The sequence below is a fragment of the Gallinula chloropus genome (assembly GCF_964237585.1).
Source record: "Gallinula chloropus genome assembly, chromosome: 3".
In the NCBI taxonomy this organism is placed as follows: domain Eukaryota; kingdom Metazoa; phylum Chordata; class Aves; order Gruiformes; family Rallidae; genus Gallinula; species Gallinula chloropus.
In genome coordinates, this window is record NC_140087.1 from 76,968,963 (window position 1) to 77,041,051 (window position 72,089).

At 43.2% G+C, this 72,089-nt stretch overlaps 2 protein-coding genes and 1 long non-coding RNA gene across 5 annotated transcripts in view; all 3 read right to left on the reverse strand.

Annotated features, from left to right (window-relative positions):
• Window positions 1-13,684: 13,684 nt before the first annotated feature.
• PPP1R21 (protein phosphatase 1 regulatory subunit 21) lies at window positions 13,685-46,385 on the reverse strand (the record flags this gene model as incomplete). 3 transcript variants are annotated; one of them, XM_084261254.1, is made up of 21 exons in its annotated part: window positions 13,685-13,846; window positions 15,630-15,758; window positions 17,719-17,817; window positions 18,492-18,608; window positions 21,564-21,797; window positions 22,694-22,786; window positions 23,551-23,703; window positions 24,112-24,239; window positions 26,729-26,821; window positions 27,861-27,997; window positions 28,881-28,969; window positions 29,050-29,151; window positions 32,203-32,352; window positions 35,125-35,177; window positions 37,402-37,496; window positions 39,576-39,634; window positions 39,735-39,899; window positions 40,549-40,650; window positions 42,651-42,797; window positions 43,127-43,195; window positions 46,326-46,385. In XM_084261254.1, the coding sequence occupies 21 exons, from the start codon at window positions 46,383-46,385 to the stop codon at window positions 13,817-13,819; spliced, it is 2,304 nt and encodes a 767-aa protein (XP_084117380.1). In that variant the 3' UTR covers window positions 13,685-13,816. The 3 variants fall into 3 exon arrangements, with proteins under 3 accessions (XP_084117380.1, XP_084117379.1, XP_084117381.1); XM_084261253.1 differs by having other exon boundaries at window positions 21,531-21,797; XM_084261255.1 differs by lacking the exon at window positions 22,694-22,786.
• Window positions 46,386-49,186: 2,801 nt separating this feature from the next.
• Window positions 49,187-55,234, reverse strand: LOC311189900. Its single transcript, XR_014617179.1, has 4 exons — window positions 55,172-55,234; window positions 54,914-54,990; window positions 50,608-50,849; window positions 49,187-49,680 (listed from the first exon to the last, which is right to left on the reverse strand). It is a non-coding gene; the product is annotated as an uncharacterized lncRNA (long non-coding RNA).
• A 6,946-nt stretch (window positions 55,235-62,180) lies between these two features.
• The window catches only part of FOXN2 (forkhead box N2), a gene marked incomplete at both ends in the record, with an annotated part of 19,089 nt that continues 9,180 nt past the window's right edge, over window positions 62,181-72,089 (reverse strand). The window contains 3 exons of the mRNA XM_084261854.1: window positions 62,181-62,698; window positions 63,199-63,267; window positions 68,328-68,389. Of these exons, the coding sequence (XP_084117980.1) occupies window positions 62,181-62,698; window positions 63,199-63,267; window positions 68,328-68,389 (649 nt within the window). The remainder of the gene's footprint in view (window positions 62,699-63,198; window positions 63,268-68,327; window positions 68,390-72,089) is intronic.

A 72,089-nucleotide genomic window follows, 5' to 3' on the forward strand; every position in this document is an offset into this window, starting at 1 on the left:
GGAGACTAATGCCTGACACAAGATCCACAGAGCTCCTCTAAACAGGAAAAGTGCTGCCTTACCATTATCAGCAACATTTTCCAACAGACCAACTCTCCTCAAGCACAGGATGCTCCCCTTCTCTCTGCCTTGACGCCTGTTAAGGATACCGACTCTAACAAGTAGGATGGTCCCAACGGAATCCTTCTTTGTTTATTTGCATCGAGGTGTTTACAGTAGCAACCGGTGACAGTCACATCAGGAAGCAGCATTCAGAACGCAGTAACTGAAGCAAAAAAAAAAGCTTCATTTGGGTTCCTCTCCAAAAGCTTTCTAAGATAGACGTGTGGGCAGCCCGGCTTTCTGAAGCAAGTGACCTCAGCTCATATTTATACCAATCAAAAGCACAAGAAAAGGAGCAGCGAACTAGAGGAATCTTTGTTTACCAACACACAGAGTAAAACACTGGCCTCTGTTCAGGCAATTGGGTGCTTCTTTTCGTGTTGGAGTCAACATTCACACACATGAAAAAAGTTCATGTTCCTTTGCTATTTACTGATTTGAGCAGCAACATCAAAAACCTGGGCCATTAAGCTTACAGACCCCAATCATTTTGAAAGACATAGAAAATAACCTATTATCTCTGCCGAAGAAGAACCATCAAATCTGAGCAGATCCAAGCAGGAGACAAGGACCTGTGGCTGCTTTGGGCAGAATTTCCCAGTAGAGTGATGTACAACACCATCAGCTGAGTATAACCTCCAGACACATTCTCTGTTGTACAAACTACTCCAGTGCCCAACTACAACAAGTTACGGAGCGCAGTGCCAAGTTCTCCTCTGCTCATACGTACAGTGGAGAAAGCAGAGAGTCTTTTCTCCTAACACTTTCTCTGGCTGGAGGTGTGTTTTCCCTGCACTAAACCAGACAATGCAATGTTTTGTCCACAGCTTCGGTTTTTTTCCCTTCTTCTCTTTTACAGAAGTGGCAGAGCCTCCAGACCGGGAAATGCAAGTTAATTGAAAAGTGAATAGTTCACATTTAAAAGCCTCAGGTTCCAAAACTTGTTCCCTCCTCCTCAGAGCAGTCATTACCACTTCCTCTTCCCCTCCCAAAAAAAAAAAAAGAGAAATCATCCTGTTTGTGGAGAAATCAATGAGTGTTTCTAGGGTGTTCCACCTGGGAGAGAAAATATCACCATGGGGAAGGTAGCCCTAGGCTTTTGTAACTTTCACTGGGGTCTCATAAAACACCATAGTCAGCATTTTCCATAAGACATTGCAGAAGTACCTCTCAATATATATTTGCTCCCCTTTCCCGCTGAGAAGGGGAGTGACAGAGCGGCTTCGGTGGGCGTCTGGCCTCCAGCCAGGGTCAAACCACCACAAATGCTACAACACCTCTATCCTTAAAAAGAAACCTTACTGAAAAGCCACCTTTCAGTGAGCCCGCATTTAAAGCCAGAAAGTGAAAGTTTTCTATATCCTTTCTCCCTTACAGGATGCTTAAAATACCATGTCTAGAGTTTGCACCAAGGGCTTATGCATGAAGTAAAGCGCAGTCCAATCATCTCAGCCCAGAGCTGCACATCCTTCTGCATCCGCTCCGGTTGTTTGCCCAAATCCCTGGGCCCCGCTGTGCAAGTGGGGACAGATTTCTGCAGCAACCGTCACAAACACCACCCAGCCTACGGGCACCGTTTAACATCACCAGCTGAACCGCAGGGAAGGTAGGAGAAAGGCTCTAGGAATTTACTTCAGTGTGAGTATTAAATGAGAAAAAAAAAAAAAAAACCAAACCCTACAAACCAAAGAACAAGCCAAAAAAATCAAACCAACTTTTTGCTCCCCCCAGTCTGCTCCCAAACAAGACAAAAAAAGTCATGGGAACTTAATCCTGTGGGATGCCCGTCACCCAAACCCCACTGATTTCCACATCAGTTTCCAGGCTCCGAGTGACCCATGCAGGGCCATCTCCTTTTCACTGCTCCTACTTTGGAGAAAATAAATTAAAAAGTAAAAAAGAAAAAATAGGAAAAGAAAAAAGATCGAAAAAGAAAGGGAAAAAAAAAAAGGGAGAAGGGGGAGAGCAGGGGGAGAAAAAGAAAAAGGAAGGGGGTAGAAAAAAGACCCGAACAGATGTCTGTATTTTTAAAGCCCGTTCTTAAACCGAAACAAAGCAGCCCCATCCACCGTCCCGGTCCCAGCCCGCACTTCTGCCTCCAGCTACTGGGAAAACGCCGCTTTCGAGGAGCCCCCCTCCCTCTGCGCCCCCATCCCCCGCTCCGATCCCCGGGAACCAACTTCCCCGGGGCCAAAACCACCCGACCTCCTTCCTCCCCATTCCAGAAGCTCCGGGCCCTCTTTCTTACCCGTAAGTCACCGTCTCGGCGCCGCCATGGGGGACCGCCCGCCGCCGGGAGAGGCGGCAACAGGCACCGGCCGGGAGCGGGGGGAGCGGCGGCGGGGCGGGGCGGGCGGCCGGTGCCCGGGGTCGGCCTGTCCCTCCCCGTTCAGAGACTCTATTCTACTGACGGCGTCTCGTTTAAACGGGAAAACAGCTTTCAGCAGGGCAGCATCCCCCGTCCCGTCTCTCGTAGTTGTTATAACGGGACAGAACGCCCTGTGGGACACAGGGGGAAATGGCCAGCCCCTTCTCAGTGGTCTGTGGGCACAGGACAAGGGGCAATGGCTGGAAGTTGGAGCACAGGAAGTTCAGCACCAACATGTGGAAGAACTTTTTCCCAGTGAGGGTGACAGAGCCCTGGCACAGGCTGCCCAGGGGGGTGTGGAGTCTCCTTCTCTGGAGATATTCAAGACCCATCTGGATGCCTCCATGTGCGACTTATCCTAGGGAACCTGCTTTGGCAGGGGGGTTGGACCTGATGATCTCTGGAGGTCCCTTCCAACTCCTGTGATTCTGTGATTCTTTCACTGACCAGCAACACGTCGTTGGGGTAAATACCCCCCCAGCTCTTCCCAACCATGCCCCAGTCTTATTTGAAACAGTGCTGAAGAGTGTTCCAAGCACATTAATTGGGTTTGCACGCAAATGAGAAGCAAGGAAGTTACCCCAGGCACCACAAAATGCTGAAGGGAGGGATGGGGGTGTGGGGAAGCCTGATGAAAATGAGATTTCATTTTAGTGAGATATGGCACCAAAGTTTCTGAACTGCAATTATTAGTAAGGCAACATTGTGCATGCATTTGGTCACAATTGTGTCCACACAGTATACAGAGGCAGGTAGTGCCTTTCCTGAGGTTAGGAAATGGCAGAGCTCATCCCTCCACCTACTGAAAAGTGAGGGAATGAACAGAGTGGGAATAGACAACATCTTTGACAGCGTAAAGAACCGAGCTCAAAGGACAACGCTTCATGGGAAGAGCTTTAATCTGATCCTTCCTAAGCTGATTTACCCTCCAAAAGAGTTTCCTCTCGAGGAGCCTCACACCTCTGTAGACTACGAGGACTCCAAGATCACCTTCAGGTCTGCACCCTTCCTAGATGTCTCTCTGCTAGCACTGTGCTGGCTGGAGAGCCTGGGTGGAACTCCACAGCCGTTTAGCCTATAGCAGATACATGAACCTGCTGGTTTCTTAGATCTTTAGCCGAGGTGATTTCCTAAGTTAAGTCAGAAGAGCCATTTCCTTTTCTGCAGTGTCAACCTTCCTCTCCCCAAAAGGGCAAACATTGTCAAACAAAAGGACAAAGGACTTCTTGGTGTCCCAAGAAAGGGACACATAAAGGAACATTTAAAAAGTGCTTGTGTTTTAAGGAAGATGAGACTGAACCCTTCAGGAAGAACTTCACATGTGGACTACCAAGCAGAAAAAAACCATGAGTTTCCATCAGAGCTGGGTGAGGAAGGACAAGCTACTGAAAGACCTGGAGATTCCAAATCAAACTACTGCTATTTTATGGCAATGAGGACCTTTTGGGGAACAGGATTGGAGAAAGCAGGTTGGAAGCCTCTGGCAAGGATACAAGACTGCCATGTGACTGAGCCAAGGCTGATTTTCCATGGGTTGAGAAGCTGGTGAGATTCTTAAGACAAGTTCTTACATCATCAGAAAGTCATGATAAAGCAGACTGGAAGCAGACAGATAAAGCATTCTCTGAAGTTAAGTTAAATGGTGTGAGGTGGGATAGCCAGTGGTTCTGTAAAGCATAAAACTGCAAAGATTTCTGTCCATGCTGAAGGACAGCACTTACAACACCCTCTCCATGGATCTTTGTAAAGCATCACTTTTTTTTTTTTTTTCAAGATAGGCCATCAAAACTGCCAAGCCTTCCTGAAAACAGCAAAGATACAGGAAGACCAAACTGCAGTGTGGGGAGTCCAAGTCCAGGACAAGTATTGCCCTCTGTTCACCCTCTGCAGAGCCCTCTCAGAGCAAACACCTCCCAGCTCCAATACAGGGCAGGTTACCTCAGTGGAGGGTGTCCCCGCCCATGACAGGGGGGTTGGGACTAGATGATCTTTGAGGTCCCTTCCAGCTCAAAGGATTCTACGATTCAATGTTTCAAAGTTCCTCTGGACAGAGGAGTTCTCCAAAGATGTATAGCACAAGGCTTGGAAAATAGCTTAATTACCAACAGGATAATACAGTCATATTATCTTAAGTAATAGAAATTCCTTATCTGTTACGTCTCTGGAGTGTAGATACCAGAGGTGGAAAACCCTCTAGGACGTGCCCAGAGCCATGGAGCAGAGCTACCAAGGACTGCAGATATTCAAACGACCCATACAAAAAAGCTATCAGCCGTAACAACAGCTCACTCAGAGCTGTGAGCTCCAGTTCCTTGTCTAATGCATCCAGAATTCTTTGCAAAGCATCATCCATCCATTTTAGCTCCACTGCTTTTCAGCATTGTTGATCTTTCCCTCATCTTCTAAAGACAATAAAGAAGGATGTGCTTTTGTAAACTACTTTCATTTCTCCTATTTATCTTCTCTGGAAAGTTTTCTTATGTTTTCCCTGAAAATTAACCAATCCTACTTCTTTGTTTTCCCAGAAATAAATTCCTCTGCAAGCATAATGCTGTAACAAGAATTACACTAGGAAAACACAAAGTTGGCTGTTCTTAGTTTAAAATTTATCATCTTAATTTAAAAAAAAAGTAGTCCAGTAGCCTATATAGCTCACTGGGTCTTTGTTCACGAGCATTTATCAGTTCAAACCAGGTAAGATACAGGTTGTTAAAATTATGCTTCCAATTAATTTTACATTGATAACACATCATTTCACCTGAGGGCTTGCTACCTACCAGCTTCTGACCGAATTTTGCTGCCATTCCTATTTCTATCTCAGTATCGCCTCAGGGATAGCAATGCTTCACAGAGGAGGGAATTTAGGCTCTTCCACATAGACAGGAGAGGGGAAAGAAAGGGTAGTGGTAGTCTTCTGATGGTCCAGAATTTTTCCACCATCATTTAACCTGTAATTTTCAAGCTAGTGAATTGTTACATTTCCATTTTTCTCTCTTTAGATCCGTTTCTTCTTCAGCACTGCCCAGCCGAGGCCTCCAGCACTGCCAAGCCAAGGCCTCCAGCACTGCCAAGCCAAGGCCTACAGCACTGCCAAGCCGAGGCCCCCAGGCTCAGGCCACAAAGCAGCGAGCTGGGATTAGGTAGCTCCACACACCACCCTCATCTCAGAATGTAGCACTTGAAGCGCCAATACCTGATCTCAACCTCTTCCCTCTGCAATCCATCCCAGTGACTCTTCTGTCTTCTCCCAGGGCACACCCAACCTCTTGGCAGAGAGGGCGGGAAGATCAACACCTCCTGCTTTACCAAAGAGACGGGAAATAAAAGTATTTTCTCATTTCTACATGCTCCAAAATGAGTCCTTCAGGTACTCATGCACAACACTCAACAGATCTCCTTGCCTCTTACCTTCCACATTAGCCCTTTCTAATGGTTTCCAAGTGGGAAGGGTATTCATTTCTCCTATCCTATCTCCTTATCGAGGTCTAAAACTAGATTAGATTTTTCCCTTACCAAGACAACTGTGTACAATTTCAAGACAAGACTGTTCTTCTCCAGTAAATTCTGCTGTCATTGTCCCTTCCTCCAAAATAGTCTAGTGCAATATAAACCCAAGAAACAGAGGAAGGAGAAAAAAAAATGATACTGAGCTTTAAAAGTCCTTACTATAATTTGACCTTAATAAATGGCATATACAGAACAAATCAGAACTATTAAAATTATGTCTACTGCAAACTCACTTTGAAGAGCAATTCACATAAGGATACAGCATTATATCTTGCTACAGGCGGTTATTAAACTCATACAACATCTTACAACACCACCAAAGACAGTTTACGTTGCTGTTAACATGATTTGCAGTATATTAAACTTTTTAGATTTACTGTCCATGAGTATTTTGGCAAAAGTGAAACCCGCCAGTTCGTATCATGCTGGATCCTAATATTCTTGAGATGGGAGGACTTGTTTCTGGACTTATTTTAAAACTTTTCTCTGCTGCTTTGCCTTTTATTTTAGCAAGAATTCCTGCAAAAGTCCATCTTAACTGAGAATTCAAAACAAAATGCAAAATTAAGAGTCAAATTCTGCTCTCCTGATCATTCAAGGAATTAATTTTTCGCTTAGTACTACTGCTATTCACTATTTGCAAATATAGTTAATATGTTTGCTAAAGCAAAAGTTGAGTTTATATACTACTTAGAAATTGGTTAGAGATTTAGCATACTCACTGTCTTCCTTTTCATAAAATTACAGAATGATCTGGGTTGGGAATTTATTTAGAGAATGTATAGCTTAATAGTTTTCAACCCACAATGGTCTTTAGAGCTGGAGGCAGTAAGGAATGTATTTGTGAAGTTTCTGCATGCTTTGGGATCGTAGAGTCATAGAATGGTCTGGGTTGGAAGGGACCCCAAGGATCAGAGAGTTCCAACCCCCCTGCCACAGGCAGGGACACCAGCCTCCAGGCCTGGATCTACACAAGGTTGCCCAGGGCCCCACCCAACCTGGCCTTCAACATCTCCAGGGATGGGGCATCCAACACCTCTCTGGGCAGCCAGTTCCAGCACCTCACCACCCTCTCTGTAAAGAATTTCCCCCCAATATCTAATCTAAACCTTCCCTCCTTTAGCTTCAATCCATTCCCCCTTGTCCTGCCATTGTCTGCCCTTTTAAAAAGCTGATTCCCCTCCTGTTTCTCTGCTCCCTTCAGGGACTGGAAGGCTGCAATGAGGTCCCCCCACAGCCTTCTCTTCTCTAGGCTGAACAAGCCCAGCTCACTCAGTCTCTCTTTGTAGGGGAGGTGCTCCAGCCCTCTGATCGTCCTCGTGGCCTCCTCTGAACCCTCTCCAACAGTTCCACAACTTTCTTGTATTGGGGGCCCCAGATCTGGACACAGTACTCCAGCTGGGGCCTCATGAGGGCAGAGTGGAGAGGGACAAGCACCTCCCTGTCCTTGAGAGAGGGAGAGTGCTCAGTGGCTCCAAATGCTCTAGGCCTCTTAGGTTATATGAGTAAGGTGAGAGACCCTTGTTCTTGTCTACTCATTTGGATGAAAAATGAACCAGACTTTGCAGATCTCAAAAGAAACTTCTGGCAAAATTGATTCTCCACCTCCCAAGGTGAATACTTGCTGTGCCTGACATGCCATACACTACATGCCGTTTGAAAGTCACTAAGAAAAAGGCACAGAAGGGGTGCAGCACCAGCTCCAGCAGTAGAGCAGCTCCTTATGCCAAAAGCTGCAGTTAATGAAGAGGAAGTTCTCAGCTCAGCCTTTTTCAAGCTAACTTTTTCACTGAAATAATTTTTTTCTTGGAAAAAATGTGTTCTGCATTTCCCATTTAAGCACAAATTGAAGCCTTCTAAGTCCAAATGCCACAGTCCAGCCCCAGCTCGCTCACTGTTCCCTGCCTGGGTGGGATGGGGAGGAGAATGGGAAGAAAAAGGTGAAACTTGTGGGTTGGGATAAGGAGTTTACTGGGACTGCACAGGGAGGGGAAAATAACAGCAGCAACTCTTAGAACATATAAACTGGATGATACATAATGCAATTCGGTCACCACCTGGAACCCGATGCCCAGGTGGTCATGTCATCCCACTCCACCCCCCCATCCCATATACTAGCATGACATCATACAGTATGGAATATTCCAGCTAATTTGGGTCATCTGTCCTAGCTATGTCTTCTCCCAGCTTCCTGTGAAAGTTAACTTTATCCCAGCTGAAAAACAGCATAGAGGAAGGAAACTTGAAGCTTTAGAGGGAGGGCAGATAAAGATAGAGGCTCTTTCCGCAGCAGAAATGGGCATGTGTGGAGATTTAAGGTCCCCCCATACTCATTCCAGAAGCAATAAACATTATACACACAAAGTTTGCAAAGTGCTCCATACTAGCACAGACTAGCTTCTGCTTCAGCTCATGAAATAATCCATAGTGCTTGAGGTAAAGGTTTGGAGTTGAATACTTACCAGGAGAGGCTGAAGTCTCTTGGCTTGTACAGCCTGGAAGAGGCTGAAGAGAAACCTCATCATGTTCTATGGCTTCATGATGAGGGGGAGAAAAGGGGCAGGTACTGATCTCTCTTTGGTGACCAGGGATAGAATTCATGGGAACAGCATGATGCTGTGCCAGGGGAGGTTTAGGTTGGCTATTAGGAAGAGGCCCTTTACTGAGAGGCTGGTTGGGCACTGGTACAGGCTCCCCAGAGAGATGGTCACAGCACCAAGCTTGGCTGAGTTCAAGAACCATCTGGATGATACGCTCAGTCCCATGCTGACTTGGCTGGTCCTGGGTGGAGTCAGGAGCTGGCCTCGATGATCCAACTCAGGGGATTCTGTGATTCTATGAAATGACCTGAACTCTTCAGTTTCACAGTTCAGCTTCAACTCATCTCAGAACCAAGTGTCATTTTTTACAGAAGACCAGAAACACAATTTTGACACCAGGCCTTAATTTCAAAGGCTACTTCCTTGGGTAGGACCTCATCAGTTTATAAAGTTTTGATGTTACAAAGTGAATTACAGTTAAAACCAGTGCAATTAAAGCATGATTTCTGCTGTTATCGCTCCAATTTTGCATGTAAGACGTTTAAAACTAGGGCTGTTAGCATGGCAACATACCATGGGAATCATGCCCTCTTATTTTGCAGCTCAGCTGTGTAACCTCAGTATTGCAGCACTGCAAGTATTTGCACTCCTCTGTAAGAAGCCAAGTGATCCTGAATGAGCACTGACGTGCCCAAAGCTGCCTACACAGGCAGCAGAGGCAGACAATGCAAACTGCCCTCAGGCAAGTTTCCATGTGCTGGATTCCATAGCCCTAGTCAGGCTTTGGTTTATAAAGGACCCCACAAAAGCTCTCCTCTATCCCCATCTCTAACCCTGCTGACAGTCCTGTGGAGACAATTGTCCTTAAAACAAGTTTTTAACTCTGATTAAACAAAATATTCAAGCATTAGGGCAAACATGGCCTCTTTAAACAAACATGGTTTCAATTCACTGCTGAGTTAATACTGCAAGTAGTAACAGAAGCAGAAAACAGAGTAAGACACAACAAGCGTTCTTAGTAAGAGCAGCATCAAGCCTTTGTGGGAGGAAGTAATCAGACCTCTGGTAGCAATTAAATTCTTTACTGCACAAAGCTTTATTTTTATTATGACCTGGCTGTTGCTAAGATAGAGCTCTCAAGTTACCCTACACGCATACCCTATTAAAGAACCACAGGTTTGCCCACTTTACAGGATCAGATGGTTCTCCAAAGTTTAATATATTGTTGGATTTATATTTTTTAAAAGTTCAGATTACTGAACCAAGCCAGTAAAAACCCATCTAGTCTCATGATAGGTGGAAAAAAAAATAGAACTCCTTTCCTGTTTGCAGCTGGTGTCCTGGATGTCAGAGCAGATTTGTTCTTTGAGGGTGTAGTGAGTGCTGCTGAACAGGACAACCCTGCTGTGCCTGAAGTCAACATCAAGGAAACACTGTGACAAAGACCTTTCCCCACCAAAAATTCAAGTCATTGTCAGTGAGGGAAGGTAGATTAGAAAGACCAACAGGATTACAAATACAAATTTGAAGTAGAGCTGGATTGGTAGAGAGAAAGAATACCCTGTATCAGTAGGTAATGCATTTCAACAGAGACGGGAAAGGAAAATTGTTCAGCTGTGATACTGGCACTGCTGGCAGCGCCCGTAGATCGCATCTCGTGAAGTTTCTGGCACCAGTATCACAGGAAACATTGACCTGCTTATGAATGAATCTGAAGCAGTTAGCAAAAAGACATTACACACAACATTTTTAAAAACAACACTTGAGATGATCATTATTTATCACAGAATCACAAGGTTGGAAAAGACCTTTAAGATCATCATTCCTGTCCTATCCCTAAGTACCTCATCTACCCTTTCTTTAAACACATCTGGGGATGGTGATCCAATCACTTCCCTGGGTAGCCTGTTCCAGGCCCAAACAACTCTAATTTAAAGCACAGATGTATAGCTATACACATAATTAAAATTAATTGCATGTTTTTAATACCAATGAAATGTCAGCCTAAGACTACTGACTCAGAAGATAATGTTTTAGACAGAGAAACCTCTGACCTGTAAAGGCTTAAGGTCTTTTAAAATAGCCAAAGTATTTGGTGCTTTCCAAGTACTTTCAAACCTCAAGCAGCAGTAGTTCTTAGAAGGACAATCTTGAAGTGAAATTAATTCTTGTTTTTATTGCAAGTACCTATTTTGAACACACAGAGTAGTTAGTGGGAATGTATTTTCAGAAATCAGGATAGCCAAACGTTCTGAAATATTTAAGAGTGATAGCACAGAAGTTCAAAAAGAATTTTTGAAGATCAAATAATTAAAACTATTAATAGTAGTGCTGTTAGCTGAATCGGTCTCTTACCAATGAGTGTAAGCATTATGAACATTCATGAGGTGTCCACCATCATGGAGAAATGAATTAAGCACTCCAAAAATGCTTTAAGAACTTGTGTGTTACAATGAATTGTCTATTACAAAAATTAATTAGCATTAAGATTTTTCTTTAAGCCTTGTTTCACACTGTATTGTTCTAAAAGTTTTTCCTGCTTTACAACAGTTTGCCTTTAGTATCCTGATTGAATAGAAAGTCAAGTATTCACATTGTACATTTTTGAATATTAAATTCCAGTACTAGTACAATTTCTTCATCCAAATTCTGTGCATTTTACAATAATCTGCACAGACCATTCCCTACAGACAAAGTAATTAAAATTCATATTGAGGAAATCTTCGTCTCAAAGATGACTTTCAAGGCCAGGTTGGATGGGGCCCTGGGCAACCTTGTGTAGATCCAGACCTGGAGGTTGTTGGCCCTGCCTGTGGCAAGGGGGTTGGAACTCTCTGATCCTTGGGGTCCCTTCCAACCCAGACCATTCTATGATGATTCTATGACTTCCTCACCACAACATTGAAGACAGCCTTCAGCTTCTTATTAGCATAGCATTGTACAGTAACGACTTAAGTATCTAAAAACCTTTGAGATACTCAGGAAGTGATCCAGAACCACCTGGTTAGCAGATAACCACAACCTAGCCAGGCATTTCCACTTGTTCCAGTTCATAATGCCACCAAATTAAATGCAGTAATACTACTCCCCTTTGTAGCATTAGTACTACAGTGTAAGAAAAATGTTTGATTTCTTTCATTTTTTGTTTGGTTGGTTGGTTTGTTGTATCAGTACTTTACTATTGGCTGGAACTTACTTGAAAAGCATTTCCTTGAAAACCTTGCATGATCAAAACTGACTCTTCCTGAGCATATTTGCTGCTGATTGGTGAGAACACCCAAATACATTGCCAAATAGAAACTGCAAGGAAAAAAAATCTGATAAACTACATTGGAATTGTACCTAAATGCCTATATATTCTATATTAATTCAAGTTTTTGTTTGGGTATACCCTATTGTAAAAAATCCAACCAGTATATTTAACCACTCAACCTTCAAAGCATATTTCTACTTCAGCCTGTCAACAACATCCTAAGCAAAACCTCTTTCTGAATGCAGTCACCTAAGTAGCATCAGTAACAAGTTCAGCAATCTGATTCAGAGAATTAAAGTAACTGAATTAGCAAGATGAAAGGCCTCAAAAAAGGCAGTTTCAAAAGAACTGGAGAAACGCAATTAGCTGCCAACCCTCACTGAAACAGCTGAATCTGGAGCTGTTTCTATTCAGTGGTTAGAGAACAAGTAAATACTTCCCAACCCTCATTAGGGCCATGTTCAACATGATGCTAGTAAAAAAAAAAAAAAAAAAATCCACGTAGGCTCTTCTCCCCATCTCCTCTCCCATCCCCTCCAGGTTTAGTGACAAAATGATTATGGACACGAAAGGAGACACCGTATCAGAAGAATTCCACAGTTGGGATCAATCCAGATTGGATGGTTGGTTGCCTTTGAGCAGAGAAGAAAGTGAGAAACACTGACATGGAGTCTGTGTATTTTGCATGCTGCAGCATTAGGTACAGACATGCTGCCTGGCCCACAGAGAAAGTGCTACCAAGAGTAAGTAGACTTGTCTGATTACTTAAGCTCACCTCACCGGCCTTAATACCTGTTAACATCTCAACACAACACCACACTGTGCAACCTGGGTGTTAACCAGAAGAAAGCAGTAAAAATAAGTCAAGCTGGTTTCATGTAACTGATTTTATTATTCCATACTAATAATACATATCGACACAACTGCTATCAGAGGAAACCCTTTTGGGAGAAGTAAGTGCCATAATGTAAATTATGGGACAGAAGATCAGTGTAAAGTGCGGAGCAGCACAGCATCTGACTCATAATTAAAACCCCAAAACGATGCTGTAAAACTTCTGTGACTTCACCAAAAGAAAAATATATCTTCTTGAGAGGCCTAAAGTTCACAAACTTCCCAAACACAGGAAAAGCCATGTGCATCCCCCCCCCAGTGAATCCATCAGGAGTTGATTCAATGAAGACTTTTTCCAAATTCAGATTTTTTAATTGTCTACATATTTCATGTTTTGTACTGTAAAAGAGCTTAGCAAGCTGATCTATTCTACACACATACTGTTTCACTCGCTGGGGCAAGTTACAACCACAATTTCTGCTAGCTTTAAACAGTTATTTCAACCAATATGTACATCTATGTGTAAACAAAATGCTTCAGTAAAGTCTTAAAGTAATTTCACAGAATTATCCCAATTCAGCTATTTGTGCTATTTACTTTAAAATCCAAAGTGCCAAATACAAGCTGCAAAAGTTTTCACTATTGCAGTCTAAAAACCAAAGATCCCATTTACTTGTGTGAATTTATAGAAAGCCACAATTCCAATTCATTCAAAAGGGCTGACAACAGAAGTCATACATTTACAGTAACTGCACAGCTTGCATGGCCAAGGTCTCAATAAACTAGTTTTTAAACTGTTATTAGCAAGTAAAGGAATGTACACATGTTGAAAATGTGAATGTGTAACTCAAAAAGTAGACAGCTACCGCACTGATCAAATCGGTTAACACACAACCATATCTGAAAATATACCAAATCTGAAGTTATTCCATGAAATTAAAACCTTGTTTTTAAAAAATGCACAGTAAAAACTGAAGGGAATTACTATATAAATTATCCAGAATGTGTTTTTCCTGGTTGAGAGCCGACATTGAGTTCTATTTGTTACAAGTTTCTAAATATTTTTTAAAGCCCATTTACAGCACCAAATCCGTTTTTAGTAGACCCAATACCACTCACTGCTTCCTGGAACACACAGGAATTGGACAATGAACATTCACTATCTGCATCCTGTGCAGCAGCAGCTTCTGAAGACAGTTGATTAGCTACAAGCTATCGATTTTTGTTCTTTTTAGAATTTCCCTGCAACAAGAAACAAGTGGACAGAACATGTAATTCAGATAAAAATCTAGACTGACAAGATATAAAAATCTGACATCTGATAATTTATGCCTACAGCAAAGAAGTACAGTCACACTGAGAACAAACAATCCATAGGCTTGCAGAAATGGAAGCTTGTAACTGCTTGCTTTGAAAAATCCCTCTATCTTTCCAGGCATAAGAGAGGAAAGCATCACATACTTTAAAAAAGCATTGGCAGTAAAGGACAAGGTACAACAGTACCTTACTTCAATCAAAACCTCTGGAAAAAAAAAGACATTTGCATTGCTTTCCAAGAAGCTCAATTCTAAGGCAGCAAAGGCAAGTCAAATCACAATTCACCTCTAAGTGATACTTCAAATACAAACCTTACCTCATATTAAAAAAATCAACCCTCCCACCCTATCATTTTGTTCCAAACTTACCTTTAACTTGGTCTATACCAAATATTCCTAGCGTAGTAAAGAGTTTGTTCTACAGATAACCAACTCACATTTGACTTGCAACAACTCCACAAAGCAAAGGTGCAGTTTAAAATAAACCTTTGTGCAATAGTTACTTGCTAGCACTTCTGTGCCTTCCTATTTTCTTGAAGACAACATTCATTTTAATCTCACAGCTCCAGAAGGTAATGGCTTGAATGCTTTGTTTTACTTTCAGCCAAATCACCTCTTCATTTGGTAACATTTGCAAGTCCGTGTCTGCTGTTGTGAGATGCTGAACTACCTCCTTACAGAGGTACCACTTAAAGTGTTGAAAGTATGACAAGTGAAAAATTCCAGAAAGCATTTATAAAAACAAGAAGTGCTATGATCAGTATGCAGCCAAGAGCTTCCCTCCAAAAACACAAAGCTTTACACACTAAAAAGTCATTTTGAAGATTGTAATGCCAAGTTAAAATAATCTGAAGAAAAACAGTTCTATACAAGGGCAGAGAGTTTACTCCAAAAATAAGTCACCATCACAGGACCTTTAATCAAAACATGGATTTTTATTTTAACCTTTTCTTTTTGTAAGCCTTTGGTGAAATTTGCTTGCATGCACACATTCCACAATTAAGGAGAATAGTGATATCTTATTAGTTTCATAGCCAGACAAGTGAAGAGTAAAAACCTTCACAGTATATGTCCCTCCCTAGAACAGTCAGAGTAAGATACACTGTGGTTAATTTGCTGACTGCTTAAAACAGCTGCCTTGTGCTTTTTTCATCATCAAGTAATAAATTTGTTTCTGATAAGTAAATTCTTCTCCAAGCAAGGAGTCTAAGTATGCATTTTGAGTTCACAGAAGAATGTAAGCAGCACGTTTCAACGTGAGACAGACAAGCTAGAATATCAAAATGAAACAGAGAAAAACAATAGCAGCCAAGAACAGAGCATGCTGCAACTGAGGGAAGAGTGCAGGAAGGGCACTCCTTACCAAGGGGAGTCATAAACACCAGCCATCAACTAGACAGATTTGCAAAGAATTCCATTTTCACCATACAGAAACAGAGGGTACACTCTGAAAGCCTGCTTTGAAACAGTGACATGAAGAGTTTGTTCATTCCCACCTGTATGCTCTGCAAGACTCTTTTCTTCACCAAAACATGCAGGAGCAGGTTTGGAGTGTTGTTTCCAATTGGCCAGAGACTAAGAACTAACACTTGTGAATTGGTTCATTAACGTACCCTTTAATAAGGGTACCTGTGCCACAGGAAATGCCAAAATCAACCCACAGATCTCCTAGCTGCAGCCAGGGCCTAGTGTCAGCACCCAGAACTTACCTTACTAGTCATTTTTAGTGTATCAATTTCTTCCCTTTGTTTAGTTAAGGTTTCATTCATACTGCAGAGGTGGTCACTCATCATACTTAACTGATCCTCATAGCTTCTCTTTGTCGTCATCAATTCATCCTAAGGTTAAAAAAAACCAAAACCCAGCAGCTCAGTATCAGTGACAACCAGCACAGCAGCCAACTTCTGTCTCCACTTAGTAGCAGGCTATGCTTTTGATGCTGAGCATGTGTAAATAAGCTAAACCATTAAAAAACCCCCATGCTTTATAAAAGAAAAATCAATAGCCATTTGTCTTTTACCTCAAGTCTCATGCATGGTTTGTTCTCCTTATTTTCCCTCTATTTCCTTTATAATATTTTCACCCACTTTTTATGCTTATATAAAAGACTAACAGGGAAGTTTTCCAGCACTGCTTCCAGCAAATAAACAAGTTTATAGGATTACAGCACAGCCTGTACACGAGCAAACATGGCACACAAAGCAGAAGGAACCAGTAACCTACAGGGAATTGCAGAGCTATGATCTCTCTGGAATTAGAGAGACAGGGTGGGACACCATGTATGACTAGAATGCAGCAACGAAAGGATACAGACACTTTAGGAAGGACAGGTTAGAAGGGGAGAAATCATGCCTTACATGAAGGAGTGGTTTGAAGATAATTAAAATCTCATAGGTAGGGATCAGGGGAGAACAAGGGTGATATGGTAGGCAACTGTTAGATAAAAATCTCTTAACTCTTATTCTCATGAGAGATTCTAACTATTCTGAGATCTCCTGGAAGGGCAACGAGGTGGAACGTAAGCAGTTCAGGCATTAGAGTGTGATAGAGAACTTCTTGGTATCAGTGATCAGTATCAGGCCTAAGATGTTTTCTGCTAGACCTGTTACTCAAAAATATGGAAAAGGTGGCCAGGGATATGAAAGCCAATGGTAGGCTTGGCTGCAGCAACCATGGGTTAGTGGAATTTAAGATCCTGAGGGAAACAAGCAAGATGAATAGTAGAATTACAGCAACCCAAGTAGATTTTGGCTTTTTCAAGGTCTGCTTGGAAAGTTCTCAGGTAAAACAGCCCTGGAAGTTAACAGGGCCCAGAAAAGCTGGATGGTCAAGGACAGAGCAAAGAACAGTCCAACACTTAGCAAGTGGAGCAATTGTGGCAGGCCAGCCTTTACAGGAAGCTCCAGATTCAACAGCTTGATCTGAACTCTCCCTACTCTGACCAAAAGAGGGGACCAATTTACCTTCAGAGGATCCTTCCAACCTAAATTGTTCTGATTCAATACTATGCAAACTACTAAACATACATATAGCGTGCCCACTGTCTTGTCTTAGGAAGTTCAGTATGCAACTGGAGGTGAACATCTCGTGCTGAATTGGATACTGACTGTGGAATTTGTTCAAGGGACAAATTAGAAGAGCACTTAGTGTTTATGAACAGTTTCTAAGTGTGTATCACTATATTCACTGCCTATAGGTACTCACCATCTCAGACAGGTGAGCAATAAAGATAGGAACTAAATATAAAGAAAACATGAACTGAACTGAACATTCATATATACTTTATTTTACTACTGGCTTCTCAGCTGTGTGGAGGGGAAGGACAAAGAAACAGAACATGCATGGGACATCTGGCGTAAGAGTTCATTATCAGTTGTTAAGAATGGCTTCTAAAAGATTACCCCAAAGTTACTGTTGCTTAATACTAAGCTATCCATCTCAAACCAACACCCTGGCATTTCTAACAGTCTCCCAGGTGCTAGAAGGATTAAGAATTCAGTGTATCATCTGAAATCAGTCACACAACCATACCTTTTGACATAAAAGCTCGACCTCAATTGTGCTAAAACACAGGTTTAGCTATTACCAGTTTTTCCTTCAAGCATGTTCCACTTACACTTCAAAGTCCAGGTATAAAGTGGATTGTTTAAGTTTCTTCTCTATATCCTGCTAGAGGTTTTACATCACATAACTGAGGTCCTAGTAAAGGCATGACCATGCTGGATGTTTATAATTTTTCCTCTCCAGCTTCCCCTGGCACTGTTATGTAATGCATCTATTATTTAACATTCTACTTGCCTGTAATCTACTGATGTTTTGACTCGCTACCTTCAACTCTTCGGTGAGCGACTCCTTGGACTTCTCTGCTAAGGACAGTCTCTTGGCAAGTGCTCGACACTGTCAATCAGAACAGGATAGGGAGGGTGGGAGGGGGGGAAGTTAGTTTCAGAGTATTGCCACGTTTCATCTTGGAGTGATTGTTTTGGATGCTCCCATCTTTCTCTAATCCTTAGATTTCAAGAAGCTTAGTGAGAGATTCTGCACATTTTCAAGTGCAAGTGTAACAGTTAATTTTTTATTTAATCTTACAGAATTACTATATTGCAAATCTCTTAAATGTTGTATTTATCATAATTACTAGGAAGTATTTCATGAGTAGAAAGCAACACACACAACCTGCTTCACACCCTGCCCAAATATCAGAGGAAGCTGGTTCCTCCATACTACATCATCTACCAGTGAGAAATACTTAAAGAGGATTTTCTCTGCAGCTTTGGTATATTCTGCATCAGTTAATTATACAAATGGAAATGGTCACAACTTTAAAGAAAAGTTACCACATGACCTGAAATGAGAACAGGAAACCATAGATGCAATGAATCATTTTGTTAATTCTTGATGTTAACTAAAGAAAAAGTATCTATTTTTCTGCATCCTAGACCACAGCCAAAAAACATATTCAAGGGACAGATTTTAATGAAACATACTTAAACTCAGTGTCATAAACACTTGTCTCTTGGAAAGCTGAAAAAGGGGGTTACTCTCTTCATAGACACTGTCTGCATGCTTACCTCAGCATGGAAGTGAACTGATTTGCTGTCAGCAAGCTGCAGGTGAGATGTCAGCTCAGCTATCCTTGCCATGTAGTGATTTTTTATCAGGTCTTCACGAGATTCAACATCTGGAGCCTGGCAAAGCAAAAAGTTTATGCTTAGAAGACTGAGTACTTGCATTGTACTCTGATTTTTCTTCTCTCCTGAGGCCTGGCTGCTCTATCCAAAAGCATTAAATTTTCCCCAGACAGCAGGTCACTGCAATTTGTCACCCTGATGATGACTCTTACTTAATGTCAGAATTCCTTAAAGGACAGGGAGGTAACTGAAGATGTGAGAAGTTATCTTGATTTAACATATCAAGTCTCCAATGAAGATGAAAAATCCAGTGCAGAAGTGGACTTCTTTCACCTACATAAAACCTTACTGACTCCTCCCAATCCAGAAATTTCTTTAGACATTTTAACTTTAAAAAAAACCACCAAACAACCAAAACCAAAGCCCACAACTTGTCAGTTTACTCTAAGTTACGGGCTAACCCACTAGAGGCAGCTTTCATGTGACTTGTCATTACCTTCAAGCTCAGCTCTACACAGCAGCTCTTAAGATCTTGCATCAGTTATTATTACCTGACCCCCACCCTCTTCTTAATCACACCTTCAGATGAAAAGGAGGAGTAAACTAGATAGACATCAGTTCCCTGCAGTACCAGAAAGGGGTAGGCACTGAGTCTTACTCTGCTAAATCCTTGCTGTGGGAAGCCCTATGTTATAGTAGTGCTAAATAAAGAGATAACATTTAGCTTGACAGATGTTTTGACTTGTCTTTTGTGTGACCTCTGGCTCGGGGTAGCCTGTACTTAAGTATTAAACACCAGGCACTACAGTCGTTGGCTTAAGCCCTTTCTCAAGAGTTAATTGAGGCTTGGAATGCAGTTAGGGTTACTGAAGTACAGACAGATTAATGCTTTTCTCAAATTACAGAGAACAGACCTGGACCACAGTTCATAAAGCTTCAAACTGCTTCAATGAGTAATAGATAACAGTTAACTACACAGAAGAAAATTAAGGAATAAAAGGATTTTAAATCCTTGAATATATAGCATACAGACTACATGGGTAACTCACACCATTATACTAGTGTTCTTGCTAGCTAAACTTATTCCAAAAGTTTAGCAGTCAGAATTGAAGTATTTACCAGATGTACTCAGATAACATTTAAAACAGTTTACCTTTTCATTATCAGGAGTTATAGTCAACATTCCAATCTAGAACAAGAAAGAAAATACACATAAGTGAGAGCTGCTGAAACAGATACCACAGCTACAAGCCATTTTGGCTTCAGTCACAGAAAGGCTTCAAATTAAAAAACTTTGCAACAGTTAAAACTAAAACCAAGTTTAAGTACCCCCACCTGTAGCAAACACAGGTAACAATATACATGAATGCTTTGAACAGAATCAGATGTATCTTTTGCCTTAGGATGTATATAGAGGGAGAGGAAGAAAAGCAACAAGGTGCAGCTGGTTTGTGTGATTACTGTGAGAGTGCAGTGTGAGGCACTGACAGAACTCCAGGAGAGGGATGCATGCCAGTAACTGGTTTCATGGAAGAACATATTTGCATAGAATCAGACGGTACTTTTCTGATCAAAACAGGGCTAGAGATTTAGCTTTATGGAAAGTATTTATGTAATGTGTTGACCTTATGACTCTGGATTAAGCACTGCAGCTAGAGAAAGCCATTCTCCTCAAATTCCTAATGGATCAAATGCAGATAAACTTAAGATGCTAGTTTACTTCAAATTGGGGATTTCAAAACAATCTGCTGGTCATTTTTAGCCTGGAGCAGGAAAGTGTGTGTGTGTCGGGGGGGAAATGAATCAATAAAGAATTCTATTGAGTGCAGAGCTGAGTGGACTGATTATTTTTCTTACTGATGACATCCCTGTTAATCTGACTTCAGAAATAATTCAGAATGAAGCAGGGAACGTTATAAATATTAGTTGGTCAGCCACCAACTACGTAAAGGATGTGCAAATTCAACATAAAGGACCACAATGTCAGCACACTGTGTGCATTGTGATACCTCAGGAGAAACAACTTGTCTCTGAGAAGGGAGTGATCGAGAGGAAGAAGAAGGAAGAAGAGCAGGAGGGTGCCTAAGTCTGAGGAACCAGCTCCATAGCTTTGTTATCAAGGCAAAAGCTAAAGCTCACCAAAAGGACATGTAATGAAGACAAGTAAATTAAGGGCCATCAAATGTCTTTGAAGCCCACCAAAACCACCATGGGGGTGGTGGACAATGAGCTCTCATAATGGAAAAATTAACCATCCTTTGGAAACCCTATGAAAAAGCATATGTGTCTTTTATAAAAGCTGTCTATCTGTCCCTTTGGTATGCACATTAGGAGGAGGCATCCCCTGTGTGCCCAGTGCTGCAGTAAAGGATACCTGCTTAACAGTCACCAAGGCTACTGAGTTTTGATTGTGGCTTTTCATGGCACAGGAAAAAAAGGCCAACAACTTTTAAATACTTGTAATGAACAGGAAAAGGTCATTTGACAGCCTGAGAGTTGGCCAGGACAGAATATATGTCATATCCAAGAGCAACTGTTGAACCAAAGTTATATGCACCTATGAAGGTTATGTAAAAATTGGCACACCAGACAACACTGAAAGCTTGTGTAGACAAACTGACCAGTAATAAGTCTTATCACCCATTTAAAAATATTAATTACCTACTTTGTTTGCTTTAGCATACCTAGAGATGAAATAAAGCATTGGAAACCAAGAGCTGACCTGATCTTCCTAACTACAGTTAAGCATTTATTATTTCCCCCTCAGTCATACAAGCACAGAACTATAAAAACATCTCAGTGATTCGTAAGAAAGTGAACAAAGTCTCAAACTCCACTAAGTTCCAAACCCTGCAGAAAGTATTAGCAAGCAGCTTTGCAAATACAAGGAGGCTGAGCATGAATGCATTTGACCACAGTCAAAAAGCTTTCATTATTAGTGTTCCACTGATCAAACAGTGCTACTCCTAAAGAAAGCGGATTCTTGTCTGTTGAAGGGAAAAGGTCACTTACCAGACTAGTGCTCTTAATAGGTTCCTTCAGACCCTTTTCTGCAGTTTCCTTCTTTTGTTCAGCTACATTTGGCAAAGCAGAATGCTCTTGTACAGCTTCAGTTAAATGTCCACTAAGAGAGTTCTTCAGCTTTTGGTTTTCTTTCTCTAGCTTTATTTTAGCCAGCTGGGCCTCCAACATCCAGTGTTCTTTTTCCTGTTCAAGTTTTGCAATTTTCTCCAAGCTCTGCTGGACCTTTAGAAGGGAAAGTTTATGGTCCATGTTATTGAACATAAGGGGGAAAAAAGCCACACAGGAAATGTTTGAAAGCAGTTATTTTAAACTGGGAGTTATTTTAAAGCAAGCTAATGAATAACACAGCAGGCAAACTGATTTAAGCTGTCTGCTTAACTGCATTCATGTGTCAAAAATGACAGTGTTCTTTAGTTGGTCTGAAACATGCATCACAAAAGTTACACAGCACAGAAGTGGCAACATCGTATTAGGTTAAAAAAAATAAAAATCAAAGCAGAGAATAATTTTATGAAATATTTAAAGATGTGTGCCTGGCACTAGCATTGTCTTGCTCTGCACTAGGAAGTCAAGCTCTACCTTCCCAGCTGCCCCAGCTTGCACAGATCCACCCACTTGGTCCAGATACAAAACCAGCTGTGGAACAGCACACATCCTATCACTCCAAATACATTCCTGTTCAGATTCATCTCATCCCTACTAAAACACTTGGAATACTGGTCACTACAAAAATAAAAACACAACCACATACCACTGAAGTCTTTTGCTGATGTAAAAGTTAAATGACAGTGACTTAAGCACAGTCTGAGCATTCAAGCTAATAAAGTTTTAGTATTAATCAGTCTCATTTAAGTAAGATGAGCAAACTGTGTAGGTCTCTTAAATCCTTCTGCCTCACCTTCCTGAAAAGAAATACAAATGTGTGCAGACTGCAAGAATGATAAACTGAAATCTATGAAAAGATTCTAATTGAAAAGAAAAATCATTGCTCTTAACCAGTGCTAATAAATCTTGTGTAGCCCAACAGAAGCACTCAAAACAGTACAGAGCATTAGAAATTAATACTTCAGTGTGTCTTTATTTTGCAGGCATTTGAATTATTAAAGATATCGGAATACCTGTTGTGCAAGACCTTCTCTACTTTCTGTGGAACTCAGAAGAACTCTGCGGTTGGCTAAAGCCTCTTCATAAGGCACTGAATCTGCACAAGGCTGCAGGAGGAGAAAAGGAACATCAAAACATGTTTCACATTGCACTAAATCACAGATTCTATCTTTATTTTCTTATCACCCTCCAAAGCAGCTTCCAAGTGTTTATCAGCCAGAAGAAAACAAAATTTGAGCTCACAAAAAATTCTGCCCCAAAACGTACAACTGCTTAAAAAGTGCTGAGAAAGCTCCAGATGTTAATTAATGATGAAATGCATCTGAAGGTCCACTTTACAGACATTGCAGTCAAGCCATGTAATAACAACTGTTAAGCACACCATCACTTCAGCATTATTTTTAATGGAGACAGCAGGGAGATCTGGCAGAGCCTGGCCCTTTGGTTCAGCACATTTCCGCCAGCATAACTCCTTTTCAGCTGCTTTTCTTTTTTCCTTTCCCTGTTGCCCTCCACTGTCTTCCAGTAAACACAAGCATAAGAATATGATGTCATTCACCCCATATTCCTGGTGAACATGGGAGGAAATTTTAGTAAGAAGCTACCCTCTTCTCCTTGGAGTCTTGGCAGAGAAATAATTAGTGGAAATGGCTCAGGGCAGAATTGGCACATGCCCTCAGTTGAGAGCAACTCCGCTCTCTCAATTTTTCAATAGCATTACTGCTCTAAGGGTTTGATTTCCACAGCCAAAGACTCTCAGAGAACCTCATCCATTCCAAATACTGAAAATCCTTAGTTTATATTCTGCTCAGCATAACCAATTATCAACAGAACCATGCTTTCTCTGTGCAAACATGCCAGCTAAACAAACCTTCTTCAAAGACTTCATGTAAGCAACCGCCTTTTTCTTGTACTGCAGCATGCACTCGGCTGAAAGAGGGCTGATGAACTCTGTTCCTCCCTTAGGGCCATAGCTCAATGAAGTAGTGAAATGATCCAAGTTGTTGCTAAAGAAGGAGGCAATCTAGACACATCATGAAAAAAGGTCACATTTTGAATTAAGTTAGCCAGAAAAATTGCTCATTAAAGCAATTACTATTAAAAAAACCCACCTATTTAGAAACATACACTTCACAACAAGAATTTCAAACAAGCTACAGCCTCTTCCACTTAACTTACTAACCCAAAGCACGCTCTTCACAGTACCTGCTTCGAACACCCATTCAGGTTTTTTTAACTCGTAGCCTGAAAATACCTTAGAACAAACCTGATGCTGTACATTATTAATATCAGAGGCACACACAGATTTTACATATCATTCATCTAAGATGATTTTAAAAAAAAAACCCCAAAGCACTCACACATAAAAAGCCCCTATACAAACCTGCACAAGCAGGTTAGGGCATTACATTGCAACAAAAATACCCCTTACCTTGCCCGCTCCATTGGTTAAAGCCACAAGAGAGGACAAAATACAGTCATTTGTAGTTATGAGTTTCTGTGTGGCAGTTGGAACATCTTGCTCTAAAGTAGCTTTCTGACTGTAGTGCTTGGAAATATCTAGAAAAGAAAGTGTATTTATGTCAAGTTATGATTTTTATCATTTTATGATCTTAACCATTTTCAAATTCAGCTTATGAGCTCAGATTTTTAATACTCCTCCCCTCTGAGTTGTTTAGAAGTTTAGCCCAGGCACAGGCTGGGGGATGACCTGCTGGAGAGGAGCTCTGTGGAGAAGGAACTGGGGGTCCTGGTTGATGACAGGTTGGCCATGAACCAGCAGTGTGCCCTGGTGGCTGAGTTAATGGGATCCTGGGGTGTGCCCAGCAGGGCGAAGGAGGTGATCCTCCCCCTCTGTTCTGCCCTGGTCAGGCCCCACCTGGAGTATTGTGTCTAGTTCTGGGCTCCCTGCTATAAAAAGGACAGGTATCTCCTTGACAGAGTCCAAAGAAGGGCTACAAAGATGATTAAGGGCCTGGAGCATCTTCCCTATGAGGAAAGGCTGAGTGAGCTGGAGCTGTGCAGCCTTGAGAAAAGACGACTAAGGTGGGGGGACACCTTATTAATGTTTTTAAATATCTTAAGTATGGGATGCAGGGGAAAATGGCCAGCCCCTTTTCAGTGGTCTGTGGGGACAGGACAAGGGACAGTGGCCACAAGTTGGAGCACAGGAAGTTCCGCACCAACATGCGGAAGAACTTTTTCAGAGTGAGGGTGACAGAGCCCTGGGACAGGCTGCCCAGGGGGTGTGGAGTCTCTTTCTCTGGAGATATTCAAGACCCATCTGGATGCCTCCCTATGCAACCTGTCCTAGGGAACCTGCTTTGGATGGGGGGTTGGACCCGATGATCTCTGGAGGTCCCTTCCAACCCCTATGATTCTGTGATTCTGTGATACTCTTAGCTCTTCAGCATGCAGCCTTAGACAACTGTCTGTGCTCACAATGAATACACATCATGCCTGTTACACAAGGCAGCATAAAGGTGTATGTTTAAGCGTTCTCTGTATCCCAAAAATCATAGCTATACACAGGATCCAAGCTCACACTGAGCAAGCACTTCATTTCACAGCTCTACTTTCCATTTCCACATGCTTACATCAGGACACTTCAAGTAGAATTTTCAGTCATGTTCAATATCTGAGCATTAAACTTACATGACTTAAGGGAAACGTGTTTTAATTCTGTCAGAGCAAATATAGAAGTTTCCTAGAAGTTCAGAAAGCTACTTCCTATATTCTAAAGTTCTTTCCAACAAAATTAACAGCCTTCAGGGAATGACACCCCCCCTCCCCAAACATCTTAAATATCCTACTTAATTGCAACAGCACCAAAACTTAAAGACTCAAGTATTTATCAAGTAAGAACAAATATTCTAAGGTGGCCTAATTAAAAGTAATTATTTGACAAGCAAGCATTCTACACATTTAAAATAAAGTACTATTGCTACAGAGTGGAGAAACCACCACCAGAAGTTACAATTTGAGGCAAACTCAGGCAGTTGGGAATTAGTTTGGGCTATGAAGGAAGGGAGGAGTGACAACTCAATCATTCTGGAGTATAGTTAGATGTTATGCACAAGGTTTCTGTTGCTAACTAATGAATTCTATTGACAGTTTTATTCTGTACTTCTATTTTTTCCTTTGTCAAAGTATAAGTTGGGTTGATTTCACCCCATGTTAGCTGCATTAAGAGGCAGAAGGTATTCATCAATAGACATATATGCTAGAAAACTCTTGGTTTAGTGTCTCATTTTGTTTTAGGAACAATCATTAACACAATCTTTCTTTTTTTAAGCCTGCAAAGATGGGGCAGTGCTATTGATGTTATTACTAAGAGACAAAAAGCCCCAGATTTTGCTTAGACTTATAGAAGTTTAATGTTTAAACAGTTGACTAGTATTAAAACAATCCACCTATATGCATTGTTTTCTCCCTGAAAACACCTATATGGTACAGAGATTCTAGGGTATACAGGAAAAAAATAAGCTAAAAAAAAAAATCAGTGTTCTAAAAATCCCTGAGCCTTAACCAAACATCACTTCACTGAAAACATAACATATCCATGTTTTTCTGATAAGAAGTAGTAATTTTCAGAAGGAAGTAGCTTCAGAAAGAACACAGACCTCTTGGTAAGCTTTGGTTCCATGCTCATGTTAAAATAGTAATTAACCTAAAAACAGCAAGGAAAAATTCCACTTGGAAAGCAGGTATGAGGTCAACAGTACATAAGCTGGGGAAAATACATACATGCAACAGCATTCCATTTTGTGTGCTAGCAATGGAGTTCAGAAAATAAAGTGATACTGCTCACGAAGTACTGGAAAGACCACAAGTATTCCAGCAACTTCCAAGCAGCAGCTAACAAAACAGAGAGGGGAAAAACCACGCATGCACGTCCAAAACAAGCAGTTAGAAGGTTTAGTTTCTTATCTTAATTTGCAAAGGCAAAACAAATGAGATTTATCACATATTACACATTCAGCATGGTTACAGAGAGTACAAACAGAAGGAAGCAGAGCTGAAACATAACAATATTGCTGTACTATCACCTTTCAAAATGTCATGAAATCCATGAAGACTTGCAGCAATGTTTGTAAACACCAAGTTGTAGTTTGTCCTAAGAAGTCCTTCTGGTTTTGTACCTAGGAGAACAAGGTAGAAAGGAAAGTAAACAACACTAAGACTTCACCATGCATGAAAAGAGTTAGCTTTGAAAAATAATTCAATTTCCACCTACTAGAAACATCTGCATGGAGCAGGAGAACAACAGATTCCCTTTCAATATCAAATGTGTGTGTGCATATATGTGTATATATATATACACACACATACATATTTGATATATATCTAATATGTATGTGTGTATATATATATATATATACACACACCCCCACACCCACCCACCATGTTTTGCCAGAGTAGGCAGGTAAAAGATTTGCAAGTTTCCTAAATTTCATTCATATTTTACAAATAGCAACTGCTTTGGTCTCAAAAAGCAATTATGCATGTAGAAACATACCATCTGGGTCCTTCTAAGAGTAAGGACTGAAATAAGCTGAAGCTACACAATAACTGTTTCCTCCTCTTATTTACAGTACACATTTGGAGTTCGTTTCCCCACGCACACACATGCAAATGTTTTACCTGATTTTAATTAGTCATTATCATGAGAGTTGTAGTTTAATAATCTTATGACTATGAGGAGCTGGAAGTTATAATTAGTAATAAAAATATATTTTATCAACAATTTCATGATTAAGAGGTGATAACTGACATAATGACAATCATACTATTAAAACCTGCAGTCATTTCTCCTCCTCTGCAGTTAACTATGACTATCTAAAATGTGGTATGTGTGACTGCTTGGTAACATCCAGGCCTGCACCATGCCCACATCTATTCAGAAAGAAGAGTGTGGAGCATTAAAGAATCACTGTATAGCACAGTCAGTCTTCCTTCTGGGTAAAAGAGGGTCCATGATGACAGAGCATACTGCAGAATTCACCCCACAGTTTAAACTGATCCTAAAGATTAGTGCTAATCTGGCTGTCCTCTGGCACAGGAGTGGCAATCCGTGGATGTGATTTAAAAAACAAACCAAAAAAATCCAATGCTGGTCCTAGAGGAAAACCAGTACCTTCCAGTCACCATACACCCAACCGAGCCCAAACCAGTACTTACTTGGTAATGCAAGAAGACTAATGTACGTATGTAGCTTCTCAAAGACTGCAGTCAACCTTTTCATGTCTCTCTGCAGCTCCATATTTCTAGCTCTTAAAGCAGCTGTGCAAAGAGAAGACTCACACTCTTCTTCCAAACTAGGAATATATGAATGATTTTTTTTTTTTTTAAAGCAAACAATTATCTTAAAAAACAAGTTCATGAGTTCTGGAATAGGTAACAAGTGTTCTCTACGTCCCCAATCCAAATCAAGAAATGACTAGGAATTTATTTTAGAAAGGTTATCACATCAGAGTAATTTAGCCTTACATGGAAATTACTGTGTACATGTACTAACCCCACTCCTTGCAGCTTCAGTCACAAGCCAGAAACAGTTTACACTCAGGGCAAGGAACTGGCTTTATCAGTTTAAAGACTTTTTCTTCTACTATATATAATTTACTACGTATAATTTACCTTATGCTTCCTAAGGAGCAGGAGAACAGGTACAAAGAAGGGATTAAGCAAGTTCTTTTTCTTCTTGCTTAATCCAAAACCTCTTTTCAAGCAGTCCTTTGCACTACTAATTCACCTCCCTTCAACCCATTTGGGAACAAAGATTTTCACTGCAGAAGGGATGTGCATCTGGCCAAGGTCTACTACATTGCTATATTTACTGCATGACAAATAATCTTCAGGCAGGCTCAAGAAATTAACAGTTTAAGGGTACCACAGCCAAACAGTATCAGTGCTACTGAATAAAATTAAGTAACATTAACAATCTGTGCAAAGTCTGCACAGGGGGGAAGCTTTAAAATACATGGATTTAGCTCTACTACCCAGCTAAAAAGACACCCACACAAACAAACCCTAAAACCAAACACATATATATACCTAAAGGTTCAAAAACAAGCAGGGAAAAAAAATTCCACATTGTACACCAGAGTACTTTAAGTGTTGAATTATATTAGAGTAGTAGATGCTGACAAAGCTGCATGCCTCACAGCGTGCTTTTAATTGGAAGTATTAAATGAAAAGTACCTTTTTAACTGATAAGGAAGAATCTTTCTTAAAAAGCATAGGTAGGAAGCTAAGTGTTCTGAGAAGACCTTTAATTTCACAGCTGTTTCCTGGAAGGAAAAAAATCCAATGTATAAGTATTTTTGCTGTGAAAAAAATCTTCTTCAGTGCTAAAAATAAGAAGTCTTACCAGGACTGTCACTGTATCTTCTGTGATACTCTCAAACAAGTGAAGCATTCCTTCCTCCAGAGGGCGAACATAGGAAGCATTTTCATGAAGATACTGTGAGAACTGAGTACAGAGAGATTTTAAAATGGTGCTTGCTCTTGCAAGTTGTTTCGAGCTAACAAAGAACATTCCACTTCAGCAAAGCACCTGTCATCTTAAATGATCCCCAGGACATCAACAGTAAGATGTAAGTCAAGTGAGTGATGTACAGCAACCTCTCCTACAGGCCACACAAACACACACCTCAATGTAAAGTGATAAATAGTGAAGACTACAACAGAAGATCAACCTAAACCCAGCCAGGGCTTTACCACAGCACCCTATCTCATTTTAACTGCCATGCACAGCACACCAAACTCCTGCTTTTTGAGTTTAAATATTCCTGCATTCCTTGCTCAACTCCATCAAATCCATGCACCATTCAGGCACCAGAATAAACTATCCTATTTTCCTCCCAGCTGTTTGTCTCTCAGCCCTGGTCCTGTGCATCAGCACAAACACCTGCATAGCTACACTGTGCAAAGCACTGAGGATGTAAACTGAGTTAAACCTGAGCAAAAGATACATCTTAGTCTTCATCTGTATCCAGTCTGGTTTTCAACATGGGTCCAAGCATGCTTATGCCAATGCAAAGGATGGAGCAGTACCTAATCAAAGGGTGAATTCTAACTTGCAAGAACTGTGACAGGTTTGGGCACCCATCAAACTCTGGCCTCACAGAACTGCCTGACTTTACAAAAAAACTCCTGAAAAATTCCATGGTTAACTTTGCCTCCAGAAAAGTGTAACTGAGAACAGAGGTGTTTACTCTTACACACAGAACGTAACAGCTATCATCAGCTTTCAACTTGATTCCACAGGATTACAAAAAGCTTCTTCCACAGACTGATATTGGTAGTCAGCAGTGATCTTGGTTTTATTTTACCCCACAGAAAGAAACCTTCACCTTTGATTATTTATACCACAATCATAGCTAAAGATCCCAGGCAAATAGGGTATGAGAAATTTTAATTATTTCTTGTATTATTACAGTGCAGCAATACAGTGTTAACAAGAAGAGAGAGATGCCAAGCTCTCATTCATGCATGCACAAATCTGGATGGAATTAGGGAAAACTCCAAAATCTAAGGAGGAAAAAGTAACACATGCAGAATGCTCCTGACTTGTGTTGCAACAGAGAGGACTGAGTTATCTGGCATGATGCTGAAAACCCAGCAGAACCCAGCAATCCAATACTTAAAGAGAAAAGGAATACTTGAACCTGGAAGGGAATTGTCCACATCTACTTTGAGTGTTTGGTGGGGAAAATAGCTTGAAAGCGCCAGACAAGACCTGGAGTTGGGGAAAAATAAATCAGTGCAAGTGTGCTAAGCCACTACGTGACACTTGGCTCTACCACATTAAGGGGAGGGGAGGTTTCTGAACCACTCAGTGGAGGAGCTAAGATGGCACTGAGAACACTTGCCAAGCAAACAGATAAATTTATCAAAAATACAGGAGCAGCAGCATCTTCAGTGAGTGACAAAAGATGCTTCATCCCTGGAAAGTCACAGCAAAAGCCCTGAGAGGTAGGGGCTACCAAGGTAGGGTGTACTGAGGAAATTAAGTCATCAATACACAATAGGGCAGACTACAAGAGAGACAGTTATGGAAAAAAATAAAGCCTGAACCACTGAATCAGAGTCAATTATCAGAAAAGGAGAATCAAATTACAGTTCTGATTAAGTTGCACGTTTCAGCAGTGTGAAAGCACTTCTCTGCTGAACAGCAACAAAGAAGAGTTAACTAGGCCATTAAGGAAAAAAACATGTGAGAAATGATGCCTAAGAAACCTGGTGTTATTCCCTCAGTGTAAACTGCAGCAGTGTCTTTAGAATTCAGTCATCATGCTAGGCCACATAAACAAGGAGCCACACTTCCTGCCCCAAAGGATCTGGAAGATGACAGAAGGCACACAGTTTTCACAAGAAGGATATGCCATTTTGAATAGGTTTGGTAGCAAGAAAAGAAAATATTCAACTCAGATCTATGCTAATCTCTGTAAAAGTGTACTCTTTATTCCAACAGCTGTTTCAACTGAGGAAGTAAACAGAGTGGGATTTCTCTAGCGGATACACACCTTCACAAGCATGTTTCTTGCCTGCAGTGAGATTACAGAAGGTCTTCCCAAGGACAGGGAAGTTTTGTGACAGTTAACATTGTCACTGCATGCACTGCAGCCATTTGATGAATGCAAATTATGTCTATCACTGCAGCTTATGTCTGTGCCTTACAAGCTACTAAACTGAAAAGCTAGCCTGAACCAGAAAATGCTGTCATCCAGCAACTCAAATGCACACAGACCCACTTGAACTATGAAGTCAACAACTCTGACATTAAAGCAATGTTTATTCCAAAGCATATGCATCCCCACACAAGTCCTTGTACACAAAGTTGCTTTCCATGTTTCATGCCATAGAAACAGAAAGTCAGAAGATGCAGCTTAACAGCTCTGCATGATACGTTCTAAAGAGTCTTTACAGAGTTGCACAGAAAGAGACAGGACAGGCTTCTCATAATAATTTCATCATGCTTTACAGATTTGAACACTTACAAGAAAGGTCTGTAGACAAATAGCCCAAAAATCAGATTATAAAGTTGTTTCTTGACAAGGGAGCAGAATCCAAGTTCTCTCCTTCATAAGCCTACCTTGCATCCAGTTTATTTCATGTTACAGCTAAAGACCCTAAACATAGGACCTTCTGTCTCAAGATCTCGCATTCCCCGGTGCATTAACCAAGACAGCAGTGCAGTATTTGTGTATTTTTAAAATAAGTCAGCTGAACTTCTGACAAATGCACTTTGATTTAAGCACTCGAAAAGCAAAGCCTTAATTTTACTATCACATTGCTCTTATAGCACTGGCACAGGGAAAACAATTCCCTGCAGCTACACCTTCACCTGCTTTCAGAGAATTCACCCGACAGAAAGACTTCTCATGCAGGAGGGGCTGCCTCTCAGAACACACTCACAGCACTCCAGTGAAGGTGGCAGAAATTTGCACGACTGAGGTTATTCACACATGAAAGTCTTAAGTCATTGCATATACTTTTAGCTGAAATGTGTAAGCTTTACCTTCTGGTTTAACGGTGAGATAGTGTCTGTTGCAGAATCAATGGGGAAGATCTGTACCTTCTGCTCAGTGTATGTATGGAAGTTCAACAGGGCTGTTACAAGTTCTTGAACAAAAGCCAGGGCCTGGCCAGCAAGGTCTCGCAACTTCAGCTGTAAAGACAGTTATTGAAGTATTTTATCTGACATGTATCTACTTAAATATGAAAAAAAAACCCATCTATGGTTGGTTGGCTCTACTGCATTTCTCAAGCTACAGGCCACAAGAACACACAGTGGTTAGCACAGTTACAGAATCACAGAACTGTAGGGGTTGGAAGGGACCTCAGAGATCATCAGGTCCAACCCCCCTGCCAGAGCAGGTTCCCTAGGACAGGTTGCACAGGGAGGTGTCCAGACAGGTCTTGAATATCTCCAGAGAAGGAGACTCCACACCCCCCTGGGCAGCCTGTCCCAGGGCTCTGCCACCCTCACTGGGAAAAAGTTCTTCTGCATGTTGGCGCGGAACTTCCTGTGCTCCAATTTGCAGCCATTGCCCCTTGTCCTGTCCCCACAGACCACAGAAAAGGGGCTGGCCAATTCCCCGTGTCCCATACTTCAGATACTTATGAACATTAATAAGGTCCCCCATTAGTCGTCTTTTCTCTAGGCTGAACAGTCCCAGCTCACTCAGCCTTTCCTTGTAGGGGAGATGCTCCATGCCTTTAATCTTAATCTTCATAGCCCTCCCTTGGACTCTCTCCAGGAGATCCCTGTCTTTTTTATACCAGAAAGCCCAGAACTGGACACAATACTCCAGGTGGGGCCTGACCAGGGCAGAACAGAGAGGGAGGATCACCTCCTTCGACCTGCTGGCCACACTCCTCCTGATGCACCCCAGGATCCCACTGGCTCCCTTAGCCACCAGGGCACACTGCTGGCTCATGGCCAACCTGTCGTCAACCAGGACCCCCAGGTCCTTCTCTGCAGAGCTCTTCTCCAGCAGGTCATCCCCCAGCCTGTACTGATACAAGCAGTTATTCCTTCCCAGGTGCAAGACTCTACACTTGCTTTTATTGAACCTCATTTGGTTTCTTACTGTCCATCTTCAAAGAAGCCATCTTTGAAATTAAGATTTCTAAAGACCTATAGACTAATTGCTGACAACAGCTCAATTCTTTCAGTGTGGTGAGAGAGAGAAATTTCTAACACTTGGCTGTAAGGAAACTTAACTTTAACTAGTAAAAAACAATGAGGTTTTCTCCCAGAATGGAAGACGTCTGCTTCTCTAACCAGTAACACTCAATTCCTATTCTCCCATCTGGACAGAATTGAGCTGCTGCTCATGAATAAAGCTGCTCTGTGGCTTTTGAGAAGTAGGAAGGTACTAATTAAATTAATCCAAAAATTGAATATTCTGAAAAAGCAACAGAGAAAAAAACCCACCCACGTTCTGTTGTGATTTATGGAGGAGAGAATAAGGTTAATGTGACACTTCAGCCAAGGATGACTTATCTTTTAGAGATCTTTTGCTAACGTTTCAATGAAGTGTTAAATCAAGAGAATCTCAATTAGGGATATGAATTGTGGTAATTAATGTAGTCATTATACTTAGTTTGTGTATGTTAATTAGCTATGCAAAGAAGGAAAACAGACAATATTACTGTTCTGCTGCCCTTTACTCTGCAGCCTGTGCTAACACACTAACATTCTGCCTCCACTGGCAAAGCCAGTCAAAAACCTGTCATGGCACATTCTCAAGGCTGCAGACCTGGAAGCATGAGGCTAGCAGAAAACAGCAAAAGGGAGAAACTCTACCCACAGCTCCTCAGATTTTTCTCAGTATGCAGCAACAGGCTGATTTAAGGCTACTTGTATCACAAAACCAGACAGCAGGTCACCTGTTCTCACAGTGACACAGTCTCTTTATAGGCACTTCTGAAGAAAGGACAAAGCAGCTCTTTGAAGCCTTTCTATGCTGGCATCGGAATGCACTCACTTCAAGGTTCAAGACATCATAATACAAGGAAAAAAAAACTCCACCACTGAGTGCTGTGGAGCCTATCCTCAACAATAGCAAAATAGGAAAATACTGGCTGCATCAAGGTATCTGATTTACTACTGTAAAAAGCCTTAATAATCTGAGCATTAGTTTCCTGTGAACAGTTAATTGCAGATACCAAGTTTGCCACATTCTCAAGTTGATGAAATTACAGCAGTGAGCAGAAACTGTAGGACTTTTTTAAGTAATATTTAAATAAGGGCAATTAGTCTGCAAGTAAGAGGTGTGCTGCCAAGAAGTAACCTGTAAAGCTTAAGCAAACCACGCAGAGTTCTTGGAGACATGATCTATTCCTTAAAGGGATGACTAGTGACAACATTAATTAACATGGTACTCTATCTAACATATGCACCAACGTATAGTTTACAAGTGCAAATATTCTTTGGGGCTCAAGTGATGTCACTGATTTGGTTCACTTTGAGGGCAAAGGAACTTAAGATATCAAGACTACCTTTTTCCCAGAAAAAGTGTATGACCTCTCAACTAAGATAGTTTTAACCAACTTTAAAAATGAAATCATCAAGCTCTAATTTACTGCAGGCTGGCATCATAAAAGAACATTTCATATAACTTTGAGACCAATATTAAACCTTTTTGCCATTCCTTTTAGAAAGGCATACCTGAGTTAATACCTACAGTGACCATCAGCCAGCATTCAATGGGCTAGCTACTGAAGTATGGAGACAACCTGACTCCTCACCCTAAGAGCAGTACAGACTACCTTGGAAAAGCACTGAGGCTCTGTGGACAGAATCTTCCTTGGAATATCATGATAGTAGTGAGGTAGGCTCTCCTGCCATTCTGGGTCACTAAAATGTCTGGGTTTATTCAGTATCTGTGCAGAAAGTTGCATTTTTACATAGGAAACCATGAAAAATGCTTACCTGGTATCTTCTGTTGTGTAATGGCACATTCAGAGCATTGTATCTGTTAGATCCTAGAGGACAAATATTGGGTTTTTAGTAAGTGCTTATAACTCAAACAAAACATGATTTAGAGACACTTAATGGTAAAAGGTGATTTTTTAATATAAAATTTCATTGCAGTAATATTACAGTTCATGTAAATAATTCTAACTAGAGAGATACAAACAATTGCATTCAATACAGTAGGCCTAAACATTCTCACTTAAACACTGTTACTATAACAAGGTGGAGAGAAAGCACTTCTATACTTGCCCCAGACAGTTAAATTTGATTTACATTCTCAACACTCCGAATTTGATAGGTAAGAGCAGAATCCTCTTGCCCAAAAGAACAGTATTCATCACTAACAGCAGTGAAAGTCTCAAGAAAACGCCAAACCCTTAAAGAATTCAAGTTGAGTTTCAAATTTCAATTACATTCCAGGGACTATCAAATAATATTATTAGGATTTTTTTTACATTTTGCATTGTTAAAGCTCCTGTACTTGATTTATTGCTAGTTTAGAATAAGGTGCACTCTCCACATATTTCAGCACTCTGTTCCAGTACAGAGCAAACAGATTGAGTATTCAGTTACAAAGGGGCAGGATTTCTGAAGAGTAGAGGGATATTTGTACCTACAGAACAGTTTAAAACTGTTCAAATCCATCCTCAATTAAACAAGTAACCTTTTTAGTTTAAAATTTGCACACAAAGGAAATTTATTTTTAAAACATTCACATTTAGCAGTTAACACATGGGAAGAGGTAGTCCAAGACCAAGGTAATTAACACACTGTCCAAAATTAACAAATCCTACTTACAAGGAAATGCTTCAGAAGGCTTCATTATTTTTCTACTCCCAAAATCACACTTAGCAGTCAACAAGTCATTTGATTGTTACTGAAACCAAAGCCAGCAGCTAGTTATGCTTAAAATCCACTACAGAGCCTATAGCAAGGCATTTGGAATCCACATCACTGGCTGACTCTCATTCTTCTACACTAAAGATCTGCTTGTGTAGAAAATAGTACAAATAGTGGGCAAACCATTAGGCTACAACAGCTGAGTGGGCAGTTAATTAACTTGCTAAAGTATCCACCTGTAAAAAGAAAAGTCAGCTAAAGTCATCTCAAAAGTAGAAACAGGAAGCAGATGCCTGACCAAGTGATCTTTGTGAGAGGAAAGAAGTGGAAAGGGTATCAACAAGGCACCGACACCTACGTGCAACACGCGGTACCACAGTCAACATTTCTTACCGAGAAGCTGATCTGGTGTTTCCCCGACACATTTGCAAACCCAGTGGAGGACCTGGAAGGTTCACCCCTGCCAGATCAGCTTTCAGAAACCCTAAGGCTATTCAAAATATTGTCATCAAGCTTTAAGCTGAATGAAAAATGCAAGAGCTACCAATAAAACCTACATGAAACTCAACAGCCTGTTCTCATTTCTCTGCTAGTTCTCCACGACTTTCAGCTTATTTGCTATTCCAGGTCCTCCTGGTCCCAATGCCAGAGGAGCACAGAGCGCTGCCCACCCAAGTACAACCTCATATCCAAATTATTTAAAAAAGCACCCAATACACAGCACTGATCTGGCACCAAAGCAATGCAAAGGCTGAGCACTCCTAACTTCGTGGTACCCTCTGAACGTCAGTTTATTTAGTAGCAGTTGGAAACAAAGGGGAAAAAAAGGTTTCTTCAGGTGAGAGTCCCCACAGTTAAAGATTTTATTCCTCTGCCCTGGGTAAGGATATTGTCTGGGTGTTCCCTGATCAGACATAAGACATGGTTCACAGAGTTCCCATTAATACTAAGCATAGACCACCACTGCTGTAATGTCTCATCACATCAACATCTCTGCAGCCACTGGTTTATACCCATCTTAATGTACTGTATCCTCTTGAATATACCCTGCCCAAAATAATACTCTGAGTTGAGTAACTAAAGAAATCGTTGTGGAGAAGCCAGTAAATTGACAGCATCCCTTCATCTTTTACCATCTTCTGCCAACACTAAGACAAGTGGCAAATTACTCCTAAGTCTTAAGTTTTAATTTTCATTACAGATATATCTAATAATATAGAAACTTGATATTTTAAGATCATGACAAGTATTATGAATACTTATTACAATTACCTCCTAGTGTCTGTTCAGATGTCTAACATTTCCTCCAGCTAATATACTTTAATTTATAAGCACTTCCTCCAGATGGATACCCCAAATTAAACAAGAAACCCAGATCAAGGCAATACATACTTGTGTCATTAAAAGGTACTTTTTCATTGATTATGCACAGAGATTCTTCCAGTCTACTGCCCAAAGCTGCTTGAAGATTCTTTAACTGTTGCTGGCTGAATAACAAAGACAAAGGAAAAGCCACACACACACATACATTGTAAATCTTTAAAAATGTATCTGTATCACCAACACCACAGCTCACCATAAGCATCCCTGAAGCACATGGTTACCTGTCTCTCTCTCTCTCTAGAGGTTAAACAGAAGACAGACAAACAGTAGGAATCATTTTTCCTCCTTTATGTCATATTTAATATAGGATATTGTTAATTTTTACATTTTCTAATCCTGCAATTATTGTATAAGCTATATGAAGTTATTCTTTCCTACTGGAATTTGAACGGGACTGCAAAAGAGCCTTTAAATTATTTACTATATATCCAATGCAATATTCTAATATCAATAATTCAGTTAATTACATCACATCACTCTTAGAAATACCTCAGGAGCTTTTCAAAGCCCTATATTTAAAGGCTGCTGTGATGCTGCCTGATCCCACAAGACTTTGCAATCATGTTTCTGGTACATTCTATAGTATTTTTCTCTAGATCTGCTTCACTTGATTGCATATATAGCTGTAAACCTAAGTTAAGGCTACTGATAACATTAGTATAGACTCTTGAGAGGAACAGTAACATATTTCAGCATTTTATACATATGGCAAAGACTACTGCATATTGATTCAGACCAAATTCCACACCTTACCCAATTTAGGCCCCCAAATTCTTCACTGTTTGCTTCCCGACTGACACCTAGAACTCCTGCACATACAGTGGAGGGTGGGGGGAAGGTGTCAAAGTGACAGTTGTTTTCCTTTTTTTTTTTTTTACAAAAACATTTGATACATGCAAATTTATCAGGACTAACATGGAAAAAAAAATCCAAAATAAGCAAGATACTGAAAAAAGTGGCCAAGAACAGCTCATGCACATTAACAAACATTTTTTCTCCAAAATTACATAGAAATTGTACAGCATGAACTGCAGTAGCACTGGGCATGATAGAAAAATTCCAAACTGCAGGAGTAGGGATGTTTCCTTTTTGTACTACAGAGGAATGGTAAACAAGTAGTTTGGTATGTTTTGTTTTACATTCTGCACTGCAGTTCTCAGGGCATGCAGGCTGCCTAATCTGCACCTCCCCACTCTCCTGAATAAAACCTAGGTGTCAGGGGCAGATGGATTCCTTCCCCTGAAAGAGCAGGGAAAACAGAAGAGCAGTACTTTAAAAGACATCTGCTGTCATGTGTTCATTACATACTGATTTCACTGTTTAAAATAAAAACCAGCTTTGTAGTTTTTATTATGCCTCCTTTCTTAAATGGTAAGGACAATTTCTTACAGTGACATTAATTTCTCAGTCATCACAGAACATGACAGACAAGCTCTGAACTGAATAGTAGCAGGCTAAGACTACCATGTTTTTCAAACACAACAAAAAACTTGAACAGCAGAAAAATACAGCTTTCATCCTCTTTTGCAAGTCATTCTAAATGAAGGCCTGACCTGTACTAGAGGAGTGTTATTGGAATTCAAGTATCTTTGCATCTACCAAAATAATTAAAATACATAGTTCTAGGTTACCACGTGAAAGAAGGAACTCTCCACTTGACTATTCACTATATATCTGAAGCAAAAGGAAAATGTTCAAGCATCTTTTGGGGTGAAGGATTTTTTTAAACTTTTTTCAGTTGGTTGCCTCAGCATACTTCACCCACACTTTGTTTTTTGAAGTTGTTTTTTAAAAAAATACAAAACCAAAAAAATCCCCACTTCGTATATCTTCTTCCATAGAAGTTCAACAGCTTCTTTACTTTTTATAGTATTCCATTACAATCAAATTCTTCAGGGCTTCATCAATCCACAGCTGATTAAACCAGCTTGGCAATAAAACTGCTCTTACTAGAAGTTCAATCTGTGGAACTGATTGTCTAGGTATGTACTCAGCAGTTGGAAAAAGGATCTGACCTGCACAGTCTTAATGTCAGTGCACTGTTGCCCAGTGCTTTGAGTTTCACCAAAGTTGTTTGCTGAATTTTTTTTAAAGGTATTATTGTGTAAAAACAATCCAGTTAATATTTTACAGCAGTTATTTCTTTAAATCAACTTTTCATTATATTAAATAAAAACACTTACCATTCTTCGGTTCGAAGCCTACAGTCCTTGGCTTCTCTTTCTAGTGTCTGAGACTTGATCTTTATGCAAGAAGATAATCTCACAATGTAAGTACTGACACAGCAAGGCATTTCATTTCAAAACTTTTCAAATTTGTGAGTAAGAGGAAAAACTCCTTACTTCTAGTTTGGCTTTATCATTCTGCAGCTTTTCCACGGTATCCGTGTATTTCCTGGTTAAACTGTCCACCACAGCTTGATGCTGGGCAGCATCAGCTTCCAAAACCTCAAGTCTACTTCTCAGCTCCGCTTCTAATCGCTTGTGCTGCTCATCTGCTTCAAAGAACTAAAAAGAAGAGAAGCAGAGATCATGAAAGGCTTCATTTGACTATGGAATCCAGTCCCACCAGTTACACCAATTTAATTAGCCAGTCCAGGTAAATAACAAGTACTAGTTCTCTGACATATAGAAATTTTATGAGGATATGCATAGAGAAAAGATTCAGGAACAAAGTTCTTTGACAGTATATTTAAGGAATGATACACAACACACTAAAACCAAATTTAGCTGTAAGGTTTTTCAAGTTTTCTACACCAAAGTGAAATGATTTCCATTTTGGTCAAGTAATTCTTAGTTAGGACAACTCTCAAAAAACATTTAAAGCTTTAAGGCAATTCTGAAACAGTGAACTGAGGTTTCCACTCAGTACCAACTATACCACTATTTTCAATGAAGTAACTAAATGTTGCCAAAGGTTAAAAATCTAAATGAGAAAACATGTATTATGTGAGTTATTCCACACACAATCTTAAGAATCTGAAGTCAAAATACCTTCTCGTTTTCCCACTTTTATCTTTATAAACAAGCCCTCCAATCTACTGTTTTGCACAGAGCTCCTAACCCCCCCTAGTTTTCAAATGGCATTTTATTTTCTCTTTCTTCATGTGACCACTTCTCTGAACTAAAAATAAAGACTAAACAGCATTTCACTCACGAGTATATGTAGTCGTTCATTCTCTTCTATCTTCTTCTGAAGATCTTCATTGAAGACACTTTTCTGCTCTTGACTAAGCTGAGATGAGGATTCTGTACTTTTCTTAAAACAAAAAGAGAGAAAATACATTATTTCCAAGTCTCCGGGGGTATCCCAAAGCCCATCCCCAAATATCTAAAAACACTTCACATCACTAATTCCTAATAGAGGTACATGAATGTTATCTTACTTCCATTAATGTAACAGAAGGTACACGTATTGCACACAGCATGAGCCTCAGAACAGCACTTTTTCCTTCACATAGTTTTTCCTGTATAGTTGCAGAATGCAAACTCCAGAAGGACTCGGGTGTCACATTCACACACACTCAAAATTTCTTTCATGGGCAGTTGCTCATTTGACATCATTTGAATCTTTCATGATTCCCCACAGTCAGCAATGTAAAAACTTGTGCACACAGGCTTATCTGGTTTGGGAGCTGTGTAAAAGACATCTCCCCTTGCCAAGTGTGCAGGTGTAAGGTGGTCCCAGTCTCAGCAAACACCACCAGTGAAAGTGCACTATCCAGTGGCAGGCTGCAGCACCAGGTAAGGACTTCACTGTCCACCGACTACCTTGACAACACAGACATCCCTCTGCCAACTGTTTCCTCATGTTTAGCCCATTTCATCCAAAGACTCAGTACCCACTGGTGAAACCCCCACTGCTGCTCTGCCACTCTGCTGGTAGTACCAGCACCAAATAAAAGGGAGACTGTTTACATCTAAACTTCACACTGAAGTTCAATTGCTTGGAAGGGCTGGGACAGCTAAACCACCTCTGCATTTGATGTCAGCCTGATACACCACCCAAAACATGGGTGCATGTTTTCCTCCTAAAAGGATTACAGTCTGACACAGATCATCTATCCAAGTCTTAATCTAAAAAATTTTAGATGTGAAGTATATGGTCTCCCAATGGCAAGTCCCTTAAGCAAGCACAACATGAAATTTGGAAAGGATATGTTCAATACAGAGTGGCCATACAGGTAAAACTAAAGGGAATGCATTTAAAAGGTTGAACAAACACTTCTTAAAAAAAAAACCAAAACCAAACAACCACAGAACCATGCATTCTGACAGCTGAATAGGAAAGCCTGGCAATGGTTTACAAAGCTACTCAAGCCAGGTTGAATTCCTTCAAAATCTGGAAATGCATCTAATAAAGCCTGAAGTTACACAACAGGAGATAAAAGAACAGAAGGGTCAAACTGTATTTTGAAGAACAATCTACTACAGTGCATAAATAATGTAACTCAGAGGCAGTATGCTTGTCAGGGGAATGGATAATAAATAGAAGAATTCAGATGAGCATGTTCCTAATCAGCTGAATGATTTTGTTAATGTCAATCTCAATAGCTACAGCATCCTGGGAGCTAAAAAGGAAGAGACAGTAAGAGGTGCTTCTTTATAAGAGGAAGGTAGCAAAGGATGCTTGAGAACTAATCCAGACACTACCCCTGGAATTCATATATTACCTACAGAAGACAGGGCTGATCACAGAGCATTACATACTCAGATTTAATCAGCAAACATTTTGGCAACGAAAGAACACAGTACTGAAGTTATCCTGTTGTTGTGGAATAGCAAAGCAAATACTAAATAAACATTTCAATTTCAAAGCATTTTACAAGATTGATGTAAGAGGCTATTAGAAAAGCTACCATCATAAGCTGAAGAGTTAGCCATCGACATCAAGATTACAAATCAAGGAGATGGGGCTAGGAAATGAGGTGACCAGTTTTCTTCACAGTAGTAGGTTAATCAAAGAGCTCCAAGAGCCTTCCAAGCTGTCTGAACATTTAATAAATGCCTGGAAAAGGAGGTAGCAATTCAGTGTCAGTTAACTGACACCAGAAAGAAAAGTACAGAGCTTCAAAGCATACACTGTACGTATAGATTGCTGGTCTGTGGGTATTTCCACTAACACTGTCAGTTAGTAACAGAAGCTCTGACAAAAACATTCAGTTCAACACAAAGCAACTACTGCTAGAAATCAGAGTAAGATACTGAGTGCTGAGAAGCAGATTTCTGTTAAGCAAGTTGTTTGCCTTTGGTACATACCTTGTTCTTCTTGCCCTTAGCTTCACTTAAAGCAAGTTCATCTTGAAGTAGCTCCACCCGCTTGGCCAGCTGCTGATTTCGAAAGGTCAAGCTGTCCATTTCTTGCTGCAGTTTTCTCAGTGATTGATCCTTCATCTTCAGTTGCTCCTGAATAACCAGAGAGTTTAATTTTAAAGTTTTCACATAGAAGAGTATTGCTTTTACACTAAAAACCAGATTTCACTTCCTTGAGCAGCCCTCAGATCACGCTGCAGTAGGCATTTAATTCTCTAATCATTAAGAAGCAGCTTCTCTTTCTCAAAGTGAGCATCCACAATGAAGACCAACTGCAGAACAGAAATCCTTCTACTGAATGAAGGTCCTTCTTAATTCTTTTAACCACAATAGTTGAGCGAGAAGGATTCACATCTACTCTTCCCATTTACCTACTTTCTCACAGCTTAGTGTACCCGACACAACCAGTTTTTGGAGGTTACCTTCAGAGAAGCAGAGTTGGCTTGCTCATCTACAACCCCTTTCTTCAGTACTTGGTTCTGAGCTCGAAGCTGAAAGAGAGAAGATGTCAGTAAGTAAGAAAGACAAAGGAATAAAGAAAACCCATTTGTCAGGCTGTGCATAAAACACCTTATCCTCTCATGAGAGCACCAGATGTGCATGCTCTTCAAAGAGAGGCTCTCCGTTGAGGCAGAGAGCTGTGCTATCAGGTTGGAAAAGGTATCCAGTTCATATCCTGAATTGCTAAGAACCAAGCAGTTACTGTACCATCTGAACATTTTGGTCCAACAGAAGACAATTCTTACTCAGGAAATATCCTGAAAGATTAGCTACTTAAGTATAGTTAAGATTTGAAGAACACTGAACACATTAAGGAAAAGTTGCAGATTCTTCCTTGACTAATCAAGTTCTTGCTAGCATTCAGTGCTATTTCTGTTGCTCCCTTCTCCCCAGAATTGTTCATGACTGGTTCTGGAACATAAGCAGGGCTTACAATAACATCAAAATCTGTACCAACTCAAGAAGAGTTTAACTATAGTCTAATGCAAATATACTCATTACTGGCAGCAGCAGATGATCCAAAGAGAACAGCTTGAAAAACACTTCAGAAAATGCATAAAAAGCATAGAAGAAAAAGCCCTCCAAGTCTCACTCATAGTTCACCAATCAGAGCTAAAATCACCACAGTAAAAAGTGACACTCAAGAAATCTATTTTCCAGTCACTTCACTGAGTACCTCTACCCTGCAGCAAGGAGTACATGGACAGTTCCATCTTCCCATTCTTTGGTAATTACTTGAATCCTGGTTTCTTCAATGGCAGTTTGTATTCACTGGACATCTTTGAGTCTGGCTGTTGCAGATATAAATTACAAGGGTTTGTACAGTCTTTGGGAATATCTCTAGCAAATGTGTAAAAGGCAAGATTCAATGTAAGCCAGCAATGGCTAAGCTTTTGGGTCTGATGACCAAATATATTTGAAAGGTCAAAAGTCAGTTGACATTGCTAAGCCCAGGCTTTTGCCCTGCAGTATTCTCACCGTGCTGTTCAGGCATCACAAAGGCAAGAGAAGAAACTTGCAAGAGGGCCACAGCAAGGAAAAGCAGTACAGTAGCTTTCCATGCCTTTTATTTCTGCCAGAGCTACTAATGCAGGAAGACACCAGGTGCAGTGAACAAACTAGTGCAACCACGCTGCACTGAGATACCCAAGCTGAGGTGTGATCCACCACAGGCTGTCACAAGGTTGAAAGAGACTTTTGACTACTGCTTCCAGAGTTGCGTGAAAGAGACAGAAGCTGCAACTTAAGGGGAAGAAGAGACTCTAGAAAACACACATCCTTCTTCTGGACTTCTTTGTGAACAGAGAGGGAATGAATCCTTCAGCAGGTACCTCCCTCAGCACTCCTTGAGTCTCTCAAGCTCTTGTCCGCTTCTCTCTCCTTGAATCCCACAACACGATCAAGCGACAGGGCAAACAGCTTCTCTCCTTTTCCACCTGCACACAGTAAACAGCCAATTGAACGACTGACCATCTGCACAAAAGGGAGACTCATCTGCACAAGGGATCCCACAATGATCTGGAGCTGTGGCATAAGTAGTAAGATGAGAGCAAAAAGTAGTTCTCACAAAGAGCCAATGAAACACCACAGGCTGAAAGCTGCAAGGTGAAGTTCAAATAAAGCTTTTGGACACGGTGATACTAAAAGAAAGAGGATCCAGCTGCTGGAACATTCAGAAGCTACAGTCAAAAGTCCACATTTCAAAGTTTTGTTCAGGAATCAAGCAGCAAAGTCCCTCAATTGCCTAATCCTGAGCCATTTTTAATCTCCAAGGTACAGCAAAGCAACTGGAGAAACCAAGAAGAAATACGAACTCTGTGACCTACAAAGCCTCAAAGTGAAGGCAGTTTTCTTTAAGAGATTTTGTGGAAGCATTAAAAAAATAATTATCTGTGAAGAATTTAGATTCTGACCAGGTTTTCACAGCAGTTCCAAGAAGAACAGCATTTAAAGATGCATCATTCTGTAATCTAGGGAAAGGTGTGAAATAGTCAAATGTCTCGTGCCGAATGGTCTGATGCTGGGCTACACAAAAATAAGTGCTGGCATTCTTTACCAAGGCTGTTGAACTACACCAGTGAAGATGAATGGTCTCCTCTTCCTTTTAGTGAGGAAACAAGAATGAAGAGCTTCATATGAAGAGAAGCTCCACCATTTAAAAAAAACCATCTCAAGCACCTCAGAAAGGTAAGGCATTGCCCACGGTGGGCCAGAAGTCTTTGCTAAAACCCCCTTAAGCAGCACCAGAAACAGGAAGCAAAGCCACTCAGAGGAGCTGCAGAAGAACGGGCACAGAGACACAGAGCAAGTGTGGAACCAAATGTCCTTATTTCCAAGGCGCTGCAACCCCAATGCAAGCACTTAACGCCACTGAACTCCCACATCCACCAGCCACAGCCAACTCAGACCCCAGGGGCGAGATACAAGACTAAGATCTCTACAAATGCTCACATCTGAAAACACTCCTCACACCCGAGGAGCAGAGAAGCAAGGGACAGCATGGCCAGGTACACCAGGGAATCATAGCATGGTCTGGGTTGGAAGGGATCCCAAGGATCAGAGAGCTCCAACCCCCCTGCCACAGGCAGGGACACCAACCTCCAGGCCTGGATCTACACAAGGTTGCCCAGGGGCCCATCCAACCCGGCCGTGAAACAGAACCCGTTTTTTGTCTTACCGGGCGCTCTGCAAACGAGGCCACCCGGCAATACCACAGCCCAGGCAAACCCCCACCTCCCGCCGGCCCAAGCAGTGCCTTCGCTTCCAGGACGCAACCCCCGGGCCCCAAAGGCTCCAAGGCGACACAGAAACCCGGCACTCCGGTCCTGACCAGCCCCACGCTGCGGCCGGAGCTGAGCGCCCACGGCAGCCGAGCTGGGCGGGATGGAGGGAGGGCTGAGGGCCCCGCCGCCCCACGGCGGCCCCGGGCAAGAGGAGCCGGCTCCCCGGGCAGGCTCAGCGAGCGAACGGACAAGCCCCGCGGGCCGAGCGGGGAAGGGCCCCTCCTCTCAGCGAGGCGGCCGGCAGACCGCGCACGGGGAGCGGCTGGAGAGCGGCACCGGCAGGGGGGCGGCGGCCGCCGCCCGCGGAGCGCCGGGGACGGGCTCCGGCGGCCGATACCTTGGAGTACTCCTGAGCCAGCTTCTGGTACTTCCCCTGCAGCTCCGCGGCGGCCGCCATGCCGCCTCCCCACCCGCTACCCGCCCGGCTCGGCGCTAACGCAGCCGCCGGCGCCGCACGCCCGCGGACGGAAGACGCACTTCCGGGTTCAGGCGGCGGGAGCGCGATGACGACACCACCACCACGCCGCCCCACACGCCGAGCGGAAAGGAGGCGGAGCTCCAACCGCCGGCGCCACCATCTTGACGCAACTTCCAAGATGGCGGCACGGAGGAAGGCGGGGCCGCGGAGGGGGCGTGCCAGGCCACGTGACACCAGCGAGGCGCTCACGGCACCCCCACCACCCCCCCACCCCTCGCTCTGTTGCCATAGGAACAACCGCCGGGGCCCTGCGCGGCCTCGAGGCTACGGGGCGCCACCCCGCCCAAAAAGCGGGGGCCGCGTGCGGGAACAGCCTTTGCCTGGGAAGGGGGAAGGGGCAAGGGGGAAGGGAGTGGGGGGCGGGCGGCGGTCGCTGGCTGGGGCTGCGTCACATCGACATATCGCGACGCGGGTGGTGCCCCGGCGCCGGCCCCGGTCCCGCGGCTCCCCGCCAGCGGCAGCGCTGTCGCTAGGGGGAGCCCCGGGCCCGGGCCTGCGACAGCAGCCGCGGTCGGGGGGGGTCGGTCACCGCGGGCCGCGGCGGCCTGGCTGAGCCTGGCGCCGGTGCGTGCTTGAGGGCCTGCTCCTCAGGCGGCGCCCGAGCCGTGCCGCCGGGGCAGAGGCCTGCCCGCAGCAGCCAGCGAGCCGCCTTAGCTCTGCGGAGCGCGCTGCCCTGGGTGCCTGGCCTGACGCGCCTGACACCCGCGGGCGCTGGGGCGAGCGCGTTGTGTGCGGGTCCTGAGGCGGTAAAAGCACAGCCCGGGAGGCAGTTAGGGAGCCTCTGTTGGGGATGGGGCTGGTCGTGGCCAGCTCCTGCCCTTCCCACCGCCCTCAGCCGCGCTTTCCTCGTGAAGAAGGGGGACACGGGTGAATCCGGAGCTTGCTGCCAGCTCGCTCTCCAGCTGCAGAAGCTGGAATTCTCCGGCATCGGGGTCACTTTGAGTATCTGCACCCCGTGGTTCCCGGGTTGGAGGGCCCTTGCCGGCTGCCTCCAACAAGTAGGTAGGTCCCTTTGTTTCAGAGGCGCCTTTCAGCTGATCTCAGCCGTTCTCCTTCAGAGATCTGTGCTGCTCATCTCCCGTTTATTTCTTTGTCCTCCGGTTTGCCAATCATTTAGACACCATCAGCACTCTTTAAACTGAATCTGAAGGCATTTTAATAGGTGCATTTGGCCCTACCGGATATCCAAGCCCATGCAGGATTTTGTTCCTGAAAACGACTGGAAACAGATGTGTAAGGGAAAGAATAATCAGACAGAAATCTGATGATACTTCACCAGTATATGCTGAGCATCTGGTGATGTGCAGGTTAAGGGCTTCCCAGTCTCAGATAGAGATGTAACAGCAAATTATTATTTTTGTTCAGTTTCCATGGTATCATTTTTTTCCCCACTTGATTTCAGCATGATGTCTTCAGAGCCTTTCCTCAGCAGTGGGTAGTGTTCGAGATGCTAAATCATCGTTTTCTTACCTCCTTCTCTCTTTGTTTCCCTTAAGGAGGAGTAGATAGTAGGTGGCTGTAATGGAAGCTCATCCTTTTCCTTAGTCTTGAGGCTTTGCTGGTGTGTGCTTATTTTGCTTATTGTGGTAGTGGAGTTGGCAAGCACCAAATATGATACAGAAGGCAGATTGGTTTCTGTCTCCCTAGGAAGTCTCCATGTTGGAGGACATGTCACTGGTCCATATTGCCATGAGCAGCGACTGCACATTTTTGGGAAGTGTAAAAGAGGAAAGAAGCAAAACACGTATTGTCATCATTCATCCAAATGATCTTGCTGCTGCTCTGCATGACCAGAAGAGCTGAAATAGCAATACTGGAATAAGAAATAAGGAAGCTCTAGTTTTTAACATGAGAGCCATGATAAGACTACTCCTTCCACTCCATTTTGTATTCCCTACAGGAGCTCCTAATGATGTAAATGGAGTTCACAATTCCTGTTCAGCACACCAGGGTTAACAGCAGTGCACTTTGCATGATCTGTCCTCACCTCAGCGCAGTAAATCTCCTACTGGAAAATTATTACACACCTTTACAACTGATTCTTAAGCTTGTATGTTTAGGTTTGCGTTTTTTCTAGGATATGCCTTTCCTGAAATGTTAGATTGAATTGCTCTGAACGTTCTTTGCAAGATACAGCACTCCTGGTTTGTGCTGCGTTCAAAGGTGCTTTTGTGGGGCAAGTTTTCTCCTTGTGTGTGGTGCAGCCAATGCTGGCAGAGAGGTTTCCCAGCTGAAAGCTGGGGAAGTGAACTGAGGCAACTACAGTGCCTGGTTGTGGCAGAATGAATTGCTTTCCCACTGACAACAACAGTGTTTCTGGCTGGGCAGCTCGCCTTCAGGGTAGAGGAAGACAGAATTTATTTGCCTGCATCCATCCAGTGTGGCAAGATGCAAATGTACATCATACAGGGCATTTATCCTGAGAGGTAATGCCAGTTCCAGGGAACCAAAAGATGGGTGCTTTTGCTGCTTAAAGGCTGGGAGCTGACTGCAGGATTTTTAGACTCCAGAACAGCTTGTTTCAGTGCATTTTAAGCACCGCCCCCCTGTATTTTAAAGCGGTCCCATCTCCTACCTGGTTCCTTACAGACCCTGGAGTCCCTGCAACGTTAGGAACATCAAATGTAACTTCCATCACCCCATCCCATGGCTGTGCTCGGGGAGCAGCTTGAGTCACAGTTCCCCAAACACACAGGTAACAAAAACCACGTGGTCTGCTGTGTTGGTTTAATTATTTTTTTAATTAACTTTCTTACAGGAAGTGTCTCAGATTTGTCCTCTTGATTTGTCATTGTGGCAGCAGTGCTACTTCCCCTCCTTTCAGCTGGGAAAAAGAAGTCTCCACCAGGCTGTTTCCTCACCGCGCTCCTCCTTCCTCTCTCCCGGCAGAGCCAGGCTGTCCCGGCACCGCACCGAGCCTGCAGCACGGGGTCGTAACGCTCCCACCCCTGCCCGGGACTGATCCAGCCTCAGAGGTCAGGCGAGAGGGGTGCCGGGAGGAGCGGGGTGGTTGCCACAGCACCCCCAAAATACTGCCTTCAGCACACCTACCCACGTGGCTGCAAGGCTGGGTGACGGCAGCAGAGCTTAGCGCGAGCTGTGACGTGTTGGAACAAAGGGATCCCTCACAAGGGTCACAGCAGTTCGGCTTGGCTTGTCGCCTTTCAGGAGGAGGGAATGGAGACTGTCCTTTCCGTATGCCTGTGCTCAGCGGCTGGGATAGAGGGTGTTAAATTTTAGATGCTTGTCTCAAGACAAATAATTTATTTAAGAATTACAGCTATTGTTTCAGTATGTCCTATTTTCAAGCCTATTTATCCTCCCTTTCCTGCTCAAGCAGTGCCTCTGCCCAATTGGTCTAAACCCATACCCTCATTCCCTGTGAGTAGGTGCAGGTGGAGAACTAAAGAATGCCTTTTGAATCATCCAGGATGCTTTCCATGCTTTGGGAAAATAAACTCCACTGCCATCACTTACAGATACTCACAACAAAAGTGTTTCTAAGATCTGGAAGAAACTCAAAGCCGATTGGAAGGGAGCCATCTTCAGTCACCAGACTATCAGAGGCAAAGCATAAACCACATCCTTGGAAGCTGCAAACACCCTAAACTGGTGTTTTGTTTCTGTTATCTTAGCAACGGCGAGTTCGAACAGCAGGATATGTGCTGACAATATGAGCCAGTTACTTCTCTCCCTGACTGTAACAAACCCTTTGTTACACGTAACCTTTCACCTCTTTCAAAACCTGATTGTTGTGAGGAAATTTAAAAAGCCAAGGCAGTTGAAAGAGAGCAGGATGCAGGTAGAGCTACACACTTCACAGAACAACCCTTCATTATTTCTGCCCTTGGTTATCCTCATTTCTAAGGAGTCCTGTAGCGTTTAAAAACAGAAGTGGAAACGAGGTGCTCTGTCTCATCCCTTCCCAGCCCATAGGATAAATAGCTTGAGTCATCTATAGGGCGTGTGCCTGGCTGGGGGAGTGGTGCATTTATGTAAAAAGAAATTGCTGAGAAGGAGGAGAGGAAGAAACCTGTGACAACTCAAGAGTCCACTTTGCAGCTCGCTTCTACTTGGTCCAACACGTACCAGCCCTCAGTGCAACAGCAGCAACCTCTGTCTCTCTGCAGCAAATCCTTACCTGTGCTTGCTCTGTAACCTTAGGAATAGCTGAAAAAGTTCCTCTTTTCCATTCTTTTTTTTTAATGCAGAATTCCCCCTCTCCCAGGAAAACAAAACCTCTTCCCCAGCACTGTCATCATCTTCAGTTGAAGGGCCACACATCTACTGCCTTGTTTCCTGCTTTTCTTCTCTTCGTGTATGCAGGGCCACTGCTGACAAACACTGGCTCAGCTGAAGCTGCCTCCTCTCAGATTCTAGGCTCTTGCACATCAGCAGGAGAAAGAAAAATAAAAGCAACACACGTGAAATCCCAAGGGCCAGGATGTCCTGTTTCACAGAGGAAACTCTGACTTGAGAAGGAGCGTTACCAGGACTGAGCAGTGAGAAGTGGATGCTCCTACGTGTACACCAGTTGTGTGCACAGACCTACTCAGCATTGGTGAGGCTGCACCTTGAGTGCTGGGTCCAGTTCTGGGCTCCTCACCATAAGAAGGACATTGAGGTCCTGGAGAGAGTCCAGAGAAGGGCAACCAGGCTGGGGAAGGGGCTGGAGGGCAAATTCTAGGAGGAGCGGCTGAGGGAGCTGGGGGTGTTCAGCCTGGAGAAGAGGAGGCTGAGGGGAGACCCTATAACTGCCTACAACTACCTGAAGGGAGGGTGTAGAGAGGTGGGTGATGGTCTCTTTGCCAAAGTGACAGGTGATAGGACAAGAGAAAATGGCACTGAGCTGTGCCAGGGCAGGGTCAGATTAGATGTTAGGAAAAAATCCTTCACTGAAAGAGTTGTCAGGGCCTGGAACAGGCTGCCCAGGGAGGGGGTTGAGTCACCATCCCTGGGTGTGTTTAAAAAAAGGGTAGATGAGGTACTTAGGGATATGGTTTAGCTTAGGATGGGAACGGTTGGACTTGATGATCTTAAAGGTCTTTTCCAACCTTGTGATTCTGTGACCTGCAAGCCTGAGAAAGAACTCCTGGCTTTCCCATGTGAGCAATGTTGACAAACCAGGAACTGTTAGTGGCAGCAAAGGTGGCATGAGTTTGTCTTAATTTCCTCAGCTCTCCTGAGACCCACACATGAGCAGAAAAGAGAGATCCGGCAGCTTTACCAGTAGTTGCGGAAACATTTTAATCAGAACTATTTGTGAGCGTTTTTATTTAAAAAAAAAGATGGTGACACCTCAAAAAAATAATTTGGACTTTTGGAATGAGCTAAATCCAGGTCTTGTTGCCACTGAAAAAGAAGAGGGATGTAGGAGATGTGGGGCAGGGCTCCTCACTGGCAGAACCTGGGTAGAAGGCACCGATAAATGGCTATTGGTACATCAGCATCTCAGTGATAGGAAACAGGACACAGTGGAAGGGGGACAGCTTGGGAGGGTGGAGAAGCATCAGGGGAGAATTAAGATCAAATTGAGTGCTGGAAAAAGTTCTTTGGTGGAGACAGGTTTGACTTAGCAGGTTAGTACGGACTGGAGAGGAGAAACAGCATGAGGAGCAGTGCTGCCCTGGGTTTGAGATCTAATGGTGGGTGGAGGGAGAATCCTAGGGGGCATTATAAGGATAAGGTATTTTTAAAATATGATTATTGGAATTTTTTCTTTGTGTTTTAATACATTGTATTGGGGGGGGAAGGAGGAGGGGGAGGGAAGGTTCAGGGTTTCAACCAGTTCTCAGTGTTTGTTGTTGGGGGTCTGTTGGTGTGGTTATGCTGCTGCCCAGCAAAAGCAGAGTTGTTGCAGCTGAGTGAAGTTATCACATACCTTTTATAGAATCATAGACTGGTCTGGGTTGGAAAGGACACCAAGGACTAGAGAGTTCCAACCCCTCTGCCACAGGCAGGGACACCAACCTCCAGGCCTGGATCCACACAAGGTTGCCCAGGGCCCCATCCAACCTGGCCTTGAACACCTCCAGGGATGGGGCACCCACCACCTCTCTGGGCAGCCTGTTCCAGCACCTCATCACCCTCGCTGTAAAGAATTTCCCCCTAATATCTAATCTAAACTTTCCCTCCTTTAGCTTCAATCTATTCCTCCTTGTCCTGCCATTCTCTGCCCTTTTAAAAAGCTGATTCCCCTTCTGTTTCTCTGCTCCCTTCAGGGACTGGAAGGCTGCAATGAGGTTCCCCCCACAGCCTTCTCTTCTCCAGGCTGAACAAGCCCAGCTCCCTCAGCCTCTCTGCATAAGGGAGGCGCTCCAGCCTTCTGATCATCTTCGTGGCCTCCTCTGAACTCTCTCCAACAGTTCCACATCTTTCTTGTACTGGGGGCCCCAGATCTGGACACAGTGCTCCTGCTGGGGCCTCACAAGGGCAGAGTAGAGAGAGACAAGCACCTCCATGTCCCTGCTGGCCAACCCTCTTGAGGCCACCGCCCCTTGTCCTCCCCCTACAGACCACTGACAAGAGGCTGGCCGTTTTCCCCTGTGTCCCACACCTTGAAGGCACACCTTTAAGGAACCAGGAGGAACCCAAGTGCACACATGTGTAGCCATTAATCACAGAATGATACAGTTGGTCAGAAATGGTTGGGTTTGGGGGGGGGGGGGGGGGGAAGTTATTTGTAAAACATGGGAGTAGACTTCCAGGCCTCTACATTTTTAGAAAGAAATAAAATGCAGCAAACTATTAAAAAAATACATTCAGTGAAACTTCACAAGAAATATTCTAGGTAATGTTTTAAAAGAGTTAAAAGTTTTCCAGTGTGTGTATATATATGTATATATCTTTAAAAATCCTAAATTTAAAAATGACAGCAGTTTATTGGAATGGTTATAGATAAGAAGACAGGCTTCTTAACCTGGATCAAATTCAGCTAGGACACATAATATCACTAAAAATTGCAGCTTAATTGTTATTGCCAGCTACACATCTGTAAGCATTCATTCATCTGAAAACCAGCATTCCTTAGAAAGGAAGTGGGAGCCACTCGCAGGAGCCAGCAAAGGAAGGAGGATTCACAGAATGGCAATGTGCTGTTTCCCACCTCTCTCAGCATCCCATATTTCCCTGTACAGAGCAGCACTAAAATGAAATCAGGTATCAAGATCCCCCAAGGGTGCTCACGCTTCTCCTTACGAGCCACTACGTACGATAAATAAACAGCAATGGCACCAGTCTGAAGTTGGACACCAGCAAGTAGGGATTAACACTCACATTGGGAATAATGAGCCTTGACAGATCTAGGGTTAAATACTTTAAAATTAGATCCTGCTGAAAGCTGAATCTTGTTGCTTAGCAACTGCTGCATGGGATGCTGCTGTCACTCACCCGAAGCTTCTCAGGGGAGTTAACATGATGCTCACAAGAAATGGGTTATGATTGGGTCAAGGTGACATCATGCAGCACAGTGGCATCATTTTTCTTAAGGTGGCAGCCAACAGGAGCGCTCGAGTCAACACCTGGGTTTGTGGAGCCATTCAAGAGATTTCGGGCAACATCATCTTGTTTGGAATGGCTCAGCTCTGCCTACGCCTCACCTGCCCCACGCAAGGGCTTGCAGAGTCCCTGCGCAACAGGGGGTCACTGCAGCCAGCACACCACAGTCCAACTCAACAGCTGGGATTTTAGTCACAGAATTGTGGGGGTTGGAAGGGACCTCCAGAGATCATGGGATCCAACCCCCCTGCCAAAGTAGGTTCCCTAGGACAGGTCACACAGGAAGGCATCCAGACGGGTCTTGAATATCTCCAGCGAAGGAGACTCCACACCCCCCTGGGCAGCCTGTCCCAGGGCTCTTAACCTTTGCCAATTGCTGGGGAGCCGAAAGCAAAGCAGGATGGCTGTGATTTTGGGAGGTCCAACTGTGCATTTAGGGCACAGAAACCTCCACAAGCAGTTCAGAAAGCATTCACAAACTTTATGAGAATAAGTTATACCTTCACTGAAAATAACTGGAAAATTTCTCAGTTTCCTGAGCTAATTTTAACATTTAAAACTACTGGGAACCTACTGCATCTTAGTAAGAAACCAAGATACCAAGTTAATTAAATCCAAAAAAAGCCTTTAAGGCATGAAATCTATTTTTAACAGCGATGCTGCGTAGAGAGGTTGATATGGGCACCTACAGAGATTTGTTCTGAACACCTGTCTGCCAACTGCAAAGCACATAAGCACATCAGCACTTCTGAGGATGATCTGGTAGGGACCAACCTGCATCTCCAGGCGTGAAAACACCCAAGTGCTTAACTGCTACCAGCAGCTTTGGAATGGATACAGAAATCTGGTATTCCTCTATGCTGTGTATTCATTAGGACTTGGAAAAATGAGGTACTGTGGAAATGGATATTGTGACAACCCCTCTAAAAGCAACACTCAGCTAAACATACCTCGTTACAAGAAGCTGGACATCCTTCTCTGAAGGCTGAACAAGCACCGACCAGCACTTGGTTGAGGGTAGGCATTCCTGTGAAGCAAACCAAGTGTTATGATAGCAAACGTAGCGTCTCCTATGAAGATGAGGGAAAACCACCTTTGATCTGTTCCTGCTGTTTTAAACAACCACCAAAAAAACCTCCCCCACAACCCTGTAAGTACCTGCACCATGAGCTAGCTGGACTGCAACATTGCATTGATGAAATACTTGCCATGGCTGACAAATCACGACCTTCTTCCTTTATTTGGCCAGGCCTTGCCAAAAGAGAGTTCCTGGTGAGCAGGAAGGATACCAGGAGAGATCAGGAAGTGTCACAATCAGGCCAGATCTCATTAAATCAAGTTCCAGGTCACAAAATACCAACCTTTTTCTGCCGACTGGGGCCTCGCCGTTCGGCGGCGGTGGGAAGAGAACAAAGACATAGGCTTATTAATTGATAAGGGGATTACTCAACAGCGTGTGACTGGGGTAAAGGCCGCCACGAGCCCCGGACACGCCAGGCAAGAGCGGTGCTGCAAAGCCAGGGAAGGTATTAAGCCCAGGTTACAAAGCACCAGCACTCTGTAGCTCTCCTCCTGCACGTGCCAGCAGGTTGAGCTCAGCCTGGAATTGAATGCGGAGAAGCGGTTAAGAGGAGCGAAGATCATGTCTCCTGAGCGGAAACCAAATAATCTTTGTTTGTTTAGTAAATCAAGAGCCCATGGAGGGAAATGATGGCTTTTGTGCTGATGCAATAGGAAAATAAACACTCCAATGTTTAACGAAGAGCTGTTTAAACTAACCCCGGCAGAGGGTAGTTAATGACGGTGTGTTAGCTGCAAGTAGTTTGTGCCTGTGAAAGCAGGTAGCTTGGAGAAGAGCTGTCTGGAGGACAAGGGAGAAAAAGAAACTCAACAGATGAGCAAAATTCAAGCAGAGGTGACGCTGCTTTGCTGTCTCAGGTGCAAGAACCACTCTTGCAGGTGAAACAAGAGAATTTCTGTGTCTATGTATGCTGGGAAAGTTCACAGAACGCTGCCAGACCCTTACACAATCACCTTTAAGTATGACATCACAGAATCACAAGGTCGGAAAAGACCTTTAAGATCATTGAGTCCAACCGTTCCTGTCCTGTGCTAAACCATATCCCTAAGTACCTCATCTACCCGTCTGTTAAACACACCCAGGGATGGTGACCCAACCCCTCCCTGGGCAGCCTGTTCCAGGCCCTGACAACTCTTTCAGTGAAATTTTTTTTTCTAACATCTAATCTGAACCAGAGTATTGTATAGATACTCTGACTAAAAACACTGCCAGGTACCTGGAAGCTGAAGACCTGTGAAAACAGAACCATATTCTGTGTGAAAATTAGCCAGCCATTTAATTTTTTTTCCAAAATAAACCTAATCTATTAAGTATTTCCTCAACAAAAGTCCTTAAATATACAGCTGGTGTAAGTGGGTAATTGCTTCAGTTAATGCTTTATTTTGAGAGTTGTGGCTCCATACAGAGGGTAATTTCCAGCAAAGTCATAACAGAGGAAAACTCTCTTGGGAAATTTAACAAGGAACTCGAGGCTCTCTTAGCAAAATATAGCGAGTAAGAATTAGAAAGATATCATTAACATATGATACATAACTGTGATTTTGTCCAAACTAATTAGAGCAGTTCTTTTATCAGTACACTAAAATGAACACCAAATCAGAGATATTAATAGCACATAGATTCCATAATTTGCAATTTAAATATCATTTGATATAGCGATGAAAGCAAGTCTTTGTTAAAATCTACCCTATCACTTCAAGTATTGCAAGAGAAACTGTTTTAATTCCATCAGATCCCACAGAGGAAGCTTAACTCAGTGGTACTGGTGGGTCAAACAAAATAACAGAAGAGATGGACCAGTGGAGATTGCTCTCTACTTTTAAGCAAGCCAAGCATCTTGTTTCCCTCCTCTGGTACATCTGCCTCTCGGGCACTGGAAGGGCACGTGTGTGTGTGCCTGCACTTGCAGGGAGAGCCAGCCTGGGAGCAGCAAGCTTAGACAAGCGGCAACTGGGACAGAGAGTTTCGCTCCTGCCAGTAAAGAGGAGGGCATTCCTACCTGCGTGCTCTCCACACCCTCAGTCATTCCTAAAGCAAGCACTGAAAAAACCCACCAAACAAGATCCATGCAGCTTCTTCGTCCAGGGATGTGTCTTAAATCACCCATCCTGGATGATGCTGCTGATCTCTGAGCATCGTACAAGCGACTCAGCTGTCGCGATATGGGTACAGAACTGTAAGGAATCACAGAGGGTTCGTTAGAGAATCACAGAATCGTAGGGGCTGGAAGGGACCTCCAGAGATCATGGGGTCCAATCCCCCTGCCAAAGCAGGTTCCCTAGGACAGGTCACACAGATCAGCATCCAGATGGGTCTTGAATATCTCCAGAGAAGGAGACTCCACACCCCCCTGGGCAGCCTGTCCCAGGGCTCTGTCACCCTCACTATGAAGTTTATCCACATACTGGTGTGGAACTTCCTGTGCTCCAACTTGAGGCCATTGCCCCTTGTCCTGTCCCCACAGACCACTGAAAAGGGGCTGGCCATTTCCCCGTGTCCCACACTTTAGATATTTATAGACACGATTGGAGTTATTTCTGTTTAAACACATGCTTTGGGCAGGAGGGCAAAAGGGAGGCATCAGTATCTCAGCAGTTCTCAAGATGTCAAAGCATTCCTGCAGTCCCCAGCTAAAGGGTGAAATCTTGTCTGAAATAAGATGCTCTTCAAATATTCCAGGCCAGCTATGGGTGAACCAGACCACTAGCAAACCCTACGATGGATCTGTAGGCTTTAGCTGCTGTGCAGATGCCTCACACGTGTGTGCAACAGCCTTAACCAAGCTGAAAACCTTCAGTAGATCACACATTTGGCTTTTGACAGCAGCCCAGTCTTGCTGAAGAGACTGATGTGGCAAGGTACAGGACTTGGAGCACCAGGGTCTTTAGATAAACAGAGAACACAGCGCTTTCTGTTTGCAATGCTGTTTATTTTAGAAAAGCCCCTTTGATAATCTGAATGAAAAATGTGGGCAGAAAAAAGTCACAAATGTTATAAAACAAAAGTTTATTCTGCAATATTTTGCCATAATGAATTGCATCTCTTTGGTAAAAATAAACTTTATAAACATTGTAATTAACAGAGATTAGCATACAAAAACTAAACTTCTGTAAATCGTCTTTAAAACAGGTAAAGGGACTAAACTGGAGGAGAAAGGGTTAGAATTGGTCACCTACGGCAGAATTATTCTAAGCAAACCCAAGGACATTGCTTCTGCTACATCAGGAACAAGCTAAACAGGAACAGGTTTTAAAACAACTCCGGTTCGTTTGATCAGAAAGCATTCTTACAATTCACTTTTAAATAAATAATAGTTACAATGAATTGGCAATTATAAAATGTTTTATATCACTATATGGCAGGAACATAATACTTTTAATTATGCACTTTTTAGTTTGAAGAAATGTACACTTATAAAACAGACTCAATAATGGCACTGGCAGTTAGGTGTGAAGAATGTGCTTTAAGATATAATGGCAGGTGCAACATTTAACATATTCTACCTTTTCTTTTCAATAAATATTTTGACTACACCATTATTAATGTGTATGAGCTTACTCTGCTTTAACCAAAGCTTGTAATTCTCAGTCTGAGGAGCAGTTGTGAACCATACAGCTTCCATTTTACAGTTGGACTTTTAAGCATTTGATGTGACCTCCCTGCACAAGCAGTGATTTAGTACTGGAATCTGAAAGGCCAATACAGGGTCATATTCACATCAGACTGATCCTGAGCAGAGCGGCCTCCCTTGTCTGTGAGTCTCACACACTTCTTCACTGTATTTAAAGAACTGAACGTGGTTCATTAATACTTTTTCTTCCCAAAATATATCCGAGTCAACCATTGGCATGAACATTTTACATAGGTCACTAAAAAAAAACCCCAACAAAAAACCCAAACCAAAACCAACCCAAAAACCAAATCCCAAAACCCAACAATCAAAAATAAATTGTAATTATACTCCATTTATACTATATACACTGGGGTCTCTAACTGAAGTGGCAAACAAACCCAAACCCAATGCTAGGCACGTAAGGGAAGGGGCAGCAGCTCTTCTCCCACTACCATGAGAGGTGCTCCACAACTGAGCTGCAGCCTTTGCCTGCCAAAACACGAGGCAGAGACATGGGACAACGTGATGGGACAGGCCCACCTGTGTCTGGGGTTAAAGGCCCCAACTGCCTCCCTCCCCCTTCCACAATTCCAGTTCTCCCAGGCTGAAACCTGTAAGGATGGATGTAGCTCTCAGCACTCACTCCCCACCAGTACAGGTTTATTGCTCCCTGCACGCAGCAGTTGTTGGCATCACAGTCCCACCCCTTCAGAAATGCTCATGCCATCATCACCAACTTCAGGGCCACCTTCACAACTTTTATCAGAGGCAGAAAAATAATCCAGAACCAAACAACCACGGAGCCAACTACAACTGCAGCTTCCAGAACACTCAGACCAGCTTTCACTGGAAGCTACAGAAGAGATGCAGCCGCCTTCGGTGGGAGCCAAGTCCTCTTCAACAGCTGAAGCTATGGCACTGAATGGAATCCCAGACTGCTAGTGATGTTCCTCTGCAGCCAAACCCTTGTTTTTCACACTGACATCAACTCTGCTCTTTGCAGTTTTTCCAGCAAGGTACAAAAGCAACCTGGGAGCAGAAAGCAGCTCCCACCAAACACTCGCATCTTCACAACCCAAAAATCCTAAGAACCACTGTGCTGGTTCCTTTGAACAGCAAATGTTACTCCTCCTATTCATCAGCAACACATCCAATAATCAGATTTAATTGGCTAATGCACCACTTATGATACCCAGACAGGAGACACACACATCTGCATGCACATTTCCCTGCTACAGGTGCGGGCTAACTACTGGGTGTTCTCACAAAGCAGGAATGCAGCAGGGTATTTGTCTTCCCTTTCAAGAAATAAACCAAATCATTCTTAAAATGGAAGTAACCAGGGAGGGGGAAAACCCAAAACTAACAAAACTTTTTTCCCTAGTGTTTGTGCTTTAAAAAGAAATTAAAATAATAATAAAAAAATATTGGCTTTAAATTCCAAAACAACCTCAAATATTCCAGGCTTGATCCAACAGCCACTGAGTCAGCGGGAGCACCACCGTTGTCTTCAAGAGGCACTGTCACAGGCCCTCAGAGCAACAGACCTTCAGCAGCATGGCTGTGTTCATAGCTAAAGTAGACAGTTTATGGCAGTATTCATGAAGAGACTGACAAATAAGAATAGAAAAAAGAAACCCAAAACACTGTGGTCTAACAAAGGCCTCAAAAAAAAGCCAGAAAAACACCCCATTATGGAAAGGTTAACTTTTGGCTGAATCCAGCATTGTTTTCAGCAACCAAAACAGTGGGCATTGGTTTCCTAGGTGGCTCTGCTCCTAACTGTCAACCAGTTTGCCCCAAACCTGCTAGAAGCAATAGCTTCACGTGTTAGGGAGAAGGTTTATGGCACATCAGACTACCTTTTGCTAACAGGAAAGACGACCTCTGATAGCTGTATACAATTCTGCAACGTGCTTAAGGCATCCTAATACTTACAGTAACTGTTAAACCCCACTCCAACAGAACTGTTTACTCATTTCTGAACAGAAAACTGAAGAAAGACCCATGTCATCTACAAAGAGACATAAGTAACCATCACTGATTTTAAGAAGAGGGGGAACATTAAAGAAAAAAGTTCACCCTACCACTAAAACATTTTTTGGCCAAAGGATGTCTGGGAACTAGAAAGAGATTCTTTTATTGCAAAAATGAACTGTGAAGGAGTTTTTTCCCATAACAGAGAGGTCCCTCCTGAGCTATGATGTTCATTCATCCAAAGGCTAAAGCTTAGCCTCACCCCTTGATGCCTCATACGTGGCCAAAGGCTGACAGGACTCACACAGCACAAGGCACGGCGATGTGGGAAACAAAAGGTATGGACAGCCCATCTGACAAAAACAGAAAGAATTGGCAGAAAGGGACTAAAACCCCAAAAGCATTTCAGGGTTCATTTATCCAAAAGGAAACTATTTTAGTTTGTCTCAGATTAGGGGGTAAAATGTTCCCTTTTTGGAAGCTGTTCACCACCTAGGCCACCTAAAGGCTCCACTGTGTCCATACTATCAACACCATTAACTGTTGGGTTCTTTGTTCCCCCCAGAGCAGTACAGGGCAGCAGAAAGGTAGATGTTGCAGGACTGCACAGCTACTATGTATTCAACAGCAACCATAACATGAGGACAATGTCAAACTTGGCAAGGGGTAGCTTTCCCTGTTGGCTACATCCAAGGCACCTGTACTCATCTGCATGAAAAGGAGACACACATCCCAAAAAGACGACAATTTGTCTGAAGATGGAAAAAACCAAAACACAACAACCCACAAGTGTTTTCCTTCAGGAATCTGAGCTGCACACAGCAGATCTGGGGGAAGGAGTTAAAAAAAAAAACAAACCCAAAACAACAAACTGGTGGAGGTACCCACCTCAGTTTCCTCTTATCTCCACTCTTCCATCTCACTGAAAGCAGCTCCTGGAGTGCTACAGGTTTCCAGCTGCTATGTCACTTGGGCTGAGAACTGCAGCCACTCAGAGCTGCTTCACCAGTGTTTCCACGGGACCTGTCTCACAACAGCAAAGAGAGGATGAGTGGGAGGAGGAAACCAAGGACAGAACCCCATTTTCCCCCTTTTTAATCCTTTACATGGAAGTCAGAGCCCTTAGACAGGGCAAAATTCACCTCTGCAGATGGGGCCAGCAGAGGTGTAAATATGATCCACAACGTGCATCTGAGAAAACATATCTCGGGGGGGGGGGGGGGGGGGGGGTAAAGGGTAGGGGAAAAAAAATCAACTATTAAAAAGAAAGAAAGAAAAAAAATAAAAAGGCAATCTTTAAGAAGTATGCTTTCAGGTTTTCACAAGTCATGCATCTCTTCTAATTTGAGATTAAATAACTTTTTTCTTTTTTCCTTTTTTTAGGCAGCTATTTAAAAATAAATGGCTAAATTATAGTCGGAGCCAAAAAATAAAAAAGCAATGAGTCCTCTTATGGCTTTGATCTCCCTTGTGAAGGGTAAAAAGTAGAAGAGTATTGCCACCATTAAAAAAAATATATGTATATATTCAACACTGACAGACATAACTATTTCTTCCTTTGCTTGTGACAGTGGGTCTTTGCAGTACTTATTAAGGAACTCAAGCACGTCTGGATGCCAGCGAGGTGGAGCAGAGACCCCGCTGCTTCTTTCAGCTCCTCGTCGATCTCCTGACACAGCTCCTTGAGTGCTTTGTTGCTAGGCTGACTTTCCTCGGAGGGATCCACGCAGGGTTGAGATGCATAGCCACTGTCTCCCAGAGGGTCGTCTTCGTAGTCCACGTCTGTATCCACTTCGCTGTGGAACCCTTCGCTGCCGTCGCTGCCCTCGTGGCTGGTCTTGGAGATGAACTCGTACACCTCGTCGAGGGAGGAGAGGGAAGACACGCTGGACCTCGAGGCGCAGCGCTGGGAGCCCATGCTGCTGGCGCTGTAGTTGTGATCCTCCTTGGGATCGATGTTGGTGGCCGCGGAGTCACTCTCTGGCAGGCTTATGGAGCTGGGAGGGTTGAATGCACTGCCGTAGCTCCTCTTCTTGGGTGTCTTCAGAGGCTGAGGCTTCTCACCTGGCAAAGCCAAAACACATCAGTAAGCAAGTGCTCTGGTGAGATCGCCTGTAAAGCGAGCGGGCTGACTGCAAAGCAAGCACTGAAGAGCTGTAGTATCTTACTGTCATTCCCCAGAGGACAACGGCCTCCAGCTAATCACAAGGAAGGGCTGGAGAAACAGGGAAGTGGCTAAGAAACTCTTCTTACCATCTGGCACAAAGAGGGCAGGGGAATAACTGCAGAAACCCCCAAATTAACAGGGTGGGGGGGAAGGTGATTCTATGATTTGCAAATGATCATATTCAAGGTGGTTCTGTAAAACCATGTGATGGTTTTATAGAACCACCTTGAATATGATCATGTTTCTTTTAGCAGAAACAGCAATCAAGCAAGAGTGGCTTCTTGATTGCTCTCACTGTTTGGAAACTAGACCATGCTCATTTCCTGAAGCTTTGTAGACAAAACAAGTAGCTACTGGGTAGAGAAGAAAAACAAAGAGTAAAACAGGTTATGCTTACAGTCCAACATCCCTTGTTGAATGGATGTATTTAACAGCATCATTGCAGTAGCAGCATCGATATCGGATTCTGTGAAGGAGAAGCGGCAAAACATTAGGTCTAAGGTAAGCTTGATGAAATGAGGTCCCTAGAAGATATAAAGAATGTGTGTGTGTGTATATATATATATGCATATATTGACCTGCAATAACAAGCAGGGTGGAAGTGTGAATTTAGGCAGAGTCTTAGAGCAATACAATTATAGAACAGTCTCATATCTTAACTACGACACTCGAAAGTCTCACACTCCACTTACCAAAGCTGAAACCAAGAATCAGCAACATTAATCAGACATTTCTATGGTGATGCTATTGCTATACTTAACAAGTGGCTTTTGTTTGTACTGGTTGAGAGAGAAAGATTATGCACATCATAAAATCACAGACTGGTTTGGGCTGGAAGGGACCTAAAAGCCCATCTAGTTCCAACCCCCCTGCCATGGGCAAGGACACCCTCCACTAGACCAGGTTGCTCAAAGCCTCATCCAACCTGGCCTTGAACCCTGCCAGGGATCCAGTGGCAGCCACAGCTTCTCTGGGCAGCCTGTGCCAGGGCCTCACTGCCCCCACAGTAAACAGCTTCTTCCTTATATCTAAACTAAAACTGCCCTCCTTCAATTTAAAGCCCTGACCCCTTGTCCTATCACCCCAGGCCCTTGTAAAACAGTCTCTCTCCAGCTTTCCTGTTGGCCCCATCAGGTACCAGAAAGCTGCAATAAGGTGTCCCCAAAGCCTTCTCTTCTCCAAGCTCCACAGCAAAGCATCTCAGCAGCTTCATACCCTGCTTATTGTGCATACGCAGGGCTGAGGAATTAATGTGCCTGTTACCCCAGTGGTAATTAAGCACACCTCTCCTCTGGCAGTATTTTTCACACTAAGTAGTCATCAAATGAAAGAGATCGACAGGATGAGGGGAGAAAGGGCACTGAACTTCATATCACCACCTACAACTACCTGACAGAAGGGTGTAGAGAGGTGGGAGATGGTCTCTTCAGCCAGGTGACAGGTGATAGGACAAGGGGAAATGGCACTGAGCTGTGCCAGGGCAGGGACAGATTGGATGTTAGGAAAAAATCCTTCATTGAAAGAGTTGTCAGGGCCTGGAACAGGCTGCCCAGGGAGGGGGTTGAGTCACTATCCCTGGGTGTGTTTAACAGATGGGTAGATGAGGTACTTAGGGATATGGTTTAGCATAGGACGGGAACAGTTGGACTCAATGATCTTAAAGATCTTTTCCAACCTTGTGATTCTGTGAATTACATGTGGATCTAAATATTAAATAGATGCTCTAAGAGGTTGAGGTGAACTACAGCGCTTTTAACTATGGTGAGAAGTGCTCCTGCAAAGCTCCATCTTTTGCCATGCTGAGTGGATTGCTTCCACCTCAAAAACGGCACCTTGAGGGAATTATGGCAAAGAATGACATTTCCAACCAGAATGAGGTGAAAAGGAAGAGAAACCAGCACTCCTTTCCCACTCATTTCAGGACACACTCACACACTAAAAAAAACCAAACCAAGAGGAAATCCAAGGTCTTCCTTTGCTCACTTCAGCTATGGATGACGGAGAGACAGGTTGTATGTTCCTCTCTCTATCCAGGACAGAAATATGTAAGGCTATAGATATACAGTGGACTAACCAGGCAAAAGAGGAGCAAAGAGGAAGTGAGCTTTCACAAGAACTTTGCTGTCTAGAAGGCAAACCTGTCATCACACCCAGGTCCTTCTCTGCAGAGCTCCTCTCCAGCAGGTCATCCCCCAGCCTGTACTGATTCAAGCAGTTATTCCTCCCAGATGCAAGACTCTACACTTGCTTTTACTGAACCTCATCTGGTTTCCCCCTGCCCAGCTCTCCAGCCTGTATCCAACTGACACAAATAAATACAAAAAGCACAACGAGTTCTTTGCCTCTGCTCTCATAACCAACAATGTGAAATATTCCCATTCCCCACTTGCTGTCACAGACAAGTTGATATCTGATGTTGGTAGATAAGCACCACCTCGTTAAAATGAAAATCAATTGGAGACATTGATGCAACACAGAATTACTACCTCAGATAGTGTTACTGCACATTAGTACCCCTAAAGAGACAGGAGACACACTTCTGCAGTGACTTCCTAGCTGCTCTGCACCACCATTAGTGTGCTTCAGCCCCGTTTGCAAGTGATAGAGCAGTAGTTCTGAAATGTGTGCTTCCCCACTGGAATGGCTGAGGAAACACTTCATTACAAGGAATTCTCCAGTCTGCACAAGAGCTGCCCTATGCAGCTCTGGGAATATTAATGTTTCCCTCTCATACCAAGGAGATGCTGAACAGGGTCACTGGGACACAGAAATTCGATGAAAGCAGATAGGCATCTTCATTTCAGCACCTCCAGTGTGGCAAATGGAAAGAGTTAACCTGAGGTTGGTGATCTCCAAAACTGCCACAGGACACGTGGGCAAAATGATTAAGAAGATGGGGGTTTCTTATATTCCCTGTCAAGCCCTGAGAATCCCTGATCTAGCAGCACCGCAGCTGCCTGGCAGCCAAAGCTGCTTCCTTGCCACCCAGGTACCACCATAAAATCTCTGTCAGGACCCATGGTTAACTACACCCTGTGGACCAGGAAACTCCCTGGTTCTCTGAACTTTAGCTTTCTGCATAAGCAACATCTCTGGCTCGTGGCTGAAAACTAAAAGTGACCTTCCCACCTCAAAGCCTACCACGTTAGCAGAACCAGAGAGCTGGAAGTATGCCATGCTGCTCGAGTCCTACACTGTCAGCAGCCTTCCATTATCCTTTGGAATAGCTTTAACAACACTCCTCCATGACAAATTAACACACACTCACTTTTTCTTGGAACCAGCCCCTTAAAAAATGAGCACAATTCACTTTTCAGCACTATTTTTTTTTAAAAAAAATATTATTATATTTGCCTTCAATGTATTAAGCTTTAGTAGTGAAGTGCAAGACCTGTGCTCAACAGCCCTCTTCAAAAGAAATGCTGCCATACTGAGCAGGCTGCCCAGCTCCCTCCTGGTACCAAGGCCCACTAAAATGTTCTAAAAATGAAGAAAACTTTTTTAAAAGTACATATGGGGAAAATGAAGCAGCCATCTTCTGTTCAACAGCTGTTGCTATTTCTATTTGCATTTGACTGCCAATGAAAAACAGATTTCCATCTTCAATTTACTACTTTTTTTAAAGTCTGAGTCTGGCTGGCTGGTTCTTGTCATGGAAAGCAAAAGCAGAACCCCCTAGGACAGAAATACAGCCACGTCCTTGTTATTCTAAGGCTCATTAAAACCTGTAAGAGGAAGAATATCCCAGTGGGCTAAGGAAAGGGACACCATGAAGACAAGTGATGCTGCACTTCATCAGGGATTCCCTGGAAACACACAGGGATTAAAAAAAAAACCCAACCAAAAACCAACTCAAAACAAACAGAACAAGACCTGCAGGGACAACCAGAAGGGATGGGCATCTTCTGAAACATCATCTACAGACAACTATGTTTAACTGGCTAGATAGGGCAATGTGTCATGCTACTGAGCTCCTGCAATGGCTAGAAGAGGTCACTCATCCACAGAAATATCCTGAGCATGACTCTGATGCATTATTTTTTCCCCACCAAGTTTTGGTGACTATGGCTAGAGGTCACACTAATACAACTTAACAGCTTTTGGCTGTGGATGTGACTTGTCTTTTCCTGCATCTACTTGACTCCTAGTGCAGGAAACAGAGGGATATACACTTGGTTGAGAAGCAGCACTGCTGCCTACAGCATCAAGACCTGTAATTGGAGTGCATATATTAAACCCAGCCTCTTCCCCTCTACCAAGAGATAAAGTGAGCATTTTGCAATTTTTAAGGTGATACCTTAAACTAAACAGACCTGACATTGACAGCCAACTGAACATGAGCCAGCCATGTGCCCAGCCAATGGCATCCTGGCTTGGATCAGAAACAGAGTGGCCAGTAGGTCTGGGAGGTGATTGTGCCCCTGTACTGGGCATTGGTGAGGCCACACCTCGAGTGCTGGGTCCAGTTCTGGGCTCCTCACCATAAGAAGAACATTGAGGCCCTGGAGTGAGTCCAGAGAAGGGCAACCAGGCTGGGGAAGGGGCTGGAGGGCAAATCATGTGAGGAGCAGCTGAGGGAGCTGGGGGTGTTTAGTCTGGAGAAGAGGAGACTGAGGGGAGACCTTACCACCACCTACAGTTACCTGAAAGGAGGTTGTAGAGAGGTGGGAGGTGGTCTCTTCAGCCAGGTGACAGGAGATAGGACAAGGGGAAATGGCACTGAGCTGTGCCAGGGCAGGGTCAGATTAGATGTTAGGAAAAAATCCTTCACTGAAAGAGTTGTCAGTGCCTGGAACAGGCTGCCCAGGGAGGGGGTTGAGTCACCATCCCTGGGTGTGTTTAAAAGACAGGTAGATGAGGTACTTAGGGATATGGTTTAGCATAGGACAGGTACAGTTGGACTTGATGATCTCAAAGGTCTTTTCCAACCTTGTGTTTCTGTGACCTCCTGAGGCAATTCTGTTAACTGGGTTAATATCCTTAACTCCTGGTTTCCAGCATAACTACACTGGCAATAACACCAGCTTGTGACCAACCCTTTGGTGAGCGAGTGAAAAGTACCACTAGGCTGTGAGATACTCACCTGGCAAAAAATTGTCACTCCACCTTCCCCTGCAACTCCTGTCATGCTCTCCCACCTACCCATATCAACCAGACAACTTTAAGGGACTTCTCTGGCCACATCCCCCAAGTTTTATACATTAAAATGAGCTGCCTTTTGTTCTCAGTTCTTGGCAACCAATAAAACTAGTGTAGAGATATGTAGGTTTCAGAATTTTTTCCTACTAAACTACTACTCATTCTCTGAGTAGGTCATGTTTGGGAATGATGCATCTGCTAAATACCTTGCTGCATCTTGAAACTCATCTTATGGATTTAAACTCATAAGCATGCATTCTGCTGTACCAGGTTTTCTTGTAACCTAGGAGACCCTTCAGAGCAGGTCCAGACACAAAGTCAGCTGGGTTTCAGTACGTGCTCACAACTAAAACCAGGGAGAAGAGCAAAAGCAAACGATGTGTTTACCTTTGAGAGACCGGCCGTGGCTCTGCTGCAGGACCGACGTCAGGTAGTGAGGAGACGCCGACCTACTGGAGAGAAACACAACAGGTCAAAGCCAAGCCCTGATTACCCAGATGGTTTGTACAAAGTATGGCAGACATGGTGCTGTGAGCACAGGATCACAGAATGGTCTGGGTTGGAAGGGGCCCCAAGGACTAGAGAGTTCCAGCCCCCCTGCCACAGGCAGGGACACCAACCTCCAGGCCTGGATCCACACAAGGTTGCCCAGGGCCCCATCCAACCTGGCCTTGAACACCTCCAGGCATGGGGCATCCAACACCTCTCTGGGCAGCCCGTTCCAGCACCTCAACACCCTCTCTGTAAAGAACTTCCCCCTAATATCTCATCTAAACCTTCCCTCCTTTAGCATCAATCCATTCCCCCTTGTCCTGACATTCTCTGCCCTTTTAAAAAGTTGATTCCCCTCCTGTTTCTCTGCTCAGGGCCTGGAAGGCTGCAATGAGGTCCCCCTGCAGCCTTCTCTTCTCCAGGCTGAACAAGCACAGATGAAAAAAAAGAAAGACAAAACCAATCCCAGCCCAATCATCACAGGTTGGTGTCAAGCAATTAACTATCACTGTCAGTAGATGGCTTAACACCTTGGCTGATGCATTGTGTAGCACTATAAACCATTTGGAAAATGCTGCCTCCAAACACACAGAGCAAGGAGTCTTGTTGGCAGGAGATACCAACTTCTACAGACTTCATGTCCCTGCCTAAAGGCTGGATTCTCAACAAAGATAAGTACTTTTTAGTAAGTAAAACCTACACGTGAACAAAACATTAGCTTATGCAGGGATGCTTTAGAGCCCAGGAGCAATAACTGGTGAGGACCAGTTGTGTCCATCTGCTCTTCAAAATGCTGGTGAGAGATTAACAAAAATGAAAGGTAGTGTGCAAAAAGTGGGGAAGAACAGGAAAAAAAGCCCCAACCAACCAAACCAGCAAGACCCCAAGCTGGGGGATTTCAAAGTCATCTGAAGCTGGGCTGTTCTGATGATGCTGTCTGCTTTTTTTCACCATCAGACCAGCTTAGCAGCTGGCAAAGTACCATATAGTGCCTACCTTACAGAATACAGGGCAAATCAAAGCTTCCCCATGGCTTTCTGTACACACCCAACCCTAATTAATCAGCTCGTTACAAGTGTACTAGAAAACAGCTGGAAATAAATGCAACAAATAGTACACAACTATTAAAAATGCATGAAACATGGCAACACACACCCCTTTTATGGTGTCACTAGATGATGCCAAAGGGTGATGAGCAGAAATTTCAAGCCCAACCCATAAAAGCAGCCTCGTGGGATTAACTGGGGAGATTTCTTTCATGAAGATGTGTTTACCTGTTATATTTACCATATTTAGGCAGCTGTAATTTCCAAAATAAGGCACAGCCACAAGCCCCCTCCAAAAAATCACAAAGCAGCCAAGCGCTTAATTTTTTAAACAATTATTTGTCTAGATCATTCATTAAAACCCAATTACTTCAGTTGTTAAAATGCCTTTTTAAAAAAACTAAAAATCTTAATTCTTTGAGTTGAATTTTGAAGAAAGTGTTGGTCACTGTTTGGTGCCTTGGCTGCACCCATCTCAACAGCCCTGAGATCAGCTGTTAATGAGGGATGCCTGTCTCATTCCTGTGGCTCATGACTTGCCATCATGTCATCCAAACTCAGCTGGCTACTGGTAACAGCTCCAAAGGTTGGGTCAAAGGAAAAGCAAAGCAAGGTGGCTTGATATGCATCACCCAAGCTACACAAGGAGCTCCTGCAGCCTGCCTGATGCTGGTAGCTACTGAAAAGGAGAGCAATATTTAAGCATCTCCCAAGGCAGGAGCCAAAGAGAAAAAGATTCAGTGCAGTGAAATGCAAAACTTGAGCTTGCTGCCTGGTGTTTTTGCTTGTATGGCTGATGGGAGTGCAAAGGGAATCAAAAAATGGGGAAAAAGTATCAAAATAATTTAAAAAAAAAAAAGAGTCACAAGGAAAGCAAGGGACCCACCCCAACATGGCTGGCTCTGCAGCCTGCAGGTACGTTGTACAGGGAAGTATCTTCATCCCTTTGTCTGAGCTCAGATCCTTCAAGAACTATATCCACATAGAGCTCTCCCACAGCAGATTAATGCTTAGTATTGATTAGGACAAGCTATGCATACACAGAAGGTATTTGCTAGCTGAGGACCACAGCAGTCCCCAGACCCCAGGGATGTAATACATGTACTAGGAACAGGCTGTAGCTAGGGGCTTTGCACTGACTTGTTGAACAAGCTGTGCAGGAATAAAATGCACCAGTGATGCCAATCATCTATGATAATACAAGTTTCAGTGTAACTAGACACAGATTACAGTTTTGGAAAGCTTCTGCTCAAAGCAACACCTTAAATTTGATTTTAAAAGGCTTCTGAATGATAGGTGTGTTTCCCCTGAACACACCATAAAATAATTACAAACAAAAGCCCTCCCACAGAAAAATTCACACTCTTACAGCTGAATTCAAGCATCACCAGGTAGTTAAACCTAGACAGTCCTTCCAGCCTCCCTCCAGCAGCACCTCTGGGCTTTCTCTCCACACACCAGGCAGTCCCTTGCAGGGCCCTCCCCAAAATTAAGCCAGAACTTAAATCTAATGCAAACTTTTTACACATGGAATGGAAAAAAAATTGTATGTTTTTTTCTATGTATGCCTGAAAGACATACATGTTTTTAATTACTAAAGGAAAATAAACCAGCTTTCAAACTTGGGGAGAAGTTGAGTATCTTGGAATGTGTTGTTGCTCTTACAGATACAAGCACTGCAAAATCCTTCACATACTGAAATCAGTGGGAATTTTACCACGTGGCTTCATTAGGAGCAGGATTTCCTTGTATAATTGTGATTTCCTTGTATAATTGTGATGGCTGGCAAGGATGGCTTTCCTTCACTAAAGGAAAAAGAGCTAATGGGAAGAAACAACAGCTTGAAATCAAAGCCCTGATCTTGCAAGTGCTTCAGTATTCAGATAAAACCTCTTCTTCCTTACACCTAATTTCAGTAGATTACATTTACACAAGCTAGGTAAATCATGCTTCAACACTGGTATCATTAGACTAATCTTGAAGACCTTGGATGTACTAAAGGCTTAACTGGTCAAGGTTCTGAATGACCTGCCCTAGGCTGAGTCTGTCTTGATCCTCTGCTCCTCTGGCTGGATAAACAACATCCAGGAGTCCCTTCTTGATGATGCTCCATTTTAGAAGTTTGAGCATGTTAACAAAGCTTCTGAGGACCAAACCTCCACTCAAGTTGTACTGAACAACAGAAGTCCAAGCCCCTACACAGAAACATCCCTGCCTGCAAAAACATCATCATCTAGAGTCCAGTTACAGTAGCTCTTTGTTCCCATAAAACAAAGCCTGACCACACCAGCAGCCAAACGATACTTTCCCATCTATTTCTGAATCCTTCAGGGCTACCTCAGCAATGCACCCAATTCCAGCAGAAAGCTGGAAAACAGGACACTTCTGCCTAGCTCATTCCAACCCAAGATGGCCCTTTATGGCTCAAGATAGCTGGAAGGTCAGAGACCACTTTTCCATCTCATCGGTTACAAGCCCACCCGTGGAGCCTGTGCAATGCACCCAGCCACACAGCTCAGGCTTGCACAGTGGTGCCAGCTCTCAGGGCCAACATCTGCTGGACCCTCAGCAGTATCTGCTCCCTGTTAGCAGTTTTACATCCTGCTCCAGT